Genomic DNA, 72,089 nt, shown 5'->3' on the forward strand with positions numbered 1-72,089 from the left:
TTTTTTGTTGTTTTTGTTGTTATCTGATGAGTGCAGAACAAAATATCAGATGTCCACTTTTCAGCTTGCTCGATAACCGCTATAAATGCATTTTCATAGGCAGATCTTAAACCTAGCCAATCCTGAAAGAATGAGTCTAGAAATGGGTCAGGTTGATACCCAGTTGATTTAAGGGTCTCCAAGGTACCATCTCAAACTGCTTCAGCTACATGATCTCCTGTGGCCAACACAAATACAGTTTCTGTACACTCCATGTCACATCACAGCTTAACTGAATATGTTAACTAATTCATACTTAAAGCATAAATTGCAGTATGTCTTGCTTCATGCCTGCAGTTGTATAGTTGTCTTACTTCATTCATGCCTACAGAGCTTATAAGGCAAACAGTACACAGTGTTATTACTTCAGTGCCACAATTAAGCAGTTTCAGTTTGTGAAAATTATTTTAACTGAACAAGTCAGCAAAAAGCTGTTTTACTTTTTCAGTTTAAAGATGTTTCTCACATTTAGAGTTACTGTGATTCTAGGCTCAATGCAATTACTTTTCTGTCTGCCAGCAGTCAGGAATTTGATACCTCAGTAACAAAGTACCAGCACCTGTGAATGAGTCAAACCTATATCCACATTGCTTAGAATAAGTTTGCATTGATTTCCAAGTTGTTTTCTTATTTATTTATTTATTTATTTATTTTGGGACTCTTTTTGGGAATGACCAGGGCCTTAGTATGAATGCACTGAATTTCAAACACACATTTATATTAAAGCTCATAGAAAGTAGACGTACAAAATAGAAAAGACAGGCAGTAATAATGTGATCAAGATAGTATACATTACTTTTGAGCTGGGATACAATGTCTGAATTGCCTAGACATAATAATGTCTTGCTAAGTATAATTCTGGTGGCTTTATACTACCTAGCATAAACTATGTCACGTTCATGGTTGTTATTATTTGACTGAGTCTGAGTTCTATTTGGGTATTTCAGTGTAAGTTAATGACCCCTCGGATAATTAGTTTATGATGTGATGTATGTTTTAAAACGTGTTGTAATATTTCTTGGAGGGTGGTTAATATGTTTGGTGGGGGTATGTACATTGTTCTTAGTAGTATTTTAGCATAGTTTCAAAGCAGAGTTTCTATAAATAGCCAAATTAAGATTTTTGACATGCAATGAAATTTGTTTGCTTAATAGTTTTGGCTGGAGATTAGACTTTTTGTGGATTACTCCTAAGATGCCCCCTCCTTGTATAGAGCCTATTAATTTGTCATAGAAGTAGACATAATGTTGTTCAACAGGGGGTGGCATCCACGAGTCTTACTTTAACTGCGACCATGCGGCAGTCAAGATTTTATACTGATGTAACTGAAGTCAGGTTATCAACTGAAACCCCTTGTTGTTACTCCTTCCTATACAGCCAGTTGCCATGTGTTTTTTAATTATGCCTTAATTTATTTACAAGTGAATAATGCTAAATATTTGTTTGTGTAATAGGGCCAGGATTTTGTTGAATATATCCAGAAATAATTATTAGTATAGTTGTTGACACCAATATTGTATTGTGAGCTTTCATTAGGAGATTCAGGGGTGTTATGTTTGTTGACCTGACGTGTATTGTATGCTAATACATACCAGAAAGGTTTTGCAATTTGTCTAGAAAATGTCAACATAGATAGGGAATCTAGTAGGCTGATTTGTTAACTTGCATATTTGTCTTTTTTGTTTAATGGTTATGGTATGCCAAATTAAGTAGATGAACTCATGGAAAACACACGTTGTTGCTATTTGTTATAGATGCTCCCAAATGTACCAACCTACGATCAGTCAAAACCAACACATCCCCCAGATCAGGGCCTAATGGACCTGTCTCCTGACCCTCAAACTGTTTACTAATTCTAGAAGTCCCATGGTATAGGAAAACTGCAAGTGTAGATAGAAGTTAGCATATGATCAAAAGTCTGCATTAATGCCATGCAGACCCTCTAGTGTCAGGCAACCAGTCCCACTCCAATATATGTCATTGATGTGACCTGTGTGCCTGTTTTATTACCCATCTGTCCAATACCCTTCAGAATGCCAGGTTTGTGGTGAATCTTCCAGTCCCTGCTGAAATGGAAACCTAAACTCACCTAAGTGCACTCTAATTGTCCTAACCACATCCTCTTCCTGCCACTTTTACACTCCAATACATTAAAGCTTAATCCAAAGAAAGTCACATATGCTGAAGTCATAGCTAATGTCCCCAGCGTAATGCATACCCCATTGTATGACCTCCAGATTGTGGGATCCTAGGAGTGTTTTATCAGTTGCATTCCTTGCTTTCTGTACTCATCCTTCCCTTATGTAGAATCAGTGTTTAAAGCAGATCTACCTCTGCAGAAAATAAATGGAACCTGTAAATATACAACCATGAGAAACTGTTAGCCCCCTTATTACCTTTATCAGGAAAACAGACTTATTTTCAAACTGTGTAAAACTAGCCATCTTTTGAGGGCCTTCACCCTATTTGATTCAGAAATTGTTCTGCTTAGCATATAAATCAGGCTGGTTGTGTGAATCAAATATTAGTCTTATATTTATTAGTTCCAGGGCCCAAACTGCATTACTACCCAGACTGGCATGCACCCCAGAAAAGTAATGTGCCATACGATATCTAGCTCTGTCCAATCCTCTGGCCAGGAGTAGGTGAAAAGCTTAATTTTTGTTAGCCATCTATAGCTGCTGCCCCAACTCCATCTGTGTAAACCTCTGTATCATTGCATTTATATGTTCATAAATACTTACTAGGCTATTGATCTGTGAGGCTTATAAGATGCCCAGCCTCACATTCCCTTGGTAGTTTTAGCCCTTATATTTTGCATACAAATAACCCAAGGATAGGCCTAACAAGGATATGTTGGGATATATACATGTTTCCCTTATCCATAAGGGACAGGAGTGCTAAACCATGGATAAATTTGTGGTTATCCATCCATTTATCCAAATTACATTCAAATAGAGTAAGAGAAGTACTTTGCTTTATGTGATAGGTGGTGCCATAAAAAACATATTTTTTATGATACAAATGTATCCCGTCAATATATTCTATTTATTCTGCAAAAGATATTGAGATCCTCTTGGGCAGGTGTTTATGATACCACTAGACTTGTGAATGTGTAATAGGTCTGACAGAACTGCTCAATACACAAGGTCACCACTCAGCAGGCTGTATGATATTGGGAAGTGAGACAAGCTTTGTGACAGTACGCATAGCTTTTATGATTTAGGTTTTTGATTTTTAGAGGGAAAGCTTTTTGGTCTTTCCAGTTATGACAAGTGTTTGGTCAGGTACATATAGAAAGGGGCATTATACTCAATGACTGGCCTAAGTGCTGAGTACAGTGGAGCAATTACATCTCTGAATCTGGATGCAATACCTTTAGATATAAGCTCTGCAATAAAAAAGGAGTTCCTTACAACAGTGGATATGTGGTGATCAACAGGCAGTTCATTGTCAACATAGGTTCACAGATTCCTAACTACATGATCAGTTTTTAGGGGCATGATGTCAATGTGATAGTTAAAGAGAGTCATGCTTGCTGAAGGATACGGTTGTACACTTTTTGATATGTAGTTTGAGTCCATGGTTTTGACACCAGCTATTTATTTGGGACAAGCCTTCTTGAAGGATCTTGGTGTCCTCTGGGGAGTTTGCGATGGCACCAAGTCATCTGCAAACTTGGTCAGCTACAAACCCTTAATATCAACTTTGACCTCTGAGAAGTAAATTTCAAAGACTGGGAACATTTATCTATAATACCAGAGTGTGGAAATGTGTTGTACATCTTTGCAAGGTCTGGATAAATGGTGCACTCTATTTTCCCTCATCCATTGCTTTGGTAACTTTTTGAAGAAATCAACCAGGTTACGAAGACAGGATCTGCTCTTGAAGAATCTGAACTGATCTGGGTCAAGAGTCTGTATGTTACCTATATCTTTATATATTCATTTCATAAAGATATTTCCATAGTTTTACAGATTAGATTGGTCAGGCTTATGTGCCTGTAATTACTTAGGCCTGCTGAAGCCCCACCTTTGTGCAAAGGAACTGTGCTCAGTCAATTGCAGTTTATAGGTGCATAGGTAAGTACTAGGCCAGTTGCCTCCTGGGCCATTTTATGCCTAGCCAATTTCCTTTTTTGTGCTCTAAATAACCTATCCCATTTGGTTATAAATGGGCCTTACACATCCCTTGTTTGATAATTAAATATTCACCCTAATGAGAATAACTGATATCATACAATAGATAATTTGAAGGGACCTGTGCGTAAGATAAAGCATTTAGTTAATCAACAACAGTTAATTAGCTCCTGCTGCCAAAAGGCAATCCCACTGTAGACTTTCAGAAATGTACCTCAGATTCCTAACTCTTCCCTTACCTGTCGTAATATTTTTACTCTGTGGTGCTTTTGCCTGTCTGTTTTAGTAAATTAGCTGCAGACCTGATGAATGTTCGCTCTAGAGCTGCTGTCCTATATACAGAATTGAGAAAGCCCAGGACAGACATACCGTCACCTAGTCTAACTTTCTTTTTTGCTTTTACAGCAGCAGTCTTCTCTTCTAGATCTTGAGCTTCTCTGGGGTAACAGGAAAGCTTTAGAAAGAGTCATCAGTCTCCAACCCTTGCAAGGTGAGTATTTTGGCTGGCCCTTCCTGATTATTTACTGCTAACAATATCCCCATCTTATGATGATCATTGGGAGATCACAACTCTCTGCTTAGCAGTATATTTCCCTTCCCATATAATAAGGAAATCACACAAGCAATGCCTTACCTTCCTTGCTTGGTTGGCTGACTTCCAAATATACTTCAAGGTACTGCTAAATGTTTTATCTGTAGCTTTGGCTATTACACAGCTAATGGATATAGACTTATCATAAAAATACATGCTATCCAGCCACATACATAGCAGGTGCCAATCCTGGTGAAGTATGGACAGCGGGTAAAATGCTGTCTCTTTGTCCAATGTAGCCATCCATGGGTTTTGCATCACTTTTATAGTCATAATTGCACCATCAAAGGATGCATATTAGACATTTTCTCCTTCCCATCAGTGCTATAATTTATCAGATAATCCTTTGGTTATGATAAATGGTGAATGATTTGGTACTGTCTTGGGCAAATTTTGTGCACAAGGCTTAAAAGGGAATCCTTTACTCAGTTGAAAAGTGAATCATAAAACTAAACTATCAACCTGTCTGTCATCATCTTCTTGTCCAACAGTACCTACATCCCAACTTACCTTCTAACAACTTCAGGTTTCTGACTTATACCAGAGACCAATGGAATAGTCTTCAAAGAAGACTTCTCACTTAAAACCCTGGATCTACAACTTGCCTCCTTCTTGTTGCAGTATTTCTTTAAAAACTTCTGTAATACCCCTTATCAGACTGGTGTGTTGATCTCAGTCTCTCCAAAATCTCCTAGTAGATGTGTTCCCACTTGCCCCCAGAAAGGACCCCTGCTCTGACACCCAGTGTTAACTGTGAATCCCCTGCATCCTTCCCATTGGCCTGCTGCCTAGTGGTGAACGTATGTGCTACCTTCCTTCTTAAAACACCTGAAGTCCAGGTGACTTTCACCACAGATTGTGCAAATATCCACAACCATGCAAGTCAGCCAAGTGACTGAGTGATGTTAAATGCCTAATTGGTTAGTTCCTCTCTTCACTCAGCAGATTGGACCCTGTCTGCCATGACTTTTTTTAAATATCAGGATATTTAATCCCCTACTTGACAGTCTTGTCTAGAATCATCCTATTACTAAACCAGAGTAACCAGCAATGACCACACACCATAAGACTGGGTGCTATATGCTCAAGTTTCTTTTCCAATGTTACTGCCATTAAATATGTTAGTATTAAGAACAAGTAATTTCTTATGCTTGCCCTTAATCTGTCTGATCTGCACTTGTCCAATGCTATCGGAACTGTTATGTGATCCCTAGCCCTAGGCTGATATTGTATAACAGTCATCTGTACCCCATCCTTGTTCTGTAGATTATTTATCCCAATGTATTAACCTCCCCAGACCTTTGTCATTACCCATTAACATATGTGTGCATCAATAGGTTTCCATTGGCAACGTTTGGTGGTTTGCTCATCACTACCTCTCCTTGCCCTATAATTGCAACCTGGACTACCCCAGCATCTTGATATGCATCTCCTAAGGTCTCCAGAAGAAATTACATGTCTATAACTATGGCATTCTCAATGACTGCTGTCGCAAAAACCTGATATGCTGCCATAACATCCTCTGGTGCATTCCGGTTTGACTACAGGCCCCCAAATCCCATTTTGGCTTTTTGTCTGACTACAGCTTCCTGGTTCAAGGACTCAGTAATAGATGATCCTCTACAAGTCTGTCAGCAGGTGATACTTGTAGATAATTATACTGACTACAACTCTATGGCCAAAGGAATTAGTTGTGGAGTCAATATACTCACTAGAATATATCACCAAGGGTGGGAGGATGGTATAATGGTTAAGGTGTTTACCTTGCAGACACAAGGTGCAGGGTTTGATTTTCACATGTGGTAATTGGCTAGGCTTAAAATGGCCCACAAGAACAGTTACCCTAGTACTAATCTATGAACCTGCTGGCAGACTGCATTCTTCCATCAGAAGGTCTATCTCAGGGTCCACTGACTTTGGGTGAATTGCCATCACATCCACACTGTCTGGCTGTATTGTCATGACAGTGCCTTTGGTTAATTTGAGTCTCCTCTTAGCTGCTTGCTGCCTCTTTGTTTTCTATATTTTCTGTGGCAGACTTTTAGCATTGTAGTGAGTATCAGCCAGCAGGTCTTTGTCCCGAGGTTAAAAAAAGATTCTAGATTTACAAGCTATTGTTTGAACTCAGCCAGTATTTAACATGGTGAATAACATCAAAGAAAAATTTGCATATGTGCCCCTAATAACTGGTTTCCAATACATCTATTATTTTACTTCCATTTTTTTCCTTTTTCTCACTACTTATATTTTACCTTTCCTTGTTTTTGATGGGGAGAGAACTGATGAGGAAAAAAGGGGAAGTGGGACTAGGTAAAAGCATTTGTGGGGCAGTGAGAGGAGGACAGGGGTGGAGATAGCCCACCTATCTTTCCCTGTCCCTATAAACTCTCCTCTAGGGCAAACTCTGCTGTGAACTTTGACCCCATCATCCAGTGCCTGAACCCCTGCCTTTGCCAGGTTGACTACTGTAGCAAAAAGCATATCAAATCCAGCCAACAAAGATTATTTTATTTGTTATATGGAGTTAACTGGGGACACTGCTCTGGCAACGTAACATGCTCAAACTCACACTCTGTGCAAAAGAAATAAGTAGTAATCAATCACAGTTGTGCAGGTGGGGTGTGTACAGACTCTGATAGCTTATACATAACACAATGTTAGATACATTTTGCTAAGAATAAATTCCATAAATAAATATGTTAATGAGTAATACATACAAGGAATGAAATGTGCCAATTTAATCAGTTTTTGTTCTGTTACAGCTCGAATGTGATTTGTGAGTGAAATTAATCCCTTTTCTATAAGCAAGTTTATTTGATGCTTAGAAATGACTCAGTCCACTATTGAACTCACTGATAAGGTCATTCATCAGCTATAGCTGAAAGGAAGCAAAAAGCATTTGTCAAGAGGCTAAATCTTTTCGATTAATGTTCATAATATGAGGCCAGGAAAGAGAAGAACAAATATAACTTACATATAACATTGAATTTCTACTAAGTGCTGGCGATGCAAATTTATAAGAACAGCTCCTAAAAGTTGCTAAACTGAACAATGTAGTAATTTGCTTGGAAATGTTTACTGGTGCAGCTACATGACTGCTATGCACAGGGTGGTTAGCCTGTGTTCCTCCCCCAATACTCACAGTAGAAATTTCATGAATCACCCAAGTGCTTCCGGTGCACTTGATAGACTTCTGGATGCCAGTTAAAACAAAAATTCTTTAATTGACACCTACACTCAAAATGACAACTGTGCTGACAAGATGGCTGACATGCCAGCATGCATACTTTGACATACATAATAACCTAAGGGGAAATCCCCAATTTGAAAACTACAGATAAAGCCTGCTTCACTGAAAAAACACCTAGTTGTCACCGAATAACCACTGTTGACCATTAATTAACTGGAATTTAACACCAAAGTTTTTTTTCGTTTACTCTTAACTATATTTTATTAAACTACATATTACTAAAGCAACATTGCAACATTACAGTATTTAAAATCCATAATGTAAAATTCCACAAACAAAAGAATACAAAAAAAAATGTTTTTTTAAATCTAGCCCCCAGTTAGTATGAAGTGTACCTTAACAGTTAATGGTTAGCCCATTGCATACATAATCATTGTCTATATGAACGATAAACTGCAGCGAAAACACACCAGCCAGATAAAAATACTAAGCCTCTAGAAACAGGAACCATACAAACCGGTCAGCAGTACATTCTTAAATAAACAATAATCCAAAAAATCAATCAAGTGCTTTTGTCTCTGACAAATCAGAGACTTTATCAAGATACACAGGCCAGGAAAAAAATGCACTTAAATAGCACCACCCAAATAGCATACAGCCAATCATATTCCCTCCAGTCACACATAATTCATTAAGTAACAATTAAAATATTCTAAGATATAACCATGCATACAAAATCAATTTTTAAATCACTCACTTTCATCAATACATAAATATTAACCAGTGCGTATTAAAAATTATATACAAAATATATACACAATGTGTGTGTGTGTGTGTGTGTATATATATATATATATATATATATATATATATATATATATATATATATTTATATTTTATATATATAATATATATATATATATATATATATATATTTTATATATATATATATATATATATATATATATGCATTTTTTATTTACTTTTATCTTTCAGTTTTAAAAAAACATGCAAGGGACAAAAGGTCATTAAAGCCATGCAATGGCCAGGCATTAATGACCATTTGTCCCTTGCATGTTTTTTAAAACTGAAGGCATTAGAAAGATAAAAGTAAATAAAGAATGTATATATATATATATATATATATATATATATATATATATATATATATATATATATATATTTATACATTATGTATATATTTTGTATACAATTTTTAATACGCACTGGTTATTATTTATGTATTGATGAAAGTGAGTAATTTAAAAAATGATTTTGTATGCATGGTTATATCTTAGAATATTTTAATTGTTACTTAATGAATTATGTGTGACTGGAGGAAATATGATTGGCTGTATACTATTTGGGTGGTGCTATTTAAGTGCATTTTTCCTGGCCTGTGTATCTTGATAAAGTCTCTGATTTGTCAGAGACAAAAGCACTTGACTGATTTTTTGGATTATTGTTTATTAAAGAACGTACTGCTGATTGGTCTGTGTGGTTCCTGTTTCTAGAGGCTTGGTATTTTTATTTGATTGTATGTATGAAGTCCAAGAGCAGGCAGTTGACTATTTTTATTTTATTTATTTGTTTATATTTGTTTACTGGGGTAGTACCCTGATCAACATAGTGACCAATTTCAGGCTCAGCTTGCGTAATTCTATTCATTAGATTCCATGGTGACATATTGTGTAGAAGAGGAAAAGCCAAGCCAAAAAGACTGTTTCATCTTGGCTTATACTTTATTTGCCTTACTTTCTGCTGCTAGTGCAACATTCATAAAGTTTTATATACAGAACTTCAAACCCTTGATGAAGAGTGGAATGGGTTACTTCTGTTTCTGAATTATGCACTTTTTTTGGCAGACAGCATTACCAGGTTAAATAGATCCCTGGATTCACAAGAATTACAGATTTATCAGACATAAATCATACAAAAATCAGTATAAAGTATAATTTGATTTTGTCATAATATGTCACTTATACATTGTAGTTACCCCTTGAAGTCAAAGTTGTGCAGTTGCAAAAAAACATGGCACCAGTCCCAGAGAACTCTCATGCTACATCTTCAACAGGATGAGAATGTTTCCAGAGCCATCCCATCTATGTACTATCCTAGCTATGCATGAAGGGGTATAAAAGTATTTTAATTAGGGTTACCACCTGTCCAACTTTGCGAGGGACAGTCCCTCTTTGGGCAGTTGTGTCCTGAAAAAAATTTGAAAAATGGCAACTGTCCTGAGATTTTAGGACAAAAATGTCTCCTATATTTTTTTAATAGTTGCATAAAACAGTTATTTTCTATCTGAAACACCTAAACGTTGTAAGAAACAGAATAAGCAACTCAAATGCTACAAGAATGCGCTCTTATTTTTGGCAAAAAAGTGAAGTTCTGTCTTCAGTACTGGCCGTGGGTATGTTTTGCCCCGCAAAATCTGTTTCTACAAAAAATGTCCCACTTTGGGCATTTGAAAAGGTGGCAATCCTAATTTTAGTTGACACTGTCTGACAAAACAGAACTTCCAGGAAAGTATAATATATCTGAGAACTCTTAGGATTCCTATCCCTGTTCTTTTATCTACTGTCACTTGCAATTCCTCCACCCAAATGAATTCGTACTTATCTGTTATCACTTTTCCTCAATAGCAGCAACATTTTATGGAAAGCATTGATAGAGCCTTTTTATTTTATCTTCCCCTCCAGCCTCTATTAACCATACAATTCATGGGGGGCAACTTGTCCTACTGAGTCATAAAATATTGTTAGATTTCACTTTAGCTACTAACTGACCAGATATGTTAAACTCCGTTTGTTAGCTAAATATCATTCCTGAAGGTCTGCCAAGATATCCTTTTATTACAATCAATCATCGCTCTCAACCTCTTAGTACAATTGTGGACAAAGTGTAAACTAATGGAGGACAAAGGTTAAAAAATAGGGACAGATTTCAAATATTGTTCTTATAAACTTAGAAAATTGCTAGAATAATAGAGTTTGTGTTAGCATGCATTTTCTCAAGGATATGAATTCTGAAAGTCAAATGTTTATCATTATTTAGTGACTTCAATTCTCGGTGATTTGCCAGAAAAAAACATTTTTTTATGAAGAACAGACAAAAATATGATGAAAACATCTGGACATTCTGTAAAAATATGGACAGTTGAGAGGTATGACAATCAAACATATGCTCCCAATAAAACTGACACCTGTGGTTACTCACCTTACTCTTCATCCTACAGGTCCATCTGCCCCAATTTTCTTTATGTGCCATTGGGAGAATGTCTTTCATCCAGTTCGAGCAACCTGTCCTAACAAAGGCCCCACAAACTGTCAAAGTAACAGTGGTAAGGATTGTAGATTGAAAGTTAACAACTTGAGAGTCCTTTTTTAATATTAATTGTTCATATACACCTTTTACCCCTCAATACTTCTTTATTAAAATATCTTTCCATAAATTCAAGCTGTCTGACCCAAAATGTTTTTTAACATTAGTGCAGTATGGTTTGCTTAGGCATATAACTGAAGATCTGGTAAACATAAGCCCCTTTGTGAGAATAGAAAGTAATTGCCATTATACCCACAGTTTCTTTCCCACCTAAACAAAACTAAGTACCGGTTTTCTAAGCTTTGACCAAAAAGGAGACAGACAATTTTATGGGAACACCATGTACATAATACAAAATTAAAGAGAAAACATGCCAAGAAATAGATTGTGTATGCTGTGCTATATCCAGACAGGGCATTTTCTAAGTACAGTAGCATGTGTTAACATTTTGTATTATATCTGTACACAGGCCAAGAACTGTAGCAGACATCAAGTTCTGAAAGACCAGCCCAAGACATAATGTCTCATCTGGTGCATCCAAAACAAGGGTAACAGGCACATAAAATTGGTGAGGAACTATAAGTTCTAACTCCTCTTAGACTAATCTTTTACTGCAACAAACTTCTAAAAGCCATTAATTCCTGAAATAAGTTAGGAAGATCTCTGTCTGGGCTAATGAAGTGAACTACCAAGTCACCAGCATTCAATAATAATTTTTATACTTTGTTGAATATGCAATATCTTTCAAGCTGTGAATATTTTAAGCATGTTGTGAGGGATTCTGGATATTTATTTTTATTTATTTTATTTATTTAACATTTGTTTACTGGGGAAGTCCAACTGGGCTAGTGGCCCATTTTCAGTGGAGGCTTGGGGAGAAAAGCTCCACATAAAAGTACATAGTACAACAGCACATAATTATTCATATCAGAAAATTTTTTTAAGAATCACGCTGAAGTCATGCTATACAATTGAATACTATTCAATGTTTGTCAAGACTGCATACAATAAATTTTTGTTGTAAGTTATATATCAGAGTAGTAAGTGGGAGAAGAGTTTGAGGGTGAGCAGAGGTGGGGAACAGACAATTAGGTTCAGCCTGGTGAGGAGCAAAAACATAACCAGTATTTGTTTAGATGGGTCTTTAGCTGGTTTTTGAACTGTGCTGGGTTAGTTGTATTTAGTATATTCTGAGGGACAGCATTCCAAGCTTTTGAAATGTGATTAGAGTAAAGAGAGTCTCTGAATCTGTTATTAGATTTTGTGACTTCAAATAGTAGTTTGTTGGAGGATCTCAGTGTCTTGTTGTTGAGGTGGATTTTACTAGTTTGTGTATGGCTGAGCATTTGTCAGGTAGGTGTTCTATAGAGTGAGTTAGGGCAATCTGGTTTAAGGATAAGAGTTTAGGTAGTTCTAGCCATTTGAGTTGGTTTAGAATGAGGCAGTGATGGGTTTTGTGGGGTAGGTTGGCAGATAATATGGCTATCTTGTGGTAGTATGTTTTAATTCTGCTAAGGTCAGTTTTCCTGAGGTTTGTGAGTATAGGGGAAGTGTAGAGTAGAGAGGATAGTAGGTGGGTCCTGGTGATTGCTTGTCTGGATGATTTGGTTAGGTAAGCCCTAATCCTGTAAAGAGAACCTAGTTTAATGTGTGCCTTTTTTAATTGCAAGTGATATGTGCTTGTCAAATTTTAAATTATTATTGATTGTGATACCTAGTAGCTTAGTTTCTGAGATTGGTTCAATTAGAGTGTGGTCAAACAAGGTGATTTTAAAGTCCTGGTTGAGGTTATTTGTTTTTGTGATTGTTGCTGGGAAACAGCATTAGTTTGGTTTTGTTGGGTTGAGGATGAGCTGATATTTATTTAGGAAAGATTTGATGGCTGTGAAGGATCTTTTGGTAACTTCTTGAAGCTGTGGCAGAGAGGGTGCGGCACAGATGACAGTGGAGTCATGTGCATATTATATGACAGTAGCACAGTTAGCTGCAATGTGGAGATTATTTTTTGAGGACTGAGAAGAGTGGTGGAACAAGCACTGAGCCTTGTGGAACTCCTACTGTTACAGGAAGCAGATAAAAGCATTTTGCCACCTGACTACTTGTTGGCAATCTGAAAGGTAATTTTGGAACTGTGTGAGGATAATTTTAGATATGTCTCTGTGAGACACTGTGTCAAATGCCTTTGACATATCTAGAAATACAGGGGAGACCATTTGGTCATTTTTTTTTTAGTTTGTTTACGGTATTGGTGAAGTTAAGCAGGACAGTGGTGGTATTGTGGCCTGGCTGAAATCCATGTTGTGTGTTGGCAAGGAGCTTATTAGTTAGTAGATGGTCCATTATTTGTGAGTGGATGCATTTTTCTAAAATTTTGGAAAGAGGGGTTAGTATGGATATTAGTCTATAATCGCAGAGTTCTAATGAAGAGCCCCCTTTGTGGAGAGGGATAACGTAGGAGATTTTCCAAATTTTAGGTATGTACTGTTCTGAGATGGATCTATTAATCAGAAATGATAATGGGTAACAGATGAAGTCAGCTGCTGGTTTGAGATATTCATTTGGTAGTTTGTCAGCGGTTAGAGTTGTAAATTTTAGTTTGCTCAATAATTTCTTTATTTTACCTATTTGGATAGGTTGAAGGGACAGTGTGTTATGGGTGTTATTAGCTACAGGTTCAGTGATTTGTTAGGGGCTATTTTTGTTTGTTATAAGTGAGTGTATGGAGTTTATGAAAAAGCAGTTAAACTGGGATGCTATACTTTCTCCTGAGTTGTGGGCATTTGGTGATGGGGTGTAAGTTCGGCCTGGATATATGTATAAGTTATTTAATAGTACTCCAGAATTTTTGTGAGTTATTTTGGTGTTTGTGCTGCATGCTTGAGAAGTACTGTTTTTTATTTGTTTTAATTTCTTTTTTTGTAAATATTTCTTAAGTGATAATAGTTGTCAAGGGAAGCTTTGATTTTGTTGGCCTGATGTTGGTACTAGAGTTTGTCTCTTTGTTTTAGTAGTTGTCTGGTTTCCTTTGTGAGCCATGGACACTAACATGTTTTAGATCTAATGTGTCTTAAAGGGGCCAGGGTGTTTAGTATATCTAGAAATTTCTTGTTGAAATATTCAACTGCTGCATCTAATGGGAGGTATTTTAATGGGGACTAATTGCAGTTTTGGAGCAGCTGTTTAAGAGTCTGTGGAGATTTTTTTGTATTCTGTACTTGTTTGTATGATATAGTTTTGTGTGAGTCTAGCAGTGCCTTAGGAAGTATGTTAGTAGGTGGTCACTCAGGCTGTCTGGCAAACAACCTGAGTGATAGATAAGTGATGGTTAATCTGTAAGGGTCCATTTGAGAATTGATTGTTTGTTGCTTCTTATCAACCCTAGTGGATGTATGTATCAGTTGGGTAAAACCATGTACGTTTATGTAGTTGGAGGGGTTATCACAGGAACAGGTTTGCCAATCGGTATTAAAATCTCCAAGTATAATGGTTTCTTGATTAAATGTGGTGGATGCCCATAAGAGTAGTTTTTTTATGGTGGATGGGTTATTGTTGGGTGGGATGTATACTGCTAATAGGGTTATATGTTTATTGTTGTTGATTTTCAGATATATGGTAAAATGATAAGGGGAAAGGGTACATATCTGTTTTATACCTCTCTGCATATGTATAAGGGGAGAAAGTCTCTTTCCTATTTTAAAATTGACAACTGTATTGCTACGTATTTTACATAGTAGTACAACTAGTGCTTCAAGTAGGAGCTCCCAACTTAGTCAGATGCAAAGATGAGGATTTAAGCTGTACATTCTCCATTCTCAGAGATGTTTTAACAAACTGTCTGCACTAGATCTACCCAATGTGAATCAGGATTGATCTGGGTGTGTCAATGAAGGAAAAAATCTGGATAACCTGTTTGCTAATATGACCATAAATAATTTTTAATCATCATTTAAAATAGATATCAGTCTATAGGATATATTCAAAGAGGAGTACCTGTAGTTGGGATAATCAGGGGCAGTGGTACATCAAGGCACACAGGGTATCCCAACCCCCCCCCCCCGCCATATAAGCATTTGCCTCAGTAATTGCCCCAGCCCCTGGGATAGTAAAAAAAAAAAAAATACTTTTGATCCACATCCATTTTCACTTGGTTGTAGGTTTGTGAAAGTCCACTCTCAGTTGCTTTCCTGCTTCATTCTCATTGACTTATACTATGACCTGAGAGCCTGACTTTTAAGCCTGGGTCTTTTTGAGTAAAAGAAAGTGCTGCCTTTAACTTGTTCTTTAGAAATTCTTTATAAATGGAGAATGAATGGCTTTTTAGAATGGAGCAGAAGCACCAAAATATGGCTTTTGTAGAAGAGGAACCAAAAGGTGTGTCTTTGTGTGTGTGTGTGTGTGTGTGTGTGTGTGTGTGTGTGTGTGTGTGTGTGTGTGTGTGTGTGTGTGTGAAATAACAGACAGGTTATTTATTAGAATTACATTTGTTGGGTAGTGTTTGAAAGACATGCGTGCGCAAATGGTCGTGCCTTCGTTGAAGGTTGGATGTCGAGCTGGCACCTCAGTGTTTCGTAAAAATCTACTGCCAATCATTAGCGGACCAGAGTTCTGCTGTGGCGACCCCTTACCGGGGAAAAAAGCCGAAAGTCAAACAACAACAACAACAACATTCATCAATAATGCCAGTCATTAGAGTTTCATAATTGTTATCCCAAAAAATATCTTTAGCTATTAAGTAAGATAAGACAAGAGCAATGTCAGGTTAAATGATTTGCCTAGTGTCAAACAACAGGCAAAAAGAGGTAGAAATAATCAAATCCTGTACTCTTGATTACAGAAGGTAGCTCATTAGCTCATTAAAAGCTTGGAGCCTTTATCTTCCACAGCAACTGCCACACTTTCATTAATCTCACTGAGGATTACAAGAAATCAGTAATATCAGTTATTAGAGTTTCATTGTTTTATTGTTCAGAAAGTGTATGTTCATGCAATAAGTGTTGTTCTGTTAATTTGTTTATTGAATTGGAGTTGTCTGGCTCTTAAGGTTCTGAGCTCTTAACAAACTGCTTCCTGTAGTCAAAAATTCAGGATTTGAAGAGATATATTAAAAATATATTCCTGATTCTTGAGTTTTTGTCTCTGATTCTTGAGCTAAGAGGTCAAGAGGGCATGGGATCATGATGAGATGCACAGCATGGTTCTCACAGCAGTGAACTGATATACACTTCTTGGTCATTATTTATGCATTTATTCTTTCATTCTATCAGAAGCAAATATTTGAATGTATGCATTCATGCAAGAGGCTGTAATTTGTTGTGTGTGTGTGTGTGTGTGTGTGTGTGTGTGTGTGTGTGTGTGTGTGTGTGTGTGTGTGTGCATGTCTTTCTGAGTGTATCCTGCATCCTAGAATAGTTATGGTGTAAAGGAAATAATCAATTGTAGTAAATATAAGACATGGACTTTGGGTTTGATCCTTGGTTTTCTGGTGACAGTGTGTTTAGTATCTGGGTGTGGATAAACAGGACATGAGTTTAATGTTAACATGTTAACTATGAATACATTTTTAATTTAACTTGTTCTCTGCAGACACACAGGTGTGAAATATAATGTGCAAGGCTATAATGTTTTGCCTGATACACAGTGCATATGAGTAAGGCTATGAACTGTTAATGAGCTGCTTTTTGTAAAGCAGCATTTGATTCACTTGGCCTTCATTTGTTTAGTGTGAGGCTGACCAAGTCGCTGTAATAGGCAGTGCTGCTTGGCTGCTCCTGAAAAGAGGAACTTGTGTCCATTAGACTGTCCCATGCAGTTAGCAAAGCATTTGTCTTTTGAAGTCCTACACCCTTCAGATGGCCTCTAATTAGTGTTTTACTGTATGCTATCTGTCAATGAATCACAATGCATCTGTTGCACTTTACTGATTCCTAGATACTTTTTCAATCGATATGAATTTCAAAAGGTTGGGAGGGTGGCCTAATGATTAAGGCGTTTTCCTTATAAACACAAGGTGCAGGGTTTGAACCTCACAAGGGATAATTGGCTAGGTTTAAAATGGCTTACAAGGGCAATTAGCCTAGCACAAACCATTTGGCAAGTATCTGTAATTTCTAGATGTTGCATACAGGTTTACCTTTATATGTGCGTACTGCACATGTGTGAATGCCAAAAAGTAAAAAAGGAGCAGGAGTTTACTGTTGCTCATGCTAAGTCTTTTTTTAAACTTGAAAGTATTTTGTTTTGTTCATCAAATGGCTGTCAGTGTTTCTTATTGTAATTTTTTTAATAAACGTTTTAAATTAAATCCAAATCTCTGTGATCATTGTAAAAGTAAATAAGAAAATAGTATGTACACTGACTGGTTTGAACAGTATGTTATGGTAAATAGACAGAAATAGCCAAGTAATGGGATGTGGCTGCTAGTCCATTTACCTGCTTAGAGCCCCATTCATTCATGGTCTGGCTCTGCTCTTATTGTTCAGAAATTGCACATGAGTATTTTACCTCATACTTACTTACAGCCTATCTTTTGTTGTATTTTTAAATCAGATAAAGGGGCAACCCAGGAATACTCTCTGGTTAAGTGACTTGCTCAAAGTCACACAGTAGGCAAATAGAGGAAGAAAGAATCAAACCACATACCATTGATTATAAGAAACAGCTCACTAAGAGCTTAAAAACTTAGTCATCTGCACTAACTGCCAGTCTTTCATTAACTTCTTCATTTTTAATACACTTTGTTAACTTTTAAGTGAATTAAAGTACTCTGCCTCTTACACGCACCTGCTTTTGCAGAACATCTCTGATTTTGTCTCATATTTATGCCCCATCTCTTGTTAACTCCTTTTTTTTCTGGTACACCATTTAGTATTACAGACAGTAATGTCAGTCATTACAGTTTCATAGTTCTTATTGTCAAGAAAATGCATGCCCATGCAAAACCTGTTATTCCATTATTGTTTTAAAGTGAACTGCAGTTGTGTGGCACTTAGAATATGACCTGTTAACAAACTGCTTCCTGTAATCAGACATAGAGGGTTTGAATCCTTCTACCTCTATTTACATGCTGTGCGACTGTGAGCAAGTCACTTAATCAAGGCTTATGGGTCACACCTGAAACGGGACACTTTGTTCAATGGGTTTACATGGTTAACAAATAGACAAAAGAAAATAATATTTGAAACTTATCCATTTTTGGGTATTTCACCTCCCATCCCTCATTATTTTCGGCTTTGTCCAGAATTCTAAAGCAAAGAAGTTGAGAGGTATTTTGTCTTTTGTTATTCTGCACATTTCTAAGTATATAAGAGAAATATTTAAAATTTGTTCCTGATTTTGTGTCTTTGTTTCTGATATTTGAGCTAAGGAGTTGAGAGGACAGAGGGAGTTGCATTACATGGTTCTGAGATCAGTGAGCTGAGATACATTTCTGGGCCATTATTTATGCATTTAATTCACTTCGCCTTAAGCAGATATTTGAGGTGTATAGTCATACAAATAGTTGCAAATGATATATGGGTGCGTGTGCTCTAGCACACAGATGTGTGCGTATGTGTGTGTGCATGTTCATGTGTGTGCGTGTGCTTGTGGGAGAACACTTGTGCATGTGGCTCAGAGATCAAAGTATTAGCAATTTCATGGGTAAAATGAAATCATAATAACTGAGGCAGGGAGAAATGCTAAAGTTGTTTGTCATGGAGAACGTGTAATTACAGATGCTAAGAAAGTATATGAGAAAAATTTGCTTTTTTTGTCTGTGTTTATGTGTGTGTGTGTGTGTGTGTGTGTGTGTGTGTGTGTGTGTGTATGTGTGTGTGTGTGTGTGTGTGTGTGTGCGTGTGTGTGTATCAGTGGTGGATGATTCTTGCAAATTAATCTCAGGTCTCTAATGTCTGAAGCTCTGGGTCAAACACAATATAGTACAACTGCTGTATAACCTTTTTGCCTTATAAATAGTGTAAAAGGACAATGCAACCATGTGGCTGATCTGGCAAGCAATGAGAGACTGGGTATGACAGAACTTTTTTAAGTATTATGTTCACATCTTAATCATGCTGTGAGCTTCATTCCTAGTTGTTAGTAACTGTGTCACATTTTACCCATCTGTTCCATATTATATGAGATAATATAGCACTCTATATTTTGAAGTGGAAGTTTGACTATGGCTGTACTTTCTTTAATTCTTTTGCTTGTTGGTGTTATAGTTGGTATGGTATTCATATTCTAGGTGTGCTTTTACCTGGACTGCTTAACTTCTTGATGTTGACTGGAGTTGGTCATGTTTTTTTGGGGGGGAAGGGGTTGCATTGCCTTCAACTTTTGCATCTTGAGTTGTTTGTCCTAAAAGTCTCCAATGGTAGTAGAATCAGGTATATGGTAAAAACATACCACCCCAGCTTTTATATTATAATAGATGGCTAGTTTTCTTTTTTGCCTTATAAATAATATAAAAAGAAGCATTTGTGTATCAACCAAGTGACTGTTCTGGCAAACAAAGGTATACTGGACATCAAAAGAACTTGTAAGTATAAAATACACATTTTAACAATTCTGTGAGCTTGCTGCATAGTTGCTAGTTTCCATGTTTTGTCCATTTGCTCTACATTTTGAGAGATTGTGCAATATTCCATATTTTACAGATAGAAACTTGACTATGGCTACAGTTTCTTTCATTTATTTTCTTGTTGTTGGTATGGATGATAGGGTAATTATGTGAACGTACACTAAACTGAATAAATCTCCGCTGAATTTTTAAGAAACAGTTCTAGTTTTAACTATGTCAGTCATTAAAACTCAAATGGGTATAAATTCTTCTGCTGAGACTTGTTCACTGACAGATATATTAACTTTCAGAAAATCAAGCATGCATTTGTTTAAAATCTAGTCCCCAAAACACTGGATTCAGTTATTGTGATCAGACATACCCATTTTGCCCCCACGGCATTCAAGTCTAAATTATTTCTGTAGGTGTCAGTCCTGCAGACATAAACAGAGTAGTAATTGGTTGTTGTTGTTGTGTCTTTTGGCTTTTCCCGGTTAGGGGTTGCCACAGCGGAACTCCGGTCCGCTAATGATTGGCAGTAGATTTTTACGTGCTGAGTTGCTGGCCCTGACGCACAACCTTCAACGAAGGTACGCCCATTCACGCATGTCTCCACACAGAAGACGCTCTAGCTGAGAATCGAACAGGACAACGTCTTACTGTGAGGTGACAACGCAGTTGGTTAATGTTGTTAAACTTGATTGATACATTTTTATCTTTCTCAGTGCAGGGTTTTCCTTAGAGAGATGGAAAACTGTAACAACAATTGGTCATTTATGTTAGTCCCTGTGTTTCAGTTCTTTCATTGTATCATTGTATTTGAGCTATTTCATTGTGACAGAATTGCCTAGTGCTTCTCATTCCTATTGGAACCTGACATATTAATCTGTCCTTGGTGGTCTTCCTCTTAGAATCTGTTTCAAGTCCCCTGTATAGAGTCATGCTGTATGTAAAGAAGCAACACTTTTTTTTTTGCTCCCATGTAAATTAGAATGGAAGTTGTGAACTAATCTATGGGGGTGGCGAAAGCCAACACACTCTGGCTAGGCTTATAAATGCCCTTGGGCAGATAGCCTAGTACTTACCTATGAACCTATGAACCTAGTGAGTCACAGGCATCATGTACGGTGTATGGAACCTGAGGACTTATTTTTTACTTTTTTGCCTAAATTAATCTAATTTGGATTCTTAACATTATTGTAACGTCTTAATAGTTGCAACTCCTAGATACAATAAAGTTGCTGAACTGCAGTTTTTTTAAGACTGCTAATTTATAGTCCTTCAAGTGTTGACACACCCTCCCTCACTCTCTCTCTCCTTGAGGTGTGAAAACTATCCACGTATTCCAGGTGCTGTTAATTGACCACTTTTCCTTCAGCATCAAAGAACTTTTAACAGGCATCATTGGCAATGGCATCAACCCACTTTTCCCTACATGCAAACATTTAAACCACTTTTGCTATTTGCCAGTCTCTTCAGTGAGAAGCTGTATTTTTTATCATATATATATATATATATATATATATATATATATATATATATATTAAAGAAATGTGCTGTGTTTCCTTAAAGTATTTTATAATTTCTGCCATGTCATCTCTTTCCTTATAGTGCAGAACAGTACAAAACAGGCACAACTTGCTGTTTTTGAATTTGTGTTATGAAATTTCTGTTTTTCTTTTTACTGAGACACAAATGCCTTTGTACAATTCTTCAAATTATGTTGTATTGTTAGCTACTGATTTGGTTTGTTATGGTATAGCATACTAATGTTTCATCCAAACCATAATCTTTGGGCCTAACAAATTTAGGTATTCTCTGTATTATTCCTATTAGAAGGATATTTAAAATATTTTGAAATACATTATTAGCTATGGCATGCATTGTTTTTCATGGGGAATTAATGGAAAATGGTCTTTCATGTTTAACAATGGACTGTAGGTGAATTGTTACCAAGTATTCCATTCTTTTATTGTTTTTTTTTTGTTTTTGTTTTTGTTTTCATATGTCCCATGTGCCCAACCAGCTAACTACTGTGTCTTTATTGTGCCCAACAAGAAGGAAAACCTGGAGCCACCACTTGGTATGATCTACTGTCAAAGTCTTTGTCCATGCTAAAGTATATGTTCAATTGTTAATACATAGTAAGCTAAACATATAAAATTCTCAGGAAGTATCTGTTCACTTCAGATATGAATCTTTGTGAATAACCCATCCTTACCAGGTGTTTTCCCTGTCTTCTTTTTCCCCAAAGTTGCTGATATATCATCATGTAGTATAGGACCAATCAATGTTTGTGCTTGCTCATGACTTAAGCTAGGAGTATTTAACTTGATAATGGAATCCCTAATTGCCTTCTTAGTAACAGGGACTGCATCATTAGAAAAATACAATCTTGAGAAGAAGGTAGCAAAAGACTCCAAGAACTTTGATAGATGTATAAAAATAGCTGATGAATTTGGAACTTCTGCCTGCATAACTAGCTTTTCTGAGATCAGTTCACATATTTTCATTGATGGGTGCGTAATATTAACTGGAGAGTTTTCAAAAGCTGGTAGATTTAATGACATTTTATTATACTCTAGTTTAGTGATAGAGGTTCACTGTTTTCTCTTGTTTCTTGAATGCTTGCCTCATTTGCTGGCACCTGTCTCCTTGCTTGATTTTAATAGCTTAATAGCTGTTTCTGTGGGGACCTCATCTTTCACCTATTTAGATTTGGGGTGTGAATGTAATTTGGGTTTTTATATAATGCATCAGAATTGTCTTAAAGTGTTCCCAATATTTTCCTTTCTGAGTATCAGGAATGTAGTCCACCCCTCTTCAGTTCTTATAAACATCCTTTATCCCACTTAGAAAGGGTGCTCCCTGATAAGCTTTTCCATACTGTATGAAAACTGGCAGGGAGTGCATATTATGTACTAAATGACTTGCTTCCTTAGGTATCAATATTTCATCTATTCTAGACAAGAATGAAAACGGGGAAGTAGTAAGTAGAATTCTGTTCTGTTAGGTGCAAATGATTATGCATATCTATCATCTCAAACACCCTGAGGAATTTATTGAGAAATCTACCCTCAAATGAGTGCATTGCCATCTTAGGACCAATGCTGACATCATATATATAACAGTATATTTTTTTGTGGATGCACTTATTCTCTTCTTAATTGAGCTATCATAAAACAGTTTGCATCAGAGTGTATATAAATACTATTAGCAGTTATCAAATTCTCATAAAAAATCCCTTTTATTAAAACAAATCTGCCTTCAGGATTATTATGATATTCTAGTAAATTAAAAGGGGCACCTGTCCTAATAAACATGATAACTCCTCTATATCTATCCTCAGCAAAAGAAGAAAACATCCTGTGTTGCAGACACCTCAGAAAAGTGATATATGGTGCTGTTCTGTCATAAACAACTCTTGTAGGAGTAGGAAGTAGGGTTTGTATTAATATACAAATGCAAATATTTTGGCTAAATTTTAGGACCCAGCAAACCACTGACATTCCAGTTTTGAAGTGTTACTTTAGTTGTATAAAACATACTTCCAAACTAATATAGTATAATGAGAACTTAGCAAACAGTACAACAAATCAGAAAATGCAGTCTTTACATATGAATAGATTCATGAGTGTATATCCCATGGGGCAGTAAAAACAACCAAACAACTATGTACAGAATTTATCTTCTAATTCTCAATATCATTAAGATCAAATCTAAACAGACAATTAGACTCTGCTACACTTTGCTGTGAAGGAAAGGTTAGTTTGCTTTTATTTTTTTGTATTATTGTATTGCCTTTCTATATTTTGAATACTGTAGTTTGTTTTCTTTACCTTGTGTTTTGCTTGCATTCTGTTTTAACAGCATATTAAAACTTCAAAAGAGACCACAGCTCTCTCTGTTCTGAGTCAGGCAGAAATAAGAACTGATTAATTAAGGACTCATTCATAAGACAGAAGAGGTCACTTAAGGTTAATCACTTGTTAACAGAGGGGGTGAAGCTAGGAACTAAAATTTCTATTTAAGGAGTAAACTAAAACATTTCAGAGCTTTACCAGAAAGGCTCATCCAGACTCCACTACACTTTGCTGTGAAGGAAAGGTTAGTTTGCTTTTATTTTTTGTATTACTGTATTGCCTTTCTATATTTTGAATACTGTAGTTTGTTTTCTTTACCTTGTGTTTGCTTGCATTCTGTTTTAACAGCATATTAAAACTTCAAAAGAGACCACAGCTCTCTCTGTTCTGAGTCAGGCAGAAATAAGAACTGATTAATTAAGGACTCATTCATAAGACAGAAGAGGTCACTTAAGGTTAATCACTTGTTAATAGAGGGGGTGTAGCTAGGAACTAAAATTTCTATTTAAGGAGTAAACTAAAACATTTCAGAGCTTTACCAGAAAGGCTCATCCAGACTCCGCTACACTTTGCTGTGAAGGAAAGGTTAGTTTGCTTTTATTTTTTGTATTACTGTATTGCCTTTCTATATTTTGAATACTGTAGTTTGTTTTCTTTACCTTGTGTTTTGCTTGCATTCTGTTTTAACAGCATATTAAAACTTCAAAAGAGACCACCGCTCTCTCTGTTCTGAGTCAGGCAGAAATAAGAACTGATTAATTAAGGACTCATTCATAAGACAGAAGAGGTCACTTAAGGTTAATCACTTGTTAATAGAGGGGGTGTAGCTAGGAACTAAAATTTCTATTTAAGGAGTAAACTAAAACATTTCAGAGCTTTACCAGAAAGGCTCATCCAGACTCCGCTACACTTTGCTGTGAAGGAAAGGTTAGTTTGCTTTTATTTTTGTATTACTGTATTGCCTTTCTATATTTTGAATACTGTAGTTTGTTTTCTTTACCTTGTGTTTTGCTTGCATTCTGTTTTAACAGCATATTAAAACTTCAAAAGAGACCACCGCTCTCTCTGTTCTGAGTCAGGCAGAAATAAGAACTGATTAATTAAGGACTCATTCATAAGACATAAGAGGTCACTTAAGGTTAATCACTTGTTAACAGAGGGGGTGTAGCTAGGAACTAAAATTTCTATTTAAGGAGTAAACTAAAACATTTCAGAGCTTTACCAGAAAGGCTCATCCAGACTCCGCTACACTTTGCTGTGAAGGAAAGGTTAGTTTGCTTTTATTTTTTGTATTACTGCATTGCCTTTCTATATTTTGAATACTGTAGTTTGTTTTCTTTACCTTGTGTTTTGCTTGCATTCTGTTTTAACAGCATATTAAAACTTCAAAAGAGACCACAGCTCTCTCTGTTCTGAGTCAGGCAGAAATAAGAACTGATTAATTAAGGACTCATTCATAAGACAGAAGAGATCACTTAAGGTTAATCACTTGTTAACAGAGGGGGTGAAGCTAGGAACTAAAATTTCTATTTAAGGAGTAAACTAAAACATTTCAGAGCTTTACCAGAAAGGCTCATCCAGACTCCGCTACACTTTGCTGTGAAGGAAAGGTTAGTTTGCTTTTATTTTTTGTATTACTGTATTGCCTTTCTATATTTTGAATACTGTAGTTTGTTTTCTTTACCTTGTGTTTGCTTGCATTCTGTTTTAACAGCATATTAAAACTTCAAAAGAGACCACAGCTCTCTCTGTTCTGAGTCAGGCAGAAATAAGAACTGATTAATTAAGGACTCATTCATAAGACAGAAGAGGTCACTTAAGGTTAATCACTTGTTAATAGAGGGGGTGTAGCTAGGAACTAAAATTTCTATTTAAGGAGTAAACTAAAACATTTCAGAGCTTTACCAGAAAGGCTCATCCAGACTCCGCTACACTTTGCTGTGAAGGAAAGGTTAGTTTGCTTTTATTTTTTGTATTACTGTATTGCCTTTCTATATTTTGAATACTGTAGTTTGTTTTCTTTACCTTGTGTTTTGCTTGCATTCTGTTTTAACAGCATATTAAAACTTCAAAAGAGACCACCGCTCTCTCTGTTCTGAGTCAGGCAGAAATAAGAACTGATTAATTAAGGACTCGTTCATAAGACATAAGAGGTCACTTAAGGTTAATCACTTGTTAACAGAGGGGGTATAGCTAGGAACTAAAATTTCTATTTAAGGAGTAAACTAAAACATTTCAGAGCTTTACCAGAAAGGCTCATCCAGACTCCGCTACACTTTGCTGTGAAGGAAAGGTTAGTTTGCTTTTATTTTTTGTATTACTGCATTGCCTTTCTATATTTTGAATACTGTAGTTTGTTTTCTTTACCTTGTGTTTTGCTTTCATTCTGTTTTAACAGCATATTAAAACTTCAAAAGAGACCACAGCTCTCTCTGTTCTGAGTCAGGCAGAAATACCACTGTCTTTCTAGTTGCCCGCCTCTTATGTTAATCTGACCATATATCTCATTTCTCTCTACTTTCACTGGCTTATGTGAGTAATCACAAAATCATCATTTTTGAAATCCCACCCCTTCAATTATTTAAATGTATTGGCCATCCTACACTATTTCATAGTACCAAAATACAAAAGTGACCACCCCTTTCAATCCATCTTGCTGTTTTAAAAATAGTAACTCTCCACTAAACCTTAACTTTTTAAACAGGTAAAACTCAAGTTACCTACTTTCACATCTAACTTCTCTAGTGCACACTGCAGAGTGCATTCTTTTCAATCTTACCTTTAAGCATCCCTGTGACTAGCACTTTCTCTAATACCTGCTGGAAAGCACTAGGAAGCCTTAAACTCATACAAACACTGAACTCTCCTTGTTAACAAGTAGAAATTAATAGTAGGCACTAAACAGCCTATAATTGCAAAGTACCTTGCTAAGGAAACAGCTCCTATACTTTACAAAGAAAAACAAAATCCCCAAACAAAGCATGCCCAAGGCTCAGCTTCCGGTGATTTCTCCTGTCCACCTGGTGAATCTGGGCATACTGGGGCAATGCAGCAATTGCCTCATGTACACAGACAACCCTCTCCTCCTACCACCCAACACTACAACCTGTGAGAGATGCACTTACATAGCCAAAATGGAAGCAAAGCTCTCTCCACCCAAGATTGTGCTAAACAGTCAAGAGGAGAAGGTTAACACCCACACTACACCTCAAGCAACACATAGCCCTTCTAAACCCACACCACCAACACTCACATATAGCAACACTAAATCCACATATGCAGAGGCCCTAAACTGTAACCTGCCCAAGCAACAAAGACCTCTGAAGCTGAAATGCAAACAAACACCAATCACAACCAATGTGTCACATAGTTCACAACACCAGTGTGCCACCCAGAAACAGCCCCTGAGGCAAGACAATGTACCTAACACTTTAGTCATAGGTGACTCTATAGTCCGGCACACTGATGTCCCTCTCACCAGGTTGAATAAGGAGAAAATTACAGTCAGCTGCCTGTCAGGTGCCAGGATCCGCCACATAACGCATGCACTCAAGTCACTCCACAACAAGTACAAATATGACTCTGTCATTGTCCATGTTGGAGTGAATGACTTGAGACGTACCTCCCTGGACTACATGAAAAGAGACATGGAAGAGCTCTCGGATCATGTGGCCCAGGCAGGTATGACCCTAGCCCTGAGTAGCATCCTGCCTTCCCAGAATGATACCACAATATAAGGATAAAATGATTGACTTCAACAATTGGCTAAGCTTATGGTGTCATTCAAAGGGGATCCAGTATCTGTCTGCCTGGGATGACATGATTGACAGACCACGATGCTTTGCCAGAGATGGTCTGCACCTGTTGCCCCTGGGATTCAGGTTACTGGCTAAGGCTCTTGCCACCCCTATAGTGCCTTTTTTAGGCAAACTTCAAATGACAAAACCACCACCGTAACAGGTACAAGCATGCAAAATCTGAAGGTAATGCTACTCAATGCTAGAAGTCTAAACCTCAAAATGCACTCTCTCGAGGCACTCCTAAAATGGAGAACATCGATATCTGTGCAGTAACTGAGACCTGGTTCAAGGCTCCAGAGAGCACCCCTGCAATACCAGGCTACAACTCTTACTACACTTTTCGGCCACCAAACCAGGACCGAAACACTAAAGGTGGAGGAGTGTCAATATTCATCAAGGATATTCACACCACCAGGCTAGTTGGCCAACACAATGTGTCTGAAATTCTCCAAGTGCAACTAACACTAGGTAAGACTGCAATCCAAATTGTAGCTTGCTACAGATCCCCCACCATACCCAAAGATTCTCACTACACCTTTCTAAACATACTTGAAAATATTAAGATAGAACCAAACACCCTAATACTGGGTGATTTTAACTACCCTGCCATTAACTGGGAAAACTACTCATGTCCCAACACCTTTGCGCAACAGTTCTTGGAATTCATAAATTCCAACGCCCTGGATCAACTAATCCATAGTCCCACCAGGGGCTCCAATATCTTAGACCTGGTCATAACCAACATGGGAAATCAATGCTCCATACCTATGGTCACCCCCTCATTAGTCAGGTCTGACCATAAGCTAATCACCCTTAACATCCACATGCCCACCCCACCCCCAGTAAAGAAACCACTATAAAAAACTTCTCCAAAGCCAACTTCATGCTACTCAAGTCAGAAGTGACAAACTTCATGACACCCATGCAGACGGGAACTGAAAGTTCAACTGCTGAATCCTACACTAAGGCACTGTACGAGCACATCCATTCATGCATGAATCGTGCCATCCCAAATAGAACCAAAATGCTCTCATCCAAAAAAAGGAAGCCAATCTGGTGGTCCCGTGCCATAAACAAACTTTACAACAAAAGGAAGAAACTTTTGCAGAAAAGAGGAAAATCCCAGGATGCAAAAAACTCCCTTACTAGCCTCAGTAAGAAACTGAGATGCCTCATAAAATCCTCCAAAGCTAGTTACAAAAATAAAATTGCCAAAGATTCCAAAGACAACCACAAAGCATTCTATAACTATGTCAAGAATCTAAATGGCAATGCTCAGATCTGCTCTGAGCTAAAACAGAATGGCATTAAATATACTGATCCGAAGGATATTGCCAATATCCTGGCAGATCGATTCAGTGCCAACTTCACCCCCCTCTCACCCCCTAAATGGCCCATCTCAATACAGGAAGATTGCGAAATTCCAGTAATAACGGCCACACAGGTACAAAATGCACTCTCTAAAGCCAAGAATACAGCATCCATGGGACCAGATGACATCCCAGGCTGTGTACTACATGAACTACAATATGAACTGGCACCTCACCTAAGTGTCATGTTTAATCATAGCCTCAACTCAGGTTTCGTGCCCACTGAGTGGCACAGAGCTACAGTTATACCAATCCACAAGGGGGGATCCACCTTGGATCCCGGAAACTACCATCCCATCAGTCTGACAAGCCTTATCTGCAAGGCCATGGAGCGTATTATCATGGAACTTATAAACAAAGACATTGGCAACCTTCAAACACTGGACCCCACCCAGTTTGGGTTTGTGAAGGGCCGATCTTGTCTCCTGAACCTGATTGACTTCTTTGAATCAGTCTCCAGAGCCATGGACAAGGGTAAGGTGGTCCACACAGCCTATCTAGACCTTGCCAAGGCCTTTGACACCACCCCCCACTCTGGAATCATAGATAAACTTACTAAGTTGGGCATTAATCCCTATGTCACCCAATGGGTTGCTAAATGGCTTACTGATAGAACCCACACTATAAAAGTAACCAACTCCAAATCCAGCTCAAGACAAGTGACAAGTGGAGTACCTCAGGGTTCAGTCCTGGGGCCGCTCTTGTTTGGCATCTACATCTCTGAAGTACAGGTCAACACTAAGGGACTCTGGCTAACAAAGTTTGCAGATGACTGCAAACTGTGAGCCATTATTGAATCCCCAAATGATGTGGATACTCTACAAAAGGGCCTTACAGAAACAGATGCTTGGTGCCAGAGCCATGGGCTCAAGCTCAATGCCAAGAAATGTATTGTTATCCCCTTTGGGAAAAACATGTATCCATGAATTACCATATAGGTGGCAGTACACTAAACACAGAAAGTGTGATAAGAGACTTAGGGACACAGGTGGACAGTGGTCTCACCTTCGATAACCACATCGCCACAACAGTCAGGAAATCCTTCTATGTGGCACACCTCATCACGAAGGGCTTTTCATCCAGAAAAAGGAGGTCATTGTCCCACTGTACTCATCCCTCATTAGACCCATTATAGAATACAACGCCCCATTTGGTATGTACCTCTCAAGACATCTGCAACAACTGGAAAGGCCTCAGAAATACCTCACTAAAAGAATCACAGGCCTAAAGCAGATGCCCTCGCTGACCGCCTTAAAAACTCCAGCTATACTCTGTCACATATTGTCTACTCAGAGGCGATCTCTGCTTAACATACAAGGCCATGTCAAACCCAGAGCTGTTGGACATGCTACACTTAAAGAAATCCCAATCCCTCAGAGCTACACGCTCCAGGGATCTAAACCTTGTCATCACAATAAACAAAACATGCTGGAGGGATAGGTTCCTGACCCAGAGACTCCCCAGACTCTGGAATAGATTGCCCATACATGTCAAGCAGAGTGCCTCTTTGGACCTCTTCAAGAGGAACCTTGACGATTGGATGGGAGAAAGGAAATTCCCCCCAGGGATCACGTCAGTCGCCCTGCTAGACAGGGGTCCAGGAAAGTAAATAATGTGGGAAGAAATAGCCAGGGAATTGTTATGGCTAGGCTTGTATAGGCCCTAGGGCTGATAGCCTAGTACCAACCTATGAACCTATAAACCTATGAACCTATGAAGTCAAATCCCTTGCGGGGGGTAGGTAGGCAGCCAGGGCATATTAGAATATATGATGCAACTTGTCAGAGTAGGGAAGAAAGATAATTTTAATGCTCCCTGCCTTCATTGATATTATTAAGACAATTTAACACACTTAATTTACTATTCCCATCCATCTTCATTCGATTTTGCCAAGAATGCCAAGTGAAATAACCGCTATGAAACTCATTTATTAAGAAGAATTAATAACTGAGGTTTTTGAGTCAAAGTTGGTTATGGCTTTACTTTGGAATTTGCAGTTACTATAAAATCTAGTGTTTAGGATCCCATGCTCACTCCTCAAATGTATTGGCTAGCACTTTCACATGGGATGCTTCTTGTCAGTCAGTTAAATGGCTAAAGAGTGGAAAATGCTCCAATACCTTGGACTTTCATGCTGTTGATAATGCCGCAGAGTCCATTGTTGTATTTATCTTTCCTGTGTTGTCTGAGCTACTTCTTCCTGTTACTAATATTGAAAACTTCATTTAGGCCTCGTCCAGAATCTGGAAAGTGACAAGGCCATAAGGTAGCAAAAACTTTAAAGTTGCAGGATATAAGAACTGGAATTTCCACGTTTCTTGCAGTGTTCAATAACTTGCTGATTCATATGGGTTTTTGCCAAGAAGTTATGACCATCAAAAGTACTAAATTTTAAAATATTACTGGGGGACCAAAGTCATTTTAAAATCTTTTCTTTTGCAGAATATCATTCAAGCCACTAGGATTGATCTAGACATTTTTGTTAATAAAGTTTACAGTAAAACAGTCTTTTTGCCATATATTTCGTTCTAATCAGGGGAAGTCGGGTCTATTGCTTTAATCTAATCTTCATGAATAGTATTCTGTTAGAGCCCTTTGCCTTTTCTGGTACTCTAGGAAACCTTAAGTTCTTAGAGTGGCTACAATCTGTAGCATCCACAATGTGACTTTCTATAATTTCCAATCAAGTCTCAGCAGCTGCCAGTCTCTGTTGAAGATTCCTCTATTGTGGTCTCTCTGCCTCTCTGCAGTTAGTTTTCCACTCTCTCTCCCTGTTTTTGTTGTGGTATTAATCTTGGTGGCTTTGGAATTGCCCGTCCCTTCTGTAAATTTGTGTTTGAACACTCCTCCTGGGCCCATCTCATTTGCTCACTCAGCTGAGTACAGTGAGATCATATTTTGATTTCAGACACTCCTACAAGTGCCATCTCTTCAGCTCTATCCACTGTGTACAGAGAGATCATTTGGGAAGGACAACCCCTGTAGTCTCTTAATTGTGCTCTATTCCATCCCTCGGGTCTATATTAGATGAGCGACCGTTCCGATGTTCGGATCATAGATGGTCGACATCATATGATCAAATGTCAGAAAGGTCGAAGGTGAAAGTCAACGGCTTTTCACACGCAGAATGGGAAATTTTCCCTTTCTGCACTGAAGTGTGTTCTCGGCGTTGGCATATTTAAGTAGGGGGGTGTGGGTGCTTAGAGTGGTAAGGCAAGTTTTTTTATTTTTTTTTTTATTTTATTATATAGTCGATGTTTTGAACTTCACTCATATGAGTTCGCTCATGTGAGGTTTGAAGTTTTGAAACTTCGACTATCTAATATAGACCCCCATCCCTCTCCACTAACAAAAAAAAAAAAATTATACTTTATTCAGCTGCTCTTACTGCAACTGTCTTCTACCTTCTTTATTACCTCAGTTTGCTGTTCCGTGTGCTCTTAAGTGTTCAAGTGCTCTTATTCTGCACTTATTATTCCTTGTTAGTAGCCTGATTAAATTTGTCGGCTATTCTAAACGTCTTAGTTTTGGTTTTAGCACTTGTGCTTCAGGCCAGTTATTTTACATTTAGGGTTTTTGTGGACAAATCCTCATCAAACCCTGTTCTCCCTAAGTTCACCAAGTATTCAGAACACTATGTCTGGACAATTCCCATCAATTTCCCCTGCCAGTCTAGCTGACATGGCCATACTGAGACAGTGTAGCAACTGCCTCATGTTCATGGACAATCCCCTTCTCCTAGCACATAATTCTTCTACTTGCAAGAGATGCAGCTATGTCAGTAAGCTGGAATCCATGCTCTCTCACACCACAGTCAGTACTGCTGACAAAGAGGAGATTGCCAGTAGAAGCACCACGCCACCCACATCACAGAACCACACACCCACCTATGCAGGGGCCCTCAACAAAAACTTATCTAAACAACAGAGACCCCTGAAACACACTCACAGACATTCCAAACACAGTACCAATCACATTGCACAAAGTAGCCAACAACCCGCAAACACCCCCGGTAGGCATAACAGTAGGCATAACAATAAACCAACAGAGCCCATAAGGCATAACAATAAACCAAGCATACTAGTCATTGGCAACTCAATAGTGAGACACACTGATGTCCCCCTCACCAGGCTCAACACGAAAAATGTCATGGTCAGCTGTTTGTCAGGCGCTAGAATCTGCTACATCATGCACGCACTTAAGTCTTTCCACAACAGGTACAAATATGACTCTGTCATTGTCTATGTGACATAACTGAGCTCTCAGAATATGCGCTCCAGGCAGGTGTGACCCTAGCCCTGAGCAACATCTTACCTTCACCAAGAATGATGCCACAATACCAACAAAAAAATGATTGACTTCAACAATTGGCTTAGTTTCTGGTGTCTTTCCAAGGGGATCCAGCATCTGTCTCCCTGGGATGACATGGTTGACAGGCCTCATTGCTTTGCCACAGATGGCCTTCACCTGTCACCCCTGGGATTCCGGATCTTGGCCAAGGCTCTTGCCTCCCCCCATTGTGCCTTTTTTAGGCCATGTCCCAAAGATAAGTCTTCTAACATGAAAGATTTGTCAAAAAGCAATTGAAGGTCATGCTGCTCAATGCTAGGAGCCTTAATCTGAAAATGAACTCACTGGAGGCTCTCCTCACACTGGAAGATGCCAAAGTCTCTGCAGTCATGGAAACTTGGTTCAGGGCTGCAGAGAGCACCCCTGCCTTACCAGGCTATACCTCATTCTACACTTTCCGACTCCAAAATGAGGTTGGAAAGACTAAGGGTGGTGGAGTCTCTATCTTCATTAAAGACGGGCACACCTCCAGACTGGTTTACCAGCATGATGCACTGGAATTACTCCAGGTGCAACTGACAGTTGGCAAGACACCAATCCATGTTATAGCCAGCTATAGACCCCCCTCCATGTCTCAGGACACACAGTCCTCCTACCTGGACCTACTTGACTCCATCAAGGTACCCCCTAACACTCTGATCTTTGGTGACTTCAACTACCCCACCATAGACTGAGTGAACTATTCCTGCACTAATGCACTCACCCAACTATTCCTTGACTTCATCAGCTCTAATGCACTAGACCAGCTGGTCTCATCCCCCACAAGGAGAGATAACATACTGGACTTGGTTCTCACCAACATGGGTGACCACTGCACCACTCCCACAGTATGTTTTTCCCTGGTGAGATCAGATCATCAGTCTGTCTCATTCAAAGTTTCTATCCAACCCAACCCCTTCCCAGCCATAACCAGGCTAAAAAACGTCACAGTAGCTGACTATACCCTCTTAAGGGAGGGTATCAGCAGCTTCACACCACAGAGGATGCAGACAACTGTGCGGAACAGTACACCAGTGCAGTATACAAGGACCTGTACAACTGCATGGACTCAGCCATACCCAACAGGACTAAAACCTGCTCCTCAAGGAAACACAAACCTGTCTGGTGGACATCCTCTATCAACAGGCTTTACAACAAAAGAAAGAAATTGTTGTCAAAGGGTAAAAAAGAACAAATTCCAAATCGGGAAATCTCCCTCCTCTGCCTCAACAAGCAAATTAGATCACTAGGGAAAAACCCCAAAGCCAATTATGAGTTGAAACTAGCCTCCAAAACAAAGGGAAACCACAAGTCCTTCTTCAGTTACATTAGGAACCTCCATGGCAAAGCCCAAGTTTGTTCCGAATTAGTACTTAATGGTACCATTTACACTGATCCTGCTGACTTAGCCAACCTACTAGCTGATAGGTTCAGCACAAACTTCATACCCTTATCACCCCCCCCCCCCCAAAGGCCCAGTCGACATGCCTGATACTTCTCCCACACTTCACATATCCATAGATCAAGTGATAAAGGCCCCATCCAAGGCAAAGGACACAGCTTCCATGGGACCTGATAATATCCACTGCTGTATTCTGTACCATCTCCAGCAAGTAATAGCTTCACCACTGAGCACTCTATTCAACCACAGCCTAATTACAGGCTTTATTCCAGCAGAGTGGAGAACTGCCATTGTCATCCCCTTGCACAAAGGTGGTGCCATTACTGACCCAGGAATCTATTGCCCCATTAGCTTGACAAGTCTGATCTGTAAAGCCATGGAGCATATTATTATGGATCTCATAAACAAGGACATAGGCAATCTCCAAACACATGACACCACCCAATTCGGACTCGTCAGGGGAAGATCTTGCCTATTGAGCCTAGCTGACTTCTTTGAGACTGTCACTAAGGCCCTGGATGAGGGAAAGTCAGTACATACAGCTTACCTTGACCTGGCCAAGGTCTTTGACACAATTCCCCACTTGGGCATCATTGAAAAGCTAATACAACTTGGTGTTAATTCCTGTCTCATCAGATGGGTGGCCAACTGGCTCACAAATAGGACTCACAAGGTCAAAATAGGTGCCACCACCTCTGACAGCAGACCTGTCACTAGTGGTGTTCCCCAGGGATCTGTCCTGGGACCCCTACTGTTTGGCATCTACTTCTCAGAGGTCCAGGCAAAGACCAAGGGCCTGTGGCTGACCAAGTTTGGGGATGACTGTAAGTTGGGTGCCAAGTTGAGGGTCTCGCAGCTACAAATAACTGGTGCCAAAGTCATGGCCTTAAGTTAAACGCAAAAAAAATGTATTATCATACCATTCGGCAAAAACACATTCCCTACTGATTACCACATCAACGGCAACCCCCTAAGCACACAACCTGTGGTGAGAGACCTGGGTACTCAGGTTGACAACAATCTCACATTCGACCATCATGTGGTGGCAGTGGTCAGAAAAGCCTTTTACTTGGTTCATCTCATAAGTAAAGGGATTGCATCCAAAACAAAGGAGGTTATTACCTCTTTGTACTCCTCCCTCATTAGACCTATAATTGAGTATAATGCCCCGTTTGGTATGTACCTCTCCAAACACCTGCACCAAATAGCAAGGCCACAGAAATACTTCACAAAGAGAATTCATGGCCTCCAAGACCTGTCTTAAGTGGACAAGCTCAAATCACTATCACTTTACTCGGTATCATATATATTACTTAGAGGTGATCTGTGTCTTGCCTACAAGGCAATATCGGACACTGCCCTGCTAGAGATGCTCTATATCCGTAAGTCTAACTCGTCAAGCATTACCCGTTCAATAGGCCTAAATCTAATATTTGACATCAACAAAACCTGCTGGAGAGACAGGTTTGTCTCCCAGAGGCTGCCCCGTCTCTGGAATAGACTTCCCATACATGCCAAACAGAGTACCTCGCTGACCCTCTTCAACATGCAACCTTGATGAGAGGATGGAAAACCACAATTTTGTCCCAGGGGTTCCACCTTTGTCCCTCACTGACAGGGGATGGTGAGGTTTCTTTTATGGGGATAAACTCTTGGCTAGGCTTGTAAGGGCCTCATGGCCATAGCCTAGTAACCTCCTATGATCCTATGATATGAAAATGACAAACTGGTCTTAATGGGTCAAGATGGCATTCCCTATATTTGACATCCTGGCATCAGCTTTTTCAGCTTAATAATTAAGAGTTGAAGAGATTTGCTGTAATTCCAGCATTGTTAACTTGTCAAACTTCTCACTGACATTTGGTCTTTTTTTCTGAATGTGTTTGCTTGGGTAATTTTACAGGCTAGACTTCCATACTGTGTATCATCTTGAGAGTGAATAAACAAGCAATTAAATTGCTTTTCTCCTTTTTTTAATTTGTATGGTTGGCAAACGTAATATTTTAACAATGGCTTCTGAAGCCAAACACCTACTGACAGTTGCCAGAGAGCATACCTCTTAACTGTCCAGATTTTCACAGGATGTCCATATTTTTGCCTCATATTTGATTGAAGTTACCAAATAATGACAGAAATTTGAGTTTCAGACTTCATGTAATTGAAGATGTATGCTAATGCAAGACCTGTTACCTTATCAACTTTCTAAGTTAATAAGAGGAATATTTAAAAATTGTCCCTATTTTTGGACCTTTGTCCCTAGTTATTTTGGTTTTGTCCAGATTTCTTGTGCTAAGAGGTTGAAAGGTATGCCACAGAGTGAAATGTAGTTTTATAATATTTTAAGATTAAGTGGGAAGGAGAGTGAAGTAAACTGCTTACATAACCTTGCCAAAAGTCTCACATCAAAGTTTTTTTTTCTTTTTAATAATTGACTGTGATGATATGGGGGAAAGAAGCTTTAGCCATTAATATGTCATTGCAAGTTTTTAAACCTTAAATCACTCATGCTACCAACACTTAGCTTAATTTATTGTAATATTTCCTGATACCAACTCAGCACAAATGGCACAACTTATGACAAGCTAAATATTCACTAGCAATGTATGTATATGAAGCAAAGTCATGCTCAAACAATACACCACCCTAAATGAAAGTGTGCTTAACATCTACAGTCTATAGCATTTCAGTGCAAAAAATCATTTCCATTGCACAGTAGTTTATGTAGAGATCATGCATGAATTAAACAGTGTTTTTCTTAGCCTTGTCCCCAACCCATGGAACACGTACAGTACACTATTTATTGCAATCGATGTAGCAAGTTAGCACTAAGAATTGTAACTAATGTTTTAGTAGACCCCTCACAGCTTAAAGCAGCCATTTACATAATAACATCAAAGGCCTATAAAGCAATGTCAGTTAACCACATTGCTGTTGTATTCCAGGTATTCTGAAGACCCACAATCCTATTGCCAACAAAACACATTTAAGAGAGAGAACATTCAAGAGAATCTTCTGCATAAATTGCACATAATAAAAATATTCTGTAAATAATTCTATCCAGTCAGATATTCCTGTACTCACACACTGTAGCTGTGCTGGAATTAAGTATATTCACTTCAAAGGCACTTTCTAACATTCATTCATTCTTATAACATAATCAGCATTTTTTAGAAGCTAGTTTCACCTTCATAGTCTGCTGTTCCCCTTCTATATTCTTCTTACTTTTCTCAATAGGTAAATATGAGACAATGGTAAATGTTACCATCATTGAGTGCCACTGTTATCAAGAATGAGTGCCACAGATTTATGTGTTTGTTTTACGACTGTTTCATAAAACAATAATATCAATAATAATAATTTTATGTTTATGTTTTTATTACTTTGTTTCATGTATTATTACAGCTCTGGAAATGTTCTTCCTGGGCCTCCTGTGAAAAGCATCTCAATACCCTGTTGGACTTTACTAATAAACAAATCAAACAAATACATACACACACACACACAGACACACACACACACACACACACACACACACACACACACACATATATATATATATATATATATATATATATATATATATATATATATATATATATATATATATAAAACATATTTCTCTCTCTCTCCCTCTCTCTGTATATATATATATATATATATATATATATATATATATATATATATATTACCCAATCAGACCTGCAAACACAACACTATCAGTTGCAAGGTTTTGACAAAGACCTCCAAAGTACTCAATATAAACCTTTGCAGCCCTTACTTTGTGCTTTTTAAAGAGCTAGGCCTCATCTAGTGACATTGTGACAATCTATACTAATTATAATTCCTCAAGACCCGACCCTTCTTCTCATACCACTATCCTACTCCGTCTCAATCTTGATGGACATATGTTCCCTTTCTACTTGTTAATCTAGTTCATACCTTTGAGAGCCATTCTGTTCTACTTGTTATGCTAGTCCATGCCTTTGAGAACCATCTCTCAGTCATTTACCTGAGGGAAGGGAAGGGAGACCAGAACAATGCAGTCTGTTCCAAAACTCCCATTAATATACCTGCATTTAGCCTGTATCCTGATATCCATGGCTACACTATGGAGAAACAGTAATCAAGCATCAAACAAACATTAGCCAAAACAGTCAACATTACTCGAAAGTAAGTCTGGGCTAACACTTTACATATTTCAGAATAACAAAAAAGCAATGCTCTGGAATGAGCATTTGAAAGCACGCTGTTAAATTAATAATATGGAGTCTATCTTCTGCCAATAAATTGTATTACCAGTAATTAATCTGACTTCAATCCAATTCACTGAATAATCTGAATTCAAGTTACATATGGCAACTGCTTATAATATATAACATCACACCTGAATTCCTCCTAGGAAAATTCTGTTTCCACAATGGAATGCTCTGATCTCATCATGGTTCATGCTTGTGACTGTTGCAGATCATTAACAGGAAGGATTCATAATGCTGGATCTCAGTCAAAATGCTGCAAATTCTTCTTAAAGCCCAGTGTGGGTTAGGCACATAGAACATGGAAGAATGCTTCAAAGTACCATCAGCGAGTTCCTATATTTTGCATTTGTTATCTCGTTAAGTGAACCTGGTTTATTTTAGACTCATTTTAGTTATGGCCCATCTCGTAAGGGCAAGTATGAATACAATATGTAGGCACATATTTGAGTAGCTACTCGACTGGTATGTTTTGGGAGGAAACCAGAGTATCATGAGAAAACCTGTGCAGAAATCCGGAGAAAACTCCACAGAGAAAGTGAATAGAAATCAGATTTGAACTCCAGACCATACACTGGAGTTGTGAGACAGAGGTAAACCATGACAGCGATAAAACACTGAGCCTTTGATCTTGCAAATTCTTGAACTTACAGAAGTATTGGATAATTGCATGTCCCTACCTCTATTTCTTCCAGAGTTAATGCTTCTGGTGCTGAGTGTTGAAATGATCTGTATTTCCTTTAATTTACCGTATTGGGAGCCTTTATTAATGTCATATGTATTTCTTTCCCTTTTTATACAAAATAAATTATTATGTTAGAGCCTAAGTAGAAATCCAGTCCTCAGAGCTGGATTATATTTAGTTTTATATCAGTTGGTTGTGAATAAAGTAAATTTGTGCTCACTTAAATAAGGAAAATCAATCAAAATGTAACAATTTTTCAGTAAAGGTGCAGCAAAATTGCAAAATGTCAAAAACTGTGTAAAATATATGCATTATTTTTTTCAGTTAAAATGCAACAAAGGTATTAAATGGGACAAACTGAACAGAGAAAAGTAATTGTTTTTTTCTGTAGAAATGCAGCAGAAAATGATGATGTTTTTCATATTGCTCACTACTACAGTAGCCTTAGCTATACGGGTTATATTCTGTCAAGGATATAACATATGGCCAGTTTTTAATGCTTCAGGGCACCTTCCCTGTGCCCAAACTGTTAAGCAGCTTAAGCTGAGATGACAAAAAGTCAAGGTTGGGAGTGAAACCCTTCAGACCTTTACTACTAGCCAAGAATATGCTCCTCTGAGGCTTTTGAGGATTAATGGTCAGCTTGTACTTTCCATTGCTGTTATTCCAGATTCCACTGGTGTAGCGCCTACAGCCACTATGGACAAGGGGTTAGCCATGTACTCTGTGGCTGTTGAGTCCCCTTAGTGGGCAAGGGATTGCCACTCTTGTCAGAGAGGGAACAGGGATGGTTTCCTAATTGTGTTAGTATGCTGTGCCCATGCTTCGGGAAGCAGCTGCTGCCATTAGTAACATGGCTGGCCCCATTTTTCTTGTCAAAAAAAAAAAAACAAAAAAAAAAACAGAAAACCAAGCTTTTATCTACTCCTCCTCAAATTTCATTGAATAGGAGTAGTTTTCCTAGGTCAGGCTCAGAGTTTAATTTGGCTATTGATCCTTCTTGCAGAGTAATTTCTGATAAAAGAAAAAGAGAGTCATCTTTTCCTGAAGAAAGTCAAGATTCCGAATCTGAACAGGAAGATGCTGGGATGATTTTATTTTTTCCCCTCAGTCTGCTGATTCAGCTTAAGCTGTTTAACAGAGAACTTAGTATCTAAATTTCCCTGTAGGAATTTTTCTTTCTCTGAGGCTATTGCTTGAACTTTGTTGGGAGGGTGGCCTAATGTTTAAGATGTTTGTCTTACAAACAGAAAGTGCAGGGTTTGAGTCTCACAAGGGATAATTGGCTAGGCTTAAAATGGTTCACAGGGGCAGCTAGCTTAGTACTAATCTATTTGCCAGTGTTTTCAGTGGGAGAACACTGAGGTTTTTCAGTCCCTCAGAAAATACTGAGTTGTTACAGAAGAATTTTCCAGAACCTACACCCATTCCTCCTGTTCTGACTGCTTTAGATGAAGTGTATGTTACTGCCTGCACTTTTCCTGATAGTCAGCCAGCTGCCCCAAAAAAGACAGATAGGATGTATAAAGTTCCTCACGCTTTTCAATTTTTGTACATTATTCCCAAACCTGCCCTTGCAGCTATAGCCTTAGTTGATCCCACTGCTGCTAAGCACTTAGTTAATTCCAATCCTACTCTTTCTGATAAGGACGAGACATTATTGATAGGTATGGAAAAGTGTGTAGTACTGAAACTTTGATTTTCAGAATTTTGAATTATTAGGCTCCTGTGATTAAGTTTGTTTTGACAAATTGGGAAAGTATGAGGAATGTTTTATCTGCAGTTTCTTCCTGTGATGAAGAATATATTTTAAATAACTTAGTTTCTTCCATTGCACAGGTCACTACTCATTGTTTGCAGTGTGTCTGTATGAATCTGTTGATAATTCTTCCAGGGCTATGGCCATTGTGGCTTGCATGGCTGCATTCTCAAAACCATGTAGATGATGTTAACAATGAGATTTTAAATTTGCCATTGGATAGAGATTTAGTGTTTGACCCCTTTGCTGCAGTGGTGATCAACAAGTCTGCTGAAAGTGGCAAGCAGATCCAGGGAATCTCAATGATTTTTCAGCCCTCCTTTTCCAAATAGTCCAAGGGATTTTCTTTCTTCTCACCCAATTTTGGCAAAAACAGAATAGACAGTCTCAAAGAATTCAGGTAAACAGGCATTTAAGAAAAAATGATAGCGGGTTCCAGAAAGAAGTCTTAAACCTCCCAAAACCAAGGACAGTCCAGCAAGTCTGAGTGACTGTTCAAGAGACCTTGTGACCCACTCCTACCTTGGCCCCTTTTTTCTTCCAGAAAGTCTGAGTCTCTGTTTTTATCTTTGGCAACAGTTTGTTTCAGAAAAATGGGTTCTGAAAATTATTCATCAAGGTTAGAGATAGCACTGGGAGGAAATTCCTCCTGTCCAAGGAGTCATTCCTCATTCTCCAGATCAAACTCTTTTGTTTCCACCTGATTTTTATCACATGCTATCCAAAGGAGTGATAAAAACCAGTTCCTCCTTCCCAGGTGATGAATGTTTTTTTATTTAAGGCTGTTCCTAATGCCAAAGAAAGAAAAAGCTTGGAGACCATTTCTGGATCTTTCTTTCCTAAACCTGTTTGTGATAATGCTCAAATTCAAAATTATGTGATTTCACAACATGTTATATTATTCCTCTTTCAAGTGTCCTCATAACACCAGACTTAAAAGATGGTTATCATCTCATCCATATTCATCCAAACTTCAGATATTTCTCAAGATTTTGTATCTTTGGATCACATTATCAATTCTCTGCCTAGTCTTTTGACTATCCACTGCACCAACAGTGTTCACAAAGTATCTACCTCCAAAGTATCCACATTTTTCCATAGTTAGAAAACTTGCTAATCTTTGCAGAGTCTTTTTTCAAAGTGTCAGGAATCTCTGTCTTTGGTAAGAGATCTCTTACACAAGCTGGGATTCCAAGTAAACATTCAAAAGTCATTCTAGACTCCCTCTCACAGGACTGTGTTCCTGAGATATCAGCTAGACACCTCAGTTCAAAGAACTTTTATTCCACAGGAAAAAAAATAGATCTTTATTTAGATCTATTTCTAATCTCTCACTAAGACATTGGTCCGTGTGAGTTAATACCTCAGGATTTTGGGTGTCATGGCATTTATGATTCTTGTGAAAGCCCTGTCAGGACTCCACATGAGAAAAATACAGTGGTATTTGAAACCTGTTTGGTTCCAATATCAGCACTCTTTTCTTTTCAAATCCCAGTCCTGGGGTTTGTCAGAATAGAAATTGTTTGGTGGAGACAACAGATATCCTTAAATGTAGGTCCCCCCCTTCTTCCTTCCTGCTCCAAAGTAGTCAGCCACCAGAGATGTTTTCAAGTTTGCTTTGGGAGCAGTTTCAACTCTCTGAACCATCTTTGGTCCCGGGACCTCTTCAAGTGGTTACAGACAATATCACAGTCATGTGATATATCAACAAGCAAGGGGGAACCAGGTTGTACCCTCTTTGCAGACTAGCCACTTTAGCTTAGGCTATAGCTTCACAGAACAATCTCACTCAGTAGGCATCTTACATTCTGTCAGAGCAAAACTGTGTGGCAGAATAGCTGAGCAGGATAAGGGCAGACCCTCAGGAATGGAAAATAGATCAGAGGGTCTTCCAAAATTTGATCTATCTGTTCCTCAAGTACACATATTTTCCTCCTGTCTAATCAATCAACTGGCAAAATTTCTGTCCCAAGACTTCAAACAAGAATGCCTGGAAGATAAATTCATTTATTGACATTTGATTATCAGGAAAGTCCAACCCATTTTCAGTTGAGGTCTGGAGAGAAAAGCTCCAAATTATTACAAAACATTTTTAAAAACAATAATTTTACAATTTTCAAAAATAAAACAAAACATCTGCAGTTTAAATAATTGTAACAAATTAGACATAATATAAAAAGGTTGGTTAAGAATCAATACAAGGTATATGGCAATCATTTAATATTTAAAGAAATTTTAGACAGTTTGTAGAGAAATTAAAGGTAAGTTAGTCTAATACAAATAGAAATTGCAATATGAAGTGAGGGAAAAACAGGCTTATGATATAGTTAGAGAGAAAGTCATTGAAGAGAATTAGATAGCAGTAAGGAAGTAAGTGAAGAAGGGAGACTAAAGAGGTGTAAGAAATGAAAGTATACTTGCTCACATTTACTGAGATAGTTTATCCTGGTTTTGAGCAATAAAAAAGCCAGATTTTAGCTTGGAAGTCTTTCAGTATGGTTTTAAAAGAAGGGAGGGAGGGTACAGACCTGATGGGTACAGGTAAGGAGTTCCAGGCCTAACAACCTTGTACGAGTACAGACACTAACCAGCAAATTTGCCAACTTTGTACACAGACAGGGGTTTTGGGCAGATGGATGCTGAATATTTTTATAGGTGGTAAGTAGTTCTGTATATGTTAGTTGATGTGGCATTTTTAACCAATTAAGACTTTTCAGTGCTATACATTGGTGGGTTCTGAAAGGGGTATATGCTACAAATTTAGCAACATTGTTATAGCATTGTTGAAGTTTTAATTTTTGTGAAGCCTGGAGGTTAGTAAGGATGGGAGCACCATAAAGAAGAGTGGGGAGGAGATATGTAATGGCAAGTGTTGTTTTAGTTGCACTGGTGAGAAAGCTTTTGGCTCTGTAAAGCATCCGTAGTTCTTGATGAGTTTTTCATATGCAGTTTTGTATATGCAGGTCGAATATAAAATTATCATCCACTGTCACCCCTAATAGTTTGCTATGAGATGTGAATTCAATGGCTGTATTATCAAAAGAGAGGACTTTACATTTTGTTTTATTTTTTCATGAGAGAGGGATTTGGGGATAAAAGTAGTAGTTTGGTCTTTTTTGGGTTGAGCATGAGTTGTGAGTTATGACGCTGTGTTTCAATGGCTGTTAAAGCTGCTTGAGTAGTTTTCTGGAGGTGCACCATGTTGTCAAATGTGCAAAAAATGAGACTGTAATCATCTGTGTATTGTATTACAGTGGCCTGTTGTATGGATGTACAAAGGGTGTTGGTGAAAATGTTAAAGAGGAGGGGGCCAAGGATAGAGTGTTATGGGACACCAGTGGTGACCGGTAAGTAAGGAGAGAGTGTGGAGTGTCATTTTACTGACTGATACCTATTGGACAGGTAGCTTTTGAACCACAGAAGGGTGGGCTGAGAGAGACCTAGTGAGGGCATTTAAAGTAGAAGTTTGCTGTGACAAAATGTATCAAAGGCTTTAGACAAGTCCAGAAATAAGGAAGAGACTAATTTGCCATTATCTCTTGCTTTATTGATAGTATCTGTATAGGATAGAAGAGCAGTGCTAGTATTATGGGAAGGATGGAATACACGTTGTGTAAGGAATAGTAGTTCTTCCTGCAGGAAGTAGTTTAGCAATTGTTTTTGAATACATTTTACAAGTATTTTGATGATGGGGGATACGATTGCTATAGGTCTAAAGTTATTAATGTCAATTGAATTTCTTCCTTTGTGCATAGGGATAATGTGTGACTTTTTCCAGACAAACAGAACATGTTATTCCTAGACTGACCTATTTATAAGGATTGAGACAGGATAGGCAATGCTGTTGGCTGCTATATTTGGGTACTCACTTGGAAAGTCATCAGCTGAAAAAAAGCATGGTTTAAGTTTCTTTAAGAGTAGTTTTATATAGGATGTGGCCACAGGTTGAAGGTGAAATTGAATGTGGTGATATGTGGCTTTTGGGCAGGGTTGAGATTAAATGTTGAGGAATCATTGGTTAGAGATGCTATAATATCTATAAAGTATGAGTTGAACTGTATTGCAGTTTTGAATGGTGAGTTTTTAGGAGATGGGTTTAAGTTCAATTTTGGGCCAGGATGTAAGATTTCTTTAATGGATGCCCAAAGGTTTTTTTATGGTTGTGATTAGTATTATTCTAAAAGTTATTATAGTTTTTTTTGTCTTCATTTATTTGCTTTTTAGTTTGACTGCAAAGCATTCTGATGTTTTCAAGATAATGAGGTATTTTATATTTTTGCCATTCTTTCTATGCCTTTCCCTAACCTGCATTAACATTCTATTAGGATAACCAAACTGCATTTTTTGTTTTCAGTCTCTTCCTTGTAGGAGGTGCAGGGCTATTTAGGATATTTAGAAAACTCGTATTGAATTCAATTAGAGCATTGTTTAAGGGGGAGGATTTTTAAGAAGTTCCATTTAATAGATTGTGTAGTAATGACTATTTCTGGGTTAAACTTGGAAAGGGTACATGCTGTTTTATAAATATGCTGTTTAACTGGATTTGTGAGATGTCTAGTTATATAGACTTGGAGATGATCACTGAGAGAATCTGACATTGTTCCTGTGATGGAGTATTTGCTAAGGTCTGATATTGGGTTCAAGTCTAATAGAGAATTTGATGTCTTGCTGTAATGTGTGGGGCTATTAATTAGTTGTGGGAAACCATATAAGTTCATGCTGGATGAAGGGGAGTTATAGTTTATGTCCAATCAACTGACATTTACATCACCTGGTAATATTTTTCTTGTGAAAATGTTATGGATATCCAATTTAGGATATCTTCCAGTATAGCTTTATTGTCACAGGAAGGATATAAAGGACAGTTATACATATTTGCTTATAATTGTTTATTTTGAAGTAAGCAATGACAAGCTCTGCCAAACTGAATTTTGGTTTGGTATTGGCTTGCTGTAAGGGGAAATTTCATAGGTACTGGGAAATTTTAAATCAATAGTGTGATGAAAGAAGATACTGCCAGCACAGCTAGCTGGAATTTTGTAAATATGCTGTTTAACTGGATTTGTGAGATGTCTAGTTAAATAGACTTAGATATATGTCATTTGTGAATATCAAACTAATTTATATAATATGCTTTGTGTTATAAATGCATTAGAACTGTATGTCATGTGTATATCAAATGGCTCTCTACAGATATTTGTGTTGAAAATGTATTTGTAAAGTGCTTGTGCTTAAAATGTAACCACAGTGTGCCCTACTGGAAGAGAACAGAAATGTACATGCACTATTGTAACTGTTTAAATGTTATCTGTTTTAAGAGTGGAAACTGGAGGGTTAACCTCAGTCCAGCAAACTTTAGAAACATATCTGACATTAAATTACTTTATAGACTAAGCCATAAAGATGCTTCAGTGCAGCCAGAGACACAAAGGGTGTACTAGGAAGTTTTCTGTATTGTCTTTGTGGTTAAGTAATTGCTGCTTTGGAAGCATGAAGGAATGCAATTGTTTTATGACTTCCAGCACCTGCCAAAGATCTGAGCGAAAACCCTTGTCTATGTATTTTTTACAGGTATATGCTAAATACTGCCAGCTTCCAGCTGTGGGGGGTTTGCCTGGGAACTAGATATCAGATGACAAGAAGTGATGTCATTCTGCATGCAGCAGTAATATTTTAGATATTATTTGAGAAGTCTGTTGGTGTGACAAAGCATTCTGCATTCTGACTTGGACCTGACAACAACAAGAACCATTCACCACACATCTGCCTTGCTGCAAGTAACTTATTAGGGTATAGTGACTCTGTTAGATACAGTCAGGAATATAGTGAAGCTTAGTTTAGATTTTGTTTTTCTTTATTTGTGTGAGCCTGTACTGCAATGTTATTGTAAATATTTCCTGTGGTTTTGAACTCTGATGTCACTGTGAATATATATTTAGTATTGCATTGTTCTTTTGCTATTTATTATTAAATATATTTAAACCTTTCATTGTGGCTGATCTGTGTAGAAATATTTAAGTTTTGAGAGTACTTGGATATTTATTTGATGACACTGTGTGGGCCACTCCTAACACCCTTGCTCCTGGTCAAACTACCATTTGTATTACTATTAATATTACACAGTAAAATTGGACACCCTTTACTAAGGACCTAAATTATCTTATAAGGAATGACTAGTGGCAGTGGTAACTACCTTATAGTCTGGGCAGAAAGCAGCATAGTTAGTAAACCTGTCCCAGGTGTGTGTATGTAAATCAAACCTCAAAGAATGTGCGTGTCAGCTACATGGGCAGGGACATGAAGCACTGGTTGGACAGAGAGGCTGCTGAAAGTTGTGGCTTGGTCACTCAACTGAGATCTCAACTCTACAGCTGTGCCAGTGGGGAATCTTATTGGGGATCTGAAGAAAGAGGGGGGAACCGGCCCCAGACAGACTGTGGTGTCTGTGTGCTCTTAAAGGAAATTGCACTTGATGCAGAGAGTTGCAGCTGGAAATACTGTGTGTGTACCTATTATCCTGCCAGTGAACATCCCCCCCCCCACAGGTGCCAGTGGTGAAGATTGAGGCTCCTTGATTACTGTTCCAGTGGTGGGTTGTCACAAATACAACCACCTTTCTTCTTTATATGGTCATTATGGATGATGTTATAGCTAGGAGGTATAATTTCAGAGCTGTTTATTCTGGGTTTAAGCCAAGTTTCAGTTACAGCAAAAACATCAGGCTTATGTTGGGCAATCCAGGCATGTAGTTCAGCAGTTTTATTTCCTATGCTTCTATTATTTATTATAGCAAAAATTAGATCACCAGAGTTGGGAATTGGATGTTGTTGGGTTACAGAAGTGTGTGGGAGAGAATTATCTTTGTTTATTGTGATATTTGAGGCCAGGATTAGGGTGTGTATCTCCTCCTAGAAGGATTTTAGTATATTGGGAAATTAAGCATGCTTATGTTTTTGACAGGATTCAATTAATTTTGTTTTGGTTTGAGTTAATGTACAATTAGCCTATATTTGGCATAAACGTGAGGGGCAATATTAAATAGATGTGGTGCAATGTGTGGAGATTACAAAGAGGAAGTATGGATTACGTGGTTTGGACAGAGTTGAAGAGACGTGATATTATTGAGTCATGGTAGGATGAAATATTGCACAGTAGGAGAAGAATAATAGAAGATAAGCTGAACAGTAGCATAATTAAGTACAGGAATCTGTATTTTATAGATGTCAGGTGGTGGGGAAGTAGCAATGTAGAAGGAAACAAAAAGTTGCAGGACAGTAGGAGATTCAGTGATGGTGGATTCTGAAAGCTGGAAGAGAATAGGTAAGGAGAGAGTTATTTTCTATAAATAAGAGAGATAGGTTGCCCTGGTATCTTCAATGGAATATAAAGAATAGAGAGGTATTAAAGGCTAGAATATAATAATGAAGTCAGAATAAGAAGAAATGGGGTGTTATTTGAAAAAGAAAAAGATACAATGTGAAATGGATAGGTACTATTAGGGAGAGTTGTAATTATAAATAGACATATTGCAAAGCAATATGGGAGGGAGAAAGGTAGTTGGGAGTGGGGTTAAAAATTAGAGATATGGAAGTAGGAAACAAGAAACAGAAGTGTATGTATAGAAGTAGTAATGTAATTTGGGAGGGCTTTAGAATAAGGATCACAAGGGAAATGTGTATGTAGGAAATATAACATTAGAATAAGAGGAGGTGGGTGGGAATTGTGGGTAGGGTAGAGGAGCAAGGCAAAGCTGAGCATAGCAAGGCTAAGCAGAGTTTACTTCTCACCCTCAGGGCAATTTACTACTGAGAACAATCAGTTTATATTTATTTATTTTTATTTTATTTTATTTTACATTTGTTAACCGGGAAAAATCCAACTGTACCAGGTCCATTTTCAGTGGATGCCCGGGGAGAAAAGCTCCATAATTAACATATAGTAATGTAGTTATGACACAGGTAAAACAGACATAAAAAATGTCAATTATAAGTACACACATATAAATAATTGTTCACAATGATTCAACTGTGATTGGTAAAGGACCAAAACTTTTGATATAGAGTTATATATAAAGTACAAGTGACCTGACAGAGATAATGCAAGTCTTTGAATAACAGTTACATGCAATTTGCCAGAACAAAGCAATTAACAAAGAGATGCATGTAATACAGATTGCCTGTCATTTCGTCTGAATAAATACCTTTTCCTTTTGTTTCACAGGAATGTTTATGTGTGCCTTTTCACCCTTTCCACTAATATCCAGGGTAATTTTGAAGATTCAGAAGGAATCCCCCAAGAGTATTGTGGTGACTCCCTTGTGACCCAGGCAATCATGGTTCTCCCCTCTTTTGGAAATGGCCAGGGGCAATTACTACAAGCTTCCTTACAGACTATATCTATTTACACAAGAACAGGGGTGTTTGTTACACCCTGCCATCAATCGTGTTCAATTAACTGCCTGAATGATATGGTCTTAATACCTTTTAAGCACCTGTTTACTAAGGACATGCAGCAGGTGCTAATGGAGGGGAAAAGGCCTATTTCTAGAAAATAATATATATTATCAAATGGAAAATATTTCTAATTGGTGCCAACAACATAACTAACATCCATTCATGGCCAGTTGTTCTCTGGTTTTATAACATTTCTGTGACTTATTATCCTATGGCCTTTCTTATTCTTTTATCAGGTTTCATTTACCAGTCATTTCAGCATGTCTGCTGATGGATCCCCTCTTTCAATGCAGTCTCATGTCAAATGTTCTTGAAAGGGGTTTTGCATAAGAGGCCTATAAGAAAACTCTTGGCCCCTCCTTGGGATCTTAATTATATGTTAGAGAAGCTAACTAACATTTGTGCCATTTGAACCAGCTAATTTGGCTGACTTGAGGTTCTTAACATGGAAAACAGTTTTAATGATTGCTCTGACCTCTGCAAGAAGGGTATCTGAGTTGCCAGCTTTTACAATCAGTCAATCCTATTCATTTTTCATAGGGACAGTGTTTCTTTGAGAACTAATCTTTTTTATGCCTAAAGTATTATCCAAATTTACTTTAAGCCAAACTATCCATCCCACCATTTTCTTTCCTGAACTTAAAAATGGGGGAGAAAGAATACTCCATACTTTGGATGTCCACAGACAACTCAGGTGCTATCTTGATGGAACTAAATATTTCAGACCTTCACATCAATTGTTCATTTCTTGTAAAGTTAGGAAGGGACAACCTGTGTCAAAATAGACTATTTCCAAATGCTTGTCTATGGCTATTATATTTTGTTATATGCACCATAACAAATCAATTCCAGGCAGGGATAAAGCCCACCCTACCAGGTCTTGGCTTCATCTATGGCTATTTGGAAAGGGTTTGATTCTAGAAGCTTCTACTTGGCCCTCCGTACATACTTTTACCAAGATCTACAAGCTCAATTCCTTTTCTAGGTCCAGATCAAGCGTTCCTAGCACTATTCTCCAGTGGCACCTGGACTCTTCTCTTTCTTTCTAGCTAAGGCTACTGCAGAAGTGATTAATATGACGAACATAGTACAGTTGTGTACCTTAAAGTTACCATAACAATAGATGTTCAAATAACTGCTGCAGTAGCTGCCCTTGCCTCCACCTCCCCTTCATTTTTTGGTGTTTTTTTATGTCAGGGTGTGAACATTTATTTCTTTGTTGCTCCTACATTGTTCTTTCAGGGCTCAGCCTCCCTCTCTCTGCTGGCAAGAAAGCTCTGTAAATCTTTGTGTCCATATTTTTCTGTTAGTCAGTTCATCTTGAACGGCTTGGTTGTTTGGGCACGTGAAAGGCACCTTGAAGCTTTGTAAGCTGGATAGCTGTTATATCATTGGCATTATATAACCTATAAAACAAAGGCTACTGCAGCAGTGATCATTAGGACATCTACTGCTATGGTTAGTTCATCTTACCCAACTGTACTTTTCTTTCTTTCTCTTTCTCTCTCTTTCTCTGTGTCACACACAAAGACACATGCATGTGCACAAACACACGCACACACACACACACACACACACACACACACACACACACGCAACGCTGAGCTCCTTATTCTGCTACTTCCTTTCAAAGCTGTGTTACCTTACTTAAGGTGGAGCTTTTTCAGTATTTAAACAACATTGCTTTGAAGGAAGTTACCACTGTTTAAAACACTGACCTAACAGAAACAGAAGGGGTGAGAATGTCTTACTTAATGCAGAAAAGAGGATTTTATAAAAGGACTGTACTAAGATAATAGTTCTTAGTGTTGTCCTGTTCAAAGGCACCTTCTAAAGTTCCTTCAGGTAAAGTGAATGTTTCTTTGAAAATAGCTCATCAGGTATTCCAGTCAGTCTGTGATTTCTTCTTGCTGTGTTTGGTAGACTTTTATCAAGTTTGGGAACTACAAGGAAAATGTTACATGGTCGTCAGCTGAAAAATTGACAGTCTGCTGCCCAGAGACAGTGAGCTCATGCTTAATAAGTCTTGCCTGTTTCCCTTTTTCAGCTGCAGTCTGGTTATACAAGTCACAAGTAGATGTATTTCTGTTATTTTCACCTAGTGAATGTAGCAGAGTCTGCTACTTGTTAGTCTTTCTCTTATGCTCCCTTTCTCTTCAAAACTCTGCATTTATTTGTGCAAGAATATATATTGCATATTCAATTATCAAACTGTAATTGCTACTTTCTTTAACTAAAGAATTTTGTTGTTTTATTTAGAAAATGTGTGGTTAGTTGTTTATTAGTTTATAAATGGACAACAACACAAATGGGTGAATGTCAATTGCTGCCATTCATCTTTTGAAGGAGAGTGCTGAATTATAGCTACCACAAGTTAATAGTAGAGTTGCATAGTTTAGCAGTTCTCAGTAGTTGTTCTAGTGTGTGCCAGACTGGTCTTCCTGGTGGCATTGTGTTACAATAAATGCAGGAAGTGATACTGGCATTGAAAAGGTATTACTAGTCCTTCCTGGAAATTATTATCTATGAATTCAAAACAGTTTTATCAAAGGCATAGTTACTATTTGGTGAAATAACACTAAAAGGCCCTGGCCTGACAGTGAGGTGGGTCATTTCCTGGGAAGGAAGGTTTCATAATTCTGCTCTTGGGCAGCACAGTGTGGTGCATCTTTGCTTGTGGTTAGTGTTTGTTGTAACCCAAAGTGGCAGCATTTATTTAAAACATTCTCTTAATGGTGAGTACCCTGTACATACCTTGTTTCCACTATCATGTTTTGCAGGGCCATAACATACATAATTAGACATAGCCATACCACACATACTTTTTACAGGTGTAAGGTCTTTAGGTTATGGTAGTTCCTTATTTATGGTATCATTCTTTTACAGATCAAAAATCTGCTCTTTTCTTTGAAAGTGAGTCCTTGGAAAACTAAATAGTGCTTGTTTATCACTGAAATGCTTTTGGCCCTTTGGTAGTACATCCTTAAACTTCCATCATGTTCTTCTTCTGTTCTGCTGTATACAGTTATCAGCACAAAAATGTCTTACAGTACCCAGTGGATTGTGTTTTGAAGAATCTTAGCTGCTGAGTTTACCAAATATATGAGTTATTTGTACACTTTTAAACCAATATGCATGAGAAGTGTTACTAAGTATGCAAAAGTCAGGGTAGAAATGCACATACTGTAGTAAACTGGGAGATGGCTGATGAGTATTTTTACTGCAGATCATTGATGACTATTATTATTTTAGATCATTGATGAATGTTACTATCCTAGGTTTTCTGTAGTAATAATACTCAGCAATAATCTCCCATTTTGTTGCATTACATACATTTCTATTTTGATTTTGCATACTTTTGTAAACTCCCTTGATTTGCAGAGGATGTTTGATGTTAAAGGGAAAGATTTTTTTATTAAAGGGAAATATTTTAATATTTTGACTTTACTGGGTCAAGGTTGAAGAAAACTATGATTCTTAGTGCTGATGTTTCCTATTTGCCATCACTGTATTTGGTTGTCTCATTAGTACTGTCCACTGATCTCAGACACACACACACACACACACACACACACACACACACACACACACACACACACACACACACACACACACACACACACACACACACACACACTCCCATGTACTCCATTTTGTTCTGATTATCTGTAATACAAATGCATTTGTTAAGTAAACTAAGGCTTGCATATTATTAGACTGCTGCATCTAGTCTCTGTAAATTAATTAAAACATTTGCATCCTTTTGTAAATTTGAATGGATTCCACCACTACTACAGCTAATATGATATTGACATATATATGCTTCATTGATACTCAGTGTTCTGTCAGTTGTGTTTGTGAGAGAGTGTGCGTCTGCATGCCTGTGCACGCGTGTGTGTGTGTGTGTGTGTGTGTGTGTGTGTGTGTGTGTGTGTGTTTGTGTGTGTGCGTGCATGTGTGTGCGTGTGTGTGCGTGTGTGTGTGTGTTTGTGTGTGTTTGCTAACTAAGGGATGGCTTCAGGGACTGTATTTTCCTGCTCCTAACAGAAGTGATACATCTTCATCTTTGTTGGTAACTAGTAGGAAATTATGCACTAGTTAACCTAGAAAGTTATTAACATAGGGGATTATGACTGAGTTTCCTATTCTAACTAGCATATTTTGTATTTGAGAAATATAAAATTCACCTGAAGTGTGAAGCTTCAGAAGTAAATCTTGATATTCATGTTGAGAATTTGTAATAAAACGTTATGAGTAATAAGAAGCAATCTTAGATGGAAACTGATCTGCTCCATGTTCTACCAGTTACAGAAACAAAGGGAAAGTGTAGGAGCAGTAAATGTTTTGGTGGCTTTGAAAGCTGGCAAAGTCCTTAGTGAGCCCTGTCAGACAGCAGCACACCTCTCAGCTACCGTGTTTATGAATTCTGGGGTGCACAATATCACAATCAGGTTACGTTTTAAAAATTGCTCTAATTCACTTAAAACAGCCACAAACTTAACATCAACATGAATTTTCAAAAGAAGAAGAAGTATTTTAATTCTAATTTCTGCCATTACTGACTGACTATAATTTGCAGTGATACACCAAAAAGTCAAAAGTAGAGCAAAATGTTTTGTAAAATCAGGGAGATGTGAGAGGTAAGAACAGCAAGCGGAAACAAACTGCTACAATTAGTGGCTTTTAAAGCTGTAAGATACTTCTTTCTGTCACGGTTTCTGTTTATAAATGTGCCAGAGTGAAGTTCTAATAGCTTTTAAAAGCTGTTTTTTTCACTCTGGTGCTGTTCTTTGCCAGCTAACACTGTCTGCTTTTCATCCCTAGAGCAGGACCCGATCATAACAGTGCTTGTTTATCCTTATGAAGGTTCTGTTAAACACCATAAGTGCTATTAATATTGTGTGTTGTGCTAGTGAAGCACAAGTTAATTGTTTCCTAAAATTTTGAATTTAATTGCATCACTCCATGTATTACATACTGTTTGTGCTTTGGGTCCTGACTATTAACCCTCTTATAATGCATTTGCAAGTTCTCGATGTGGATATCAGGATTCACCTTGAGACCAGAGCCAAGTGAAGTTCATGAGGTGAATTTTGATATCCATGTAAAGAGCACATAATAAGTGAGTTATAACTATAAAAACATAATCATAATTCTTTGCAGTGTGTGAAGCTTTATTTGATCCATGTACTACCAAATACAGCAGAACAACTGTACAAAACAAAGTTTTACATATCTTTGAAAACTGCAAAACAAAGATGGTGAGCACAAGCAAAGTATTGACCTAATGAATAGACAGCTTTAGAAGTTGTTATAAATTTCATTACCCCCTCAATAGCGCTATATAATATGTACTAAGCCTAACCCTTACCTTAAAAAAAAATACCCGTAACATTAACAGTACACAAGACATACTCAGACATCCAAACACGAACCAATAGACACACTACCAAAACTGCATCTATCTCCTTACTTAATCCCAGTGCTAACCCTACAATACACGCACACGTGCTCCCCCTCAAGCACATAACATTTTTTATGTTTGTCAATTACCACAGAGGGTTAAGCATGTGAGCCATAGTCCCTGTGGTACAGCGCTTGATTCTGTCAGCCTTAATTTGTCTATTGTGTGAACCTGTGCAAATCACTTAAGCAGACAGTGCTTGGGGGAAGTGGGAATTTGGGCTAGGGTCCTCAATCATCCCCTGTACTGCAAGCTTAGAAAATACCTATAAACCTGTGATAATGATACAGCAAAAGGCGCTCATTATAACAAAAAATACATCACACATCAGGGTAGAATAATGACAACTAAAGCCAAGATAGCTGCAGTCCTCACAATTCCTTTTAGTGCTGGGAACTGGCATAATAATTAAGATGCTTATCTCATAGACACAATATATACAGAGTTTGATTCTCACCTTTAGTCACTGTCTGCTTTCTGGCTAGGTGTGTAATAGTCTGCAGATTGATTGCCTAGTATGAAACTATTTATTTGTTTATTCTGATTGGGGTTGCCATAATAGGTTAATAGATAATTACTAGGCTAATGGCATAAGAGCCTTTACAAGCCTAGCCAATAATACCCAGGCTATGATATTATTATATCTTAAGTATAATGGGTACAAAGTACAAGGATATTTTCTCACCTTTGAAGGGAAATTGGATAGGCTTAAAATAGCCTACAAGGTGGGCTAGCCTAGTGCTTATATATGAACCTATGAATCCTTATGTAACATCAACTCTAACCCTAAAATATACTCACATGCAAACACATAACTTCTATCATGCAACCTAGCCCCACCACACACACACACACACAGGCTATGATATTATTATATCTTAAGTATAATGGGTACAAAGTACAAGGATATTTTCTCACCTTTGAAGGGAAATTGGATAGGCTTAAAATAGCCTACAAGGTGGGCTAGCCTAGTGCTTATATATGAACCTATGAATCCTTATGTAACATCAACTCTAACCCTAAAATATACTCACATGCAAACACATAACTTCTATCATGCAACCTAACCCCACCACACACACACACACACACACACACACACACACACACACACACACACACACACACACACACACACACACACATACTCTTACTCCCTTAAAAACCCCACTTACCTGTCTCAACAAAACATACATTTGAATTGTTCAATGTTCAGCTATATGAATGTTCAATAGTCTTTACTGCTCCTTGCATTTTTTGACTAAACAAAATGCAGGGGAACCATATCTCTCTCTCTCTCTCTCTCTCTCTCTATATATATATATATATATGTATAGTAAGCCAGCGATTCCAGGAGCAACAGTCAAAGAGCCGCAAAGGGTAACAGTTATAACTGTATAAAAATCACTGCGTCCACCAGGCTGCAGATAGCATTTATCCACTTTAATTGTTAAAAATGCATAAAAAGTCAAAAACATAAAACAAAAAAAATAAAAATAGGATAAGCGCTTTCTGGTTCTTACAACCCTTTATCGGAGCTCTTCCGGTTCTTACAACCCTTCATCAGATCTCCGGGTTCTTATAACCCTTCATCATAGATCTGATGAAGGTTTGTAAGAACTCAAAAGCGCTTATCCTATTTTTATTTTTTGTTTTATGTTTTTGACTTTTTATGTTTTTTAACGATTAAAGTGGATGAATGCTATCTGCAGCCTGTTGACTGCAGTGAAGTTTTGGTATTTTACAGTTATATATATATATATATATATATATATATATATATATATATATATACATGTGTATGTGTGTGTGTGTGTGTGTGTATACAATCCTACATCCACTCTGTTTTCCTAATATTGTAACTGTGGAATTCATTTGTTTAAGTAATTGCAGTGAGATTTACCCACCGTAATCCTTTCTGCCATATTTGAAGCATTAACCATTATCCCCACATTATCCTGACACGTAGGTGCTAGTCTGGATTTCCATCTGTGTATAGCTATTTTTTAGCTACTACAGTTATTAGACTCAGTAGTGCCTTTTAGTACTTCAGTGTATGTTTGACCTATTTGTAACAATCTATGTATTTAATTCTTTTTTACACATACTTTGCACAGCCTGTCTAAAATGTATTATTTCAGGGCATGTCCTCGAAAACAACTTCTCCTTCTACACATTTTTAACACAACTTTCTAATCTGTGTAGACAACTTTTTGCACTAGCATTAGGCATATCCGAGTAGGTATGCAGGCATTCCTTAGCAAATATCCTGAATCTCTTAGACTTAATAGCATTCCACGGTGCTAAAAATACCTCTGTCACTTTTCCCAATATGATTTAACAGAAATTTCTTTTCCTAATCTCTGTGATGTCTGACTGTTGTTTCTTTCTTTCTTTCTTGATGTGCTTTATATGCCTTACTAATTCAACTTTTTATACTAGTCTGGTCTGTATGCTAGTATTGCTGTTCAGGAGTTTATTTTTTTTTAATTTGCTTCAGTCTATGCCATCTTCATCTGAAGATCTGCTAACATCAAGTATTACTATGATATTACTATGATAAAGGGCGAACTTCACTGTTGCTTCTTCCAGTGAAATCAAAGCATCCCATACCCTCTGTTGCTCCCACTATCTCAACACTATATTTACTTTCTTCCACTCGTGAGCTACATAAAGATCATCTCATACTCTGGTACAACTTTACTGGGAGGCATTTGCTCCCACCACATTAAAGTGTTCTCTTTCATTTCATTATTAGACAATGTTACAGTTTTTAGCACATAATGCTAAGAATATCAACTTACTATATTCCATGAGTGTTGTCTCCTGTACTCGTGTCACCTCCTTCCATTTGCCTTAAATTGCTAATACTGCATTTAATATAACCACTAGAACTACTGTGAACTGTTACAATAAACTGTACTATTAACTCATAGTAGCTATAATTGAGCAGTCTGTCTTCAAAAGATGAATGGGCATTGCAAATTTTACCTAAGCTACTCTTGTATACTTCCTGTCACATAGAAACTGGATCTCTTCTTTATTATCACTAACTCTTCGGGGGGAGGGGGGGTACAGAATATAGAATTTTATCCAAACAGAGTGCCAGTGGAAGTACAATAAATTTAGCAGCCTGTACCATTATTTACTTTTTTAACCTGACAAATTTTGAAGTTCCTTCAACATTTCAAGTAGTACTGCTACCCCTACTCTGGTATAGCTATACACAATAATACAGTAGCAGCTACTGAAGGTATTTTTAATCAGGTGACCTAAACAGTTATACATTTTAATATAAAATGCTCTAATTTGTAAATCCAGAGGCCCTAAATTAAGAACAAAGAGGAAGTGATTATATTAGGTAACCCCCAATGTCTTTCTCTAGATAAGTAAAAATAATAAGGCAGGCACCCTCCTGTTTTCATAGATATCCAAAAACATTTGCACAACCTTCCCATAAATTCATAATTCTTCATTAGCTTCTTAAAAACACCCAACTGACCTCATTAGAGACCTTTTCCATGTACAGGCTTATCACTACTAATGGGCTCCCTTTTCTTTTTAGAATCCTCCTGTGGCGGAGTTCAAAATGGCCGCTGTTCTGTGAGCACTGCTATCACCTAGGTCTCGATATACCCTGGATTAAAACAAACCCAGAAGGCAATGCAGAATTAATAATACAGAAATAACTGTAGATATTTACTGCTAATATCATCCAGCAAACAAAAGAGGAAGAAAAAGTGACAGATTCAGCTCAGAAACAGCAGGATTAACTAAGATTTCTGAATAACAGCTTAAGCAATGTGCTACTAAGGCCCTGCATCTGACTGCAAGATTGGTAAAACACTATACAGCAAGATGTCAAAAGAGGAAAATAATATGGAAACAACAACAACTAAGACCAAATTCTCAGTACTAGCCTCACCTGAGAAAGACACAACTTCAAAAAGACAAAAGACAACTAAACAAACTGACAACTCTAAAAATACAAATAAATCCAAGACAGACCAGCCAGCTAATCTGGAAGACATAAAATCTGCCTTATTACCTATCCAGCAAGCATTAAAGGACTTATCATTACAATTTCAAACCTTTGGTGACTCATTCAGCCAAATAATATCCAGAATGGAAAAATCTGAGTCCAAAATAATAGAAAATGAAATAAAAATAGACTCTATTTCTCAAAAAACTGATGCCCATGACAAAGAAATATAAAACTTACAAGCAAAATTAACAGACCTGGAAGCAAGATCTCGAAGGAACAATATCATCATCAGAGGAATACCTGAAACTGTATTTCATAACAATCTAATACCAACAATCAAGCAAATAATAAATTCCCTCCTAGAGGAATCTGAAGAAATGAAGCAAATAACAATAGAGAGAGCCCACAGAGCCCTGAGGGAAATGCAAACATCACTGTAACCAAGACCTGTCTATATTAAAATATTACACTACCAAGATGTAAATAAAATCATACTGGCAGCAAAGAAAAAAGGCACACTCACCTGGAATAATAATAAAATCTCCTTTGCTCAAGACCTCCCAATACAAATAAGACAAGCAAGACAACTATTATCTCCATACTGCAGGTTCCTAATAGAAAAAAAAATCAAATTCCAGATGAAATATCCAAATCAGTTAATCTTTTACATCAAAGAGGTTAAATACATGGTTGCTAACCCCAAAGAGGCAAAAGAGACATTCCTGGCTGTTTTCAAGCAAATTCCACCTTCAGAAGTGAAATAAATCCACAAAAAAAAGATAAAGGTCCCTTGGATGAAAAAACGACCCCATTCATGAGCACTCTAGCTGGGATCCAACTCTGAAATCTTCCCTTTGCTGTCTAGGCCCTTGGTCATTGATGTGAGCCATGAGGAACACAGGAAAGGGAAGTACAGCCTGGGTGGGAACCAAAAATGAACTGCTGTTTCCGATGCACGAATATAGGAAGGAAGTTCCCATCTCGGATATTGGCTTGCAAATTCAGTCCCCCTAGGCTTTTGATGGCTTCATTAAGAACAGTCAGACAAAATGGATTTCAGCAAGCTCCAAAGGATTTTACTGCCTGAAAAATGAAAATTGATCTGCACCAGCTAAAAGAAGAAAGCTGCACCATAGATGTCAACCAACCTGCAAGCAAAACCTTGAAGAAATAAGGTACTGTTGAACTGAACCATTCACTAAAACAGTACACCCAGTACTGTGTAGGTGAATGAAACTCCAGCCTTAAATAATAGGCAAGAAATAAACTGTCAGAATTATGCTAGCTCATAGATTAATATTGGGAAAAAATTGTTAAATGTTTTATGTAAATACTAGAAATGTGTTAAAAGATCCTGGAGAGAAGTAATCTCAGGAAATTAGTAAAATAACCTAACAGTCCTGGGATAATGTAAATATAGCCTTAATATACCAACTATAGCAGAAGGACTGTTTGGCTAAGCTGTTTTTTTTTTTTGTCTCTCTATACTTCCTACTTCTGTTAAATAGGTGCCAAGTATATATTTTATAACCCACACAGATTGATGTGGAAAAACATCACTATAGGCACCAAAGAAGGCCGAAACCTGAATAAGTAAAGGGGAGGAAAAAGAAGTCAAATGAGAGAAAATGTAAAATGACAAGATTGATTGTTTAACAATATTACTATGGTACACATATTGCTATAATTTACTGAGGAATGTATATTAATATGCTGTTTTAAAAATACTATTAGAAAGAATTAGTCACAAGACAAAAACAATACATGCTGTACCTTAAATGCAATACCATCACTGTATAAATAATATGTTGGAAGAGGCTAAGGATATTAAGTAGCAGTGTTTGTTGAGGGAACTAGTTTGTTCAGCTTTGTCCACATTGTTTATAGTAACACAGGGGGGATACTATGGAGTAAATCTATATCTAAAAAGAAAACACATTCCAAGATTAGACGTAAAGGTAAACCATATAATGAACCTTCATCCTCCCCCCCTGATTATTCCTGGTCCAGGGATATAGTGGTTAGGCACAGTGTAGGGACGGGGATAAATAGATGCTTTCCATCACACAGTAACACATACAAAACTAACAAAACAAAACTAATATACATGGCATATCTAAGGAATACACCTAATAAATAAATGTGGGAAATAGAATCATGGAATGTTAAAGGGCTCCAAAACAAGAAGAAAAGAAAACTATTCTTACACCTTACATTAAAATCCACAGTCAACCTCATACTAATACAAGAAACACACTTGACTGCAGATCAATGGGCAGAAATTAGCAGAAAGAATGGATAAGTCAAATCATAGCTTCAGAGGGGAAAACAGTGCTGGGGCTGCCATAATAATTAAAAAACAATTTAAGGAAAAAATACTTAAAACCAAAGCTGACAAGGAGGGAAGATGGTGCTATGTAACATTTAATAGTCCTACAATACCAAAACCTATAATGGTACTTAATGTTTACGTACCCTGTAATAACCAACAACACTTTTTTATGTCATTATACCCAACCTTAAACCAATTTAAAGATCACTACCTAGTGATTGGAGGTGACTGGAATACATATCAAAACCCAGAAAAGGATAAATCTAATCTGACCAAATCACATAATAAACAAGCCACATTAGCCCTTAATGAACTCAAACAAGATTTCAAACTATATGACCCTTTTAAACATGGGAACAGTGCAGATAAAACAGGGAAATTCACATTCTATTCGCAATGCCACAAAATGTGGTCAAGGATAGACTTCTTCTTAATCTCTGACATATTCATTAACATGGATCCAACAATAACTATACATACCAGGTTCTTTTCAGATCACTCCAAAATCACACTGAACATTAACTGGGACAAAAGATATATTTAGAGAATAGGGGTCATAATTGGTCATTAAACCCTAATTTACTTTCCAAAATGGATGTAATAAAAGAAACAGAAGCAATACTAAAAATAGCTCTTACAAATATCACTAACTCCCAAGTACCAACTGACATAGAATGGGCTGCAACCAAAGCACAAATCAGAGGATTGTTTATAAAAAAAGCAGCATACTATAAAAAAATACAACTGAAAGAGGAGCATATACTGAAAGGGAAAATAGAGCATCTTGAAAAGAACTAATAAATAACCCTAAGAACCAAACAGAAGCAGAACTTTTAAAACTGCAAAGGGATCTATATATGTTAGAAACCAGGAACCTATCTTTCTATGAAGCCAGAATGTTAGCCACTTACGCAGAAGAAGCTCAAATACCATCTAGAGCTCTGGCCAGAATTATATGCCAACACAAAAATGCCTCCAATATATCAGAAATAAACTACAGAGACAAAAACTACACAAAAAATGAAGACATTATTAAAACATTTGAACAAATATACTCTCAAATATATGGAGCACAAATACTACAAACCTCAAAGGAAGATAGAACTCCTTTTCTTCAAAAACTGAAATTCACTAAACTCAATTTAGACCAACAAAAAAAACTAACTGAGCCGATATCCATCAGTGAAATTATTACAACAATCAAACACTTAAAAGTGCATAAGGCTCTGGGTCCGGATGGACTCACATCAGAATTTTACAAAGCATTTTCCCCCTTGATAGCCAAACTACTATACTATACACTGAATTACATAATAAACTATAAAATAAATGATATCCACTTTAATGCCTCTAAAACTATATTTATATTAAAAGAACACACAGACCCCAAAACCCCGACAGCTACAGACCCATCTGCCTCTTAAATATAGATACTAAAATATTTACCTCTATAATTGCAAACAGAATGAAAAATCTGATAGAAAAAATCCTCTCCCCAGAACAATCCGGTTTTACACCACATAGACAGACTAGTGACAATACATTAACATTAGATGCACTAATATCCTACGCTAACCGATACAATATCAACATCTACACAATGGTAGTGGATGCCCACAAGGCATTTGATAGGGTTAATCTAGAATTCTTACTCCAAACACTACCCTACTTTAATATACCCAATAACTTCATTCAGATCATCCAAACTCTCTATAGCAACCCATACACATCTCTGTATATAAATAAAACTTGGTCAAATAGGATCCTAATAAAAAATGGAACAAGACAAGGATGCCCACTATCACCCTACCTGTTTAACCTATACCTAGAACCACTCTTTCTACACATTAAACAAAATACATATCACAATCCTCCATCAATACACAACTTCAAAATATACCTCACTGCATTTGCAGATGATCTGAACATATACTGCACTACACCAAATTCAGATATAAATAAAATAATAGCTGCAATTGAACATTTCTCGACTATGTCTAACTACAAACTAAACCTTAATAAAACTAATATTTTCCCCCTAAAAACACCCAAACTCATCTCACTAATACCATTGTTAAACACAATAAAAATTAAAGAAGAAACTAAATACCTGGGAATCACCTTTTGCCAGAGTAACAAAGACTTCTACCAACACAATGTAAACCTTAAATGGCAAAATATAATGCAAGACTGAAAAAGATGGAACAACCTAAAACTACCATTCTTGGCCAAAGTATCAATAATCAAAATGAACATTTTACCTAGATTAATGTATATATTCATGACATCACAGACAATACATAATAAATTCTTCAAACAAATTCATACCTTCCTAGCAAAATTTATATGGGAACCCAAAAAAAACAGAATCTCCTATCCAAAATTAACACTCCCCAAAAGCAAAGGAGGACTAAAGCTACCAGATTTTAAAATGTACTACTCGATCATTAACACTAACAGAATATTGAGAATAGCTGAACATAACCCATCAATGGAAAATTGGTCTCCTCTCTGGGTGACAATATATTATAGATATATTAAAGCTCTAGGTTTCAATCCCAAAGCACTTCCATTCCTGAAGCAGAAAGAAATACAAACTTATAACATTATAGAGCCCTTAAAACATTATATCAACCTAGCGCAAAAACTTTTTCAATTCTTGAACCTTAGACATGCCATGACAATACTGTAACCCCTTCATAAAAACCCCAATTTAAAAATAAACAATAAGATGCTGGACTTAGTCCCTTTTCCCAGACTAAAATATAAAACAATCCAAGATATCTATCCCTACCTTAACTGTTCAATACAAGAAATGAGGACCAACTTAAACCTCCCTAAATCACACATAATAATCCTAAGACAAATCAAAGAACTGTGATCCAGTTATCTCCAAAATATTACTATGACCAATAGTGACATAGAAACTTGTAGCAGGCTTTGGAAAACTATTATCACAACAAAGAAAACTATTACCAAGTCATATAAAATGATAAATGAAATCAAATACCAGAAGGACCTCCTCTTCTCTAACTACTGGAGAAAAATTAAACCATCCATAGATGATCAGCAAATAAGCCAGGCAATCAATCTAACACTGAATATTCTACCCTCAAAAGTTAGCATACACTCAGCTCATGATCAATAATAATGCTTATTTTACACCTGCAATCCTACACAAATTTAACACATCAAAATCACCTTTCTGCCCACACTGTAAGGACCAGATAGCTGACTTAATCCATGTATTTTGGAGCTGTAAATGTGTCTATAAACTCTGGAACTCTCTCAAGGTACAATTACAAAAACGGGTTATCAAACATCAACATTAACTTGGGAATTCACTCTGTTACACATTCTCCCACCCAACATCCCAAGAAAACAAGCAAATACACTTTTAACAATTTTCCTACTAATGAAACTGTATATAGCTTTTAAATGGCTAGATACAATAAATATCTCTTGGGAGGGTTTTAAACAAGTAGCTATACAACACCTTTTAGCTCATAAAATAGTAATAGATAAAAGAAACAAAAACATGAAATCCAGAGAAATTTGGGAACAAACCTTTAACATCATATTAGCATAATTCATCACACAGCAACTTAGAAATACACTATAATGGAACCAAAGAACACATACAAGTTCAGATATTAAATAATAACTTGGATATTATGAATGTATACACTGTCTATATAACTGTGGAATTAACAATGAAAGCATCTATGTACATAGTGTAAATAGATATGTTGTATGACCTATATCCTGTAGTATTTGACATCAATGTATAACATATGTATATGTGTGTATGTGTATGTATGTGTGTATGTATGTATGTATATATATATATATACATATATATATATATATATATATATATATATATATATATATATATGTGTGTGTGTATGTATGTGTATGTATGTATGTGTGTGTATATATATATATATATATATATATATATATATATATATATATATATATATATATATATATATATATGCACACGGTCATGTTGTAAGATGGTTTTTATTTGTGACATTTATTAATGTAAAAATAAAAATAAAAATTATTGAAAAAAAAAAGAATCCTCCTGTGGCCCTTATTATGTTATTGAATGGTAGTATATCACATAAAAAATCACACTGGCCAAGAATCCTCCTTCAGCATGGTTGTCATTATATTATATTATATTATATTATATTATATTATATTAATAGGAATTTCCCTTCTTTTGAAATGATTAACATTACACTGCTCATTTCCAAGACTCAGGAATCCCTCTGATCTTTAATAACCAGTTAAAAAGGGAACACAAGAGGCATTCAGCCGTGATTTGTCTGATGGACAGCACCTCAAATGTTATATCACTGAAAGATACTTTTATTGGTTATTAGGGTTTTCACTTTTCTCAACTGCTTTGTGACGATAGAGTTGGAATATATTAGCTGGGGGTCAGGAATCTCCTCCCACGTGTAGGGTGCTTGTCCCCCTGTAAAAAAGGTTATTCCATTGTTCACTGTAAATAGCTTTCAGCAATATATTGTATGGGTTTGTTTATTTGAAAAATTTCATTCATAGTCATGAATCCATTAAAAAAAACATATTCATACCTCCATTCATTTTCAGCCCTCTAATTTCCACAATTTCGCTGGAATGCTATCATCTCTAAGTGAATTATCAGATGGTTGCTTATTCACCTGAATTTTTATTTACTCTCCCCTACAGGTACTAAAAAATTTCTACCTCTTTATTCCTTGGTCCATGTCCTTGTTGCTGTTTCTGGAACAAATTATTTTCTTTTTATGGAATAAGGTTGTTATCCCTGTGCCTGGTGCACACACACACACACACACACACACACACACACACACACACACACACACACACACACACACACACACACACACACACACACACACACACACACACATCCATGCAGTGGTGATACCTGTGGCCAGTCTTAAGTTTCCAATCCACCTAGTGCATGTCTTTGGAATGCAAGAGGAAACTTGAGCATCTGGATAAAACTCATGTGAGAACAGAGAGGATTATGCAGACTCTGCAAAGAGGATACACCAGCATATTAACAATGCCAAAAGATGTTCCAGTTATCACCACCAAGACCAACTCATTCCATATTTCTAAACCCTGCTACTGATATAATGCCAGTACACCTTTCTTGTTCCGTAGAACCATGTTAAATACAAAACCAGATGTTTCAGCTTTATATTTTTCATCCTGTATAAATCATGCAGCACAATGCTCACTACAGCCTTCAGATTGTACTGTGTGCTTAAGCATCTTCAATGTATCTGTTTTAGTTAAAGATTTTTAGCTGATTGTAACATTTAATAATCTACATGCCCAACATTCTGACTAGCTAATCCACTTGCTTCAATTTGATTAGCCCCTTTAAAACTTTAGTACTTTCACTGTGATACCTTATTTTCCTACCACCTCACTTTGCAAAAGCAATAAAATATTAGAAATGCTGACCTTTGAACCTTTAAGCAACTTAACTCTTTTAAAATAAAGTAACCTTATGCATTTCATGCTTTTGACTTAATGCTTTTATTAATGACATAGGCTCATTTTAACATTTCAAGTCACTGTAACTATACCACATTAAAATACCAAGGCTTCAAGCAGTGAAAGAAAATTCTATACATTTCAAAGTGATGAGCCCTTTTTTATATTCCAATCCCATGTCTTCTTTTTTCATTTATTATACTTTGTTTACTGTGCTATATGCCTTTCCTATGAGCTGCATGAAGCGCTACACATTCCCTTTTACTGAGCCTCTCAAATTATTTAAAGAGCATCACAGCTCATAATAATGCAAATTTCAGTTTATTAATAATAATTATACCTGCAAAACATTACTTACTTATTGAAACTCTTAAAAACACTTAAAACTTAAGAATAATAGTTATTAAAAATGCCTTCACCAAGCTGTACAACTGTATTAATTTAGTTTTTATTTTCTACATGTTCTCCCCACTCTTAAAAATGCTCATTATATATTTTGTTAAAGATCATAATTAAAGGCACAAAATGACATTTTGTTTTGTATATAAAAATGTTTCATGAAACTTTTTTATGCAAAAGGACATTTCACAGCCACTTATCAATAAAATGTTCTTAAAAATTGCTTCCTAACATGGAGGACTAAATGTACTAAGCTGTGTTTATGGCATTAATATTCATGGGTGGGCAGGAAGCGCTTATGTCCCTTTGAGTTCCAGCTCTAATTATACTGAATTGTTGTAGGTAAGTTATTGTAAATCAGTTATGGAATTGCCAAACTGAAATTGACAGTTTGACAAAAAAAAAAATAAATAAAAAAGCATGATTATGGTGCAGACTCAGTAAAGCCTACATGATGAGCTAAGACTTGCACACGATAGCACACTGTTTTGTATTCTGTAAGCAGCTCTACACGCAGTGTAGAGCCGCACAAGCCCAATAAACATTGTGGCATGCTAATTATAGTACAAACAGCTGAAATGCGTGCTAATCAACCAATCCAAGATGGAGGGATGAAGGAACTATTCAACAAGCTATAAAGCAATTGTATAGACTTAGTGCAGGTTTTGCCTGAGAATTCCAAATCTTATTGGAATGCAGCCACGGAAACTGGTCTACATGGAAAGAATGTTATGGGCTGCTGTTGTTCTTATCCATCTGTATGTGCAACAGGCCTAAGTCTATACTGCTGCTGCTGCAGCTAATAGTCCTCGGCCAAAAAGGAGGAGGGTGTTTAGACCCCATTTAACTTTTCACGGTCTGCTTGATTTGGAAATTGTAGAGCACTACAGGGAAGATAGAGACACACTACAGGAACTCTGCAAGCTCTGTCATCCTCAACTGAGAGCAAGGGCAAAAAGAGGGGAAGCAATACCTGTAGAGACTAAGTTATGTATAGCACTTAGAATATTAGCTACAGGACCCTTCCAGAGACCAACGGGGGATATGCTGGGGTTGTCACAGACATCAGCATCAATCTCCTCCATCAATTCCTGAATGCTATGCTACAACATGCCGGTGACTACATACATTTTCTCCATACACCTGAGGACAGAGCAACAACTATGCAGGAGTTCTACCCTGTAGCACACTATCCTGAAGTATTGGGTGCCATAGACTGTACCCACATTGAAATCAAAGAACTACCCAGGGAACAGGGAAGGGTGTACATAAACAGAATTGCTTCCACTCCATTAACTGCCAGGTCATATGTAATGCTAAGGGAATCATCCTGAGTGTGTCTGCTGGTAACCCAGGCAGTTACAACAATTCACATATCTGACACAACTATCAACTCTATCAGATGTTTTCTAGGGGTGGGGTGTCCCACAGGGTTATTTATTTGGGGATGCAGATTCTGCACTTGAACCATGACTGATGACACCCATCAGAAATGCACACACACCAACTGAAGAATGTTATAACAAGGCACATGCTCAGACAAAGAATATCATAGGGCATGTGTTTGGGCTGCTGAAGTCAGAGTTCTGGTGCCCCTGCAGTGCAATCCCTGTACTTGTGCTGACATTTTCACTGTCTGTGCTGTCCTTCACAATATTACTTAAGAAAATGGCTTCATCAGTAACACCAAGGGGAGTGATTACACATCCCACCACCACTGGTAAGGTCACCACAGCCACATGCAGGTGAGGAGTCAGAGGGAACCACAAGCCACTGTAGGTGTAGGCAGACATAGCATGCACAATAAGCCCTCACCCTGGCCAAGAGGCAATGGATAGCACACACACACTCACCACCTAAGGGGTACAACCTTCATCTTGTGCATATACATACAGTAACATTGATGCCAGGCAATGCTCACAGTCTTTATTTACCCATGTAATGGCTGTGTACTGCTAGCATCACACAGAGTCAGCCCCAAATTAAAAGTCTTGTAACTGCTGGACTTCCAAGGTAAGTGCTGAAACTGCAATAGGAAAATAAATAGCTAAAAACACAAATGAATGACATACCCGTGCATACTGTTACTTGCTAATGTAACTAAGTAGAAGGTGGGTGAGTTTTACAGCAATGACATCAATATGTGACAGCACTGGCCTATGTCAATAGATGTGTTCTCTAACAAGTAATAGGTTTCATACATCAAAGATTCAAACATTGCAAAAACCTGTAAGAAAGCAGTACAATTTTCAAAAGAGCATCACCAACACATATATACCAAGCACTCAGTCACTATGCACTCTGGGCATCAGACAAAAGACTTATGTATCCCTGAATGCAAAAGATAGAAAATCAAGGATATGGCATAGTTATCATCAGTTACACAGGATGTTGTTTGGGGGGCCAGGAAGCCAACCAAGGCTGACACAAAAGGTAGTAAGTGTGTGTGAGTAAAAAAGACAGACAGACAGAAATGTTTATAAAAGTATCAAATGGCTACTGAGACAGAATTAGCTGTAAGCCTCACAACTGATCCATGTAACTGTTATGTGTGTGTGTGTGTCTGTATGGGCACTGAAAGTGAAATGTGCATGTGAGTGTCTGCAAGAACACAGATAAGCTCTGTCCTAGCTCTACATCTTGGTATGTTGGACAGGTGTGAGCCATGCATGGTAGAGGTGACAGTTTATTGTTGTTGTCCCTGATCACAAGAACTGGCTGTGCCAGGAGTTGCACTGGCACATCCATGCCCACAAACAGATGCACTGCTGCTACCTAAACATGACTGATGTCTGCTGGATGAGCTTTCCTCGTGACTATGCCCAGGACCATGACCCCATGGCCTACCATATCTGGGTGTGGACACCTCAATCACTGATGGAGCAATGGAAGTAGTGCTACCATGGGAGCATACTCGGGCACGGCCATTTTGGCTAACATCAAAGGATGATGCTGATCTACATCCACATGGATGCCATCCCCCTCCCAGCAGACGTTCCATCACAGACACTACCCATGCCATCGTGTCATTAATTTGATCCATTGAATTGGCAACATGGCAGAGGCATTTACGCATGTCAGCATGTGCCACACCAACAACCCTAAGCATGTACTTGTAGGCCCTATTAGAACATGCCTGCGCCTCCATGCCAGCTCTAAAACTATGACAAGTGGCACCTAAACACACATCAGGATCAGGTGGACAGTGGACAGCAGGCCTCCTATGAGCACCCCAAACATCCCTCCTGCATGGCACCTCACCCACACTTTGGCTATGGCCAGATTCAACCGGCATTGAAACCACAGTAATCACACTACCCTGATCAAGTGTGTCAGCCTCAACCTGTCCAATATCTGAGGGCTGACTGGAATAGGTATGCATAGGCCTACTGGCTGTGTATGATGGAAATAGAAGGGATGGTGGAATGTCAACCTCAGTGTCAGATTCAACCTCTGCAGCCCCTGAATGTGCCTCTCTTTGGCTATTATCATCGTCAGAGTCTGCCTATACTGTGACATCAGGTGGTAAAAGTTCTACACTTCCACTGTTAGGATCACCTGTGATAATTAGCAACAAACACAGGAAAGAAATGAATACCTACACTACAATTTAATATACGATAACAAACTAACACTGGTGCCACTATTACAAATGGTACAACAATACACACACACTCACGACACCCACCTAACACATACAGATAAATACACATTTCTGACAAATGATCATCAATAATAAAAAAAAAATGTTTGGCTTACCATGCACAGATGACTAAACACTTGCTATGTTGGATGGTCCTGGAAGAAATTAAGCAAAAGGTAAGGACACACACAATCATCACAATTCCAATAACACAGGGGGATTCAATTTTTGCCTATATGTCCATTAACAATACCTTTAACTGAAACTTGGCTGACACATCCACACAAAGCACATGTGTAATGAACAAAAATGTGTTGTTAACTGTATCAATTTATCAATAGTTTCATACAAAAAAATTAAAACAACACAAACTATTACAGAATAATTTACTGTACAATAAATGTTATAAATTGACATATGTGAGCTTATCTGGAAGAGCCTCCTGGCACATATGTGTCCTCCCAGAAACATCAATCACAGGTTGCTGTGGAGTTTCCACTGAGCTCTCTTGATCTCTGACAGTGGACAGGAACTCTTCATTTAGTGTCAGTGGTGCCTCTGTAACAGCACCCCCCCCAGCCAGCTGTTTATGGGCAACTACAGCTGCTGTCCTCTGAGCTGATGAAATCATATCAGTGACCCTATGATGCACCTGATCATAAGTCCTTCTGTGACCTCCTACAGCATTTACATCATTGACTATCTGGTTCCAAATCTGCATTCTGTCAGACAGATCTCCATGTCCTCTCTCAAGCAGAAAGGCATCATGGTGCCTCAATGCTTGCACAATGACATCATTTTCTGAGTCACTGAAAAGGGATTTACGTGGATTGGTAAACTTGTATTTCATACTCCTATGTGACATGAAACAGAGAAGGGTACAGCACATAAATATCACATAAAATTAAATTACTTTGTATTTGCACATATATATTTTCAGCAATAACCACTGGAGACACACAGCTCATTTATTCAAATGTAAGGTTTGATCCAAAAC

This window comes from Protopterus annectens, chromosome 3.part1, assembly GCF_019279795.1.
Source record: "Protopterus annectens isolate FY-2018-M chromosome 3.part1, PAN1.0, whole genome shotgun sequence".
NCBI classification, from domain to species: domain Eukaryota; kingdom Metazoa; phylum Chordata; order Ceratodontiformes; family Protopteridae; genus Protopterus; species Protopterus annectens.